Raw genomic sequence first — 72,089 nt, 5'->3', positions numbered from 1 at the left:
AAAGTACCTTTCCGGTATAAGTGATTTACATGATCTCATGGTCAAAAGGACTAGGTAACTATGTATCGAAAGCTTATAGCAAATAACTTAATGACGTGATCTTATGCTACGCTTAATTGGGTGTGTCCATTACATCATTCATATAATGATATAACCTTGTTATTAATAACATCCAATGTTCATGATTATGAAACTAATCATCTATTAATCAACAAGCTAGTTAAGAGGCTTACTAGGGACTCATTGTTGTTTACATAACACACATGTATCAATGTTTCGGTTAATACAATTATAGCATGGTATATAAACTTTTATCATAAACATAAAGATATATAATAACCACTTTTATTATTGCCTCTTGGGCATATCTCCAACAAAGATGTCCTCAAAGAAAGTCGCATCATTCGACTCCATAATTGTACCAACATGCATGTAGGGTACCTCAGATTTCACTATCAAAAATCTATAGCCAAGGCTATGAAATGCATATCCTAGAAAAACACAATCCACAGTGTTTGGTCCAAGCTTGCGCTTCTTGGGTATTGGCACATTCATGTTCACCAAGCAACCCCAAGTACATAAGTAGGAGAGTTTCAGCCTTTTCCTTTCCCATTCCTCAAATGGAGTAATGGTTTTGTTTTTTGTGGGAACACGGTTTAGGACATGACACACGGTCATTATCGCCTCCCCACACCATACCTTGGATAGACCGATGTATATAACATGGCGTTAACCAAATCAGTTAGAGTATGGTTCTTTCTTTCGGCCACCCCATTAGACTGAGGTGAGTAGGGAGGAGTCCTCTCATGGATAATACCATGCTCCGCACAAAAAGAATTAAACTCATTGGAAAAATACTCTCCACCACGATCAGACCTAAGCCGTTTAATCTTTCGATCAAGTTGGTTGTCTGCTTCAACTTTATATATTTTGACGTGATTAAAAGGTTCATCTTTAGATTTCAGAAGGTACACATAACAATATTGAGTGGAGTCATCAATTAACGTCATGAAGTATCTTTTTCCACCTTTTTTCAACTCGCCATTCATCTCACAAAGATCTGAATGTATGAGTTCTAGCGGTGACAAATCTCTTACGTCAATAATCTTGTGAGACTTGCGAGGTTGCTTAGCTTGCAAACACACTTGACACTTGGACTCTTGACAGTAGTAAATTTCAGAATTAAATTCATATTGGCTAGCCACCTCATGCACCCAAAATTAATATGACAAAGTCGTGAATGTCAAATATTGGACTCACTATGATTGCTAACATGATTAATAATTTGAGTACATAAGTCTGATAAAGATAAGCGGAACAAGCCTCCGCACTCATAACCTTTTCCAACAAATTGTTCATACTTAGAAATTATAATTTTGTTGGACTCAAAAATCAACTTAAAACCATCTCTACATAAGAGCGATCCGCTGGCGAGATTTTTATTGATGGAGGGAACATGCTGCACATTCTTCAGCTGGATGGTCTTCCCCGAAGTAAACTTTAGATTTACCGTACCAACACAACAGAAGTACGTGAGTCGTTTCCCATCAGCACGGAGCAAGTCCTTGCGACCAGATACGAAGAAAACATGGAAGCATCAGAACATACATGTGTATTGGCATCAGAACAAACTGAAAGGACAGTAGGGGAAATATAGTACCCAACGTCCTTCATCTCAATATCGCCAACAATAACAACATTAGCGGTTTTGCCGCCGTTCCCACGCTTATCATAGCGATTAGGGCAATTAGGTGCCCAATGATCAGGCTCACCACAGATGTGGCAAGCCCCTTTCTTCTTATCAGTCTTCTTCTTGAAGTTGGTTGAGTGTGAGGCCTTGTTTTTGCCACAAACTTGCCTTTGCCTTCAGATTTATTCTTGTTCTTGAACTTGTGGGATTGGAAGTTTTTCTTCTGTACCACATTGGCACTAGAACCTCCCTCAAAGTCTCGAGCACGTGTGTCCTTTGCTCTTGCCTTTTCTTCCAGATGAAGAGACCCAATGAGATCCAAAACGGAAAACTCTTGTCTCTTATGTTTCAGAGAAGTAGCAAAGTTCCTCCATGAAGGAGGAAGCTTGGCAATAATGCCACCGGCCATAAACTTTTCTGGTAAGGTACACTTAAACTGGCTCAAATTCTTTAGCAAGTGACTGTATCTCATGAGCTTGCTCAACCACAGAGCACTCACTAGTCATCTTGTAGTCATAGTATTTTTTTTGACCATGCAGACCGTAGGGGAAGCCCCCACGGTAATTTTTTTATAAATAATCAAATGACAACACAAAGGTTTGTCAAACCATAATTACAATATAGGGTTGGGAGGATCAACCCTAAGAAGAGAGAAAATCAGAAACACTAAACTAAAAGGATTCGACCCAAGCCAAAGAGATTCCTTCTTCTGAGGTTTTAATCTGTAAGACGTTAGAAGAAGATCCTTCTTAACGGCTACTCTCCATCTAGCAAAGTTTGGCCTTCGTTGCTCAAAGATAAACCCATTCCTTTCTTTCCAAATATTCCAGGCAGAGCATACAACAATTTCCATGAAACAAGGGCCCGAGAAAGAATTCTTGGCATTCATAAAGGAATCCGAAATTTGGTCATTTTGTGTCCAGGTGACACCAACCTTGTTCCAGCATCTCTGAGCAAAGTTGCAACGAAAGAATAGATGATCTCGACATTCAAGCGAATTAGAGTTACAAAGAACACACTGAGAACCAGAGTCCAAATGCCATTGCCTTCTCAACATCATGTCTCTAGTATTCAACCTGTCTACTGGCATAAGCCAGGCGAAAATTTTCAGTTTGGGCAGACTTTTGCTCTTCCAGAGTTTCTTGAAGACGGGATCAGTATTAACACCCTGGAAAAGGAAATGATAGTAGCTAGAGGCAGTATATCTTCCATTATTTAGGCAGTAAGACCATATATCCGTTGTTGTCCGGACCCGATCTCTTAAGTTAGATATCAACTGTTGAATTTGCTGAAACTCTGGGAAGCTTGCTCAGACATAGGTAGCCAAAATAGAGAAGTAAGATCTTTAGTTTCTAGAACTTTGTTGATTGACACATCCTGGTTCAGGGCAAAAGAAAAAAGTCTACTGTGCTGGATAGCGATAGGTGTCTCCCCATGCCATTTATCTTTCTATAGAATGATAGAATTTCCAGAACCTATCTCACAAGTAGTCATACCTCTGTATTTATTAAATAGAGAGAAAATGTCTTTCCACCAGAAAGAACCAACCTTTGGTGTAGCATGCGGAACTTTCCCTTGATAGTAAGAATGCCAAACGAGATCCACCCAAGAGATGTCCATCTTATTCATGAATTTGTCCATATACTTCAGTAGTAAGGCCTCATTTTGTAGCTCCAAATTTATGACACCAAGTCCACCTTTATCTTTGGGCATGCAAACCATATCCCATGCCGCAAGGGGCTGAGATTTTTGCTGCAAATCATCCTTGGCCCAGATACACTGCCTTCTACCTCTGTCAGCACGTACAATAAGTGTCTTCTGTAACTTGAAAGTACACATATAGAAAGTGGGAAGGGATCATGACAGAACAGAATTCACATATGTTAATCTACCAGCATATGTCAAAAATCTAGAGCAAGCATTACTCGTAGTCATAGTATTGCTCCATGAGATACAATTTAGTGCCAGCATCCGAGACCCTAAATTTGGCCTCGAGTCATCCCACGCATCCTTACCATGTTCAAAATTCATGTACGGGTCAATAATGTTGTCCGCAAGAATACTTAAGAGAGCCGCCTTAAACATGGCATTGACTTTCTTGTAAGCTTCCTCCTGAGCAGGAGAAAGATCACTCTCAGGTTTGCCAAGAAGGGCACTATCGCAGTTCAGGTTTTGAAACCAGAGAACTGCCCTCGTGTGCCACCTCTTATAGTGCGAACCATCAAAGAGAGGCGGCCTAGTAGCAGCGGCAATGCCACTTGAATTCATTTGCCTATAATCAGGTTTTTGGATTGCTGAATATATAAGCAAATTATCATATGAATTAATCCAAACTAATACTTGACAAATCATGACTACATAAATAGTAGATGAACTAATCATGCATATCAACATAGTAGATGAACAGATAGCATCTAGACAAGATAAACCTATCGCATCTACTCCAAATAGCAGTACTAGAAACTCGAGCAAGATCTGAAACGAGGAACACGCGAACACATACCGTCCAGCGTTGGCGGCAGTAGCAGCAGCAACGTCGATGTTGGGGGCATACTGGTCGTCGCCCATGTTGAGATTGCCGAAGAGGTTGTCGATGTCTGGGAAGAAGTCGTCATTCGGGAACTCGTCGTCGGACGACGTCCTGTTTCCAGTAGTCGCGCGTAAACGCTCCCGTGCACGCCAAAGGACAGGATGAGGAAGACGAAGACCGCAGCGCAATGAACTGGAAAGAGGCGGTCGCATATAGTATGTAGCTCGTACAGGGTAGGGTTTGCATCGGCGCTTATATAGTGCGGTTCGGGAAGGAAGGTCGTGGGGCGCAACCCACGTACGAGTCCACGATCCAGAAAAACCGGAACGAAACGGCTGCGTTAACGCGTCCGTTAATGACTCATAATTGATTACACAATTTGTTTCCTAAACAGCAAAAAGATAAGCTCGGCTCGGCGAGATTCCCGCAACCCGCATCGTGACGTGAGTGACGAGGCGGGCAGCGGAGGAGGAGGAGTGCGCGGGGGCTCTCTCTATCTTCTCACTCACTTACTAGGACTAGAACAACCCACCTTATATATCACTTCAACATTCTCTCAACTAGCAATGTGGGACTAAACTTTAGTCCCACCCCTTGCCATTCCCACATGGGTCAAGAGAATTTCAGAATTTGTATTGGAACATGGGCTAAGGCCTAAGGCAAAATTCCAGCAACAGATATTGTAACATCCCAAATTTTAAAACAAAAAGAGAAAATAAATTTCCCTATTTCCAAAAATGAGAACCAACAAAAACTTTTATTACATCACGTGCTATGCATAGTGCTCATACTTAATCCTTGTGTTATTGCCATGATGATTGTTGATATGCTTATCAAATGTGCTAAAACCCTAAACCATCATGAATGGGATCAAAGAGAATAAAAGAAGAAGAATAGAAAAATGCACACCACCTCACATATGTGGGCTTAATTATGGCCATTTCACCAATTATGGCCTATGCCCTATTTACTTTACCCAAATGGTTTGAAACAATTAATAAACTTAAACTAACACACAAGGAACCCAAATTGGTGACCTTTGGTCAAAGAAAAAGAAAAGATAAAAAAACATGAAATGCACATATGTACTTAGGGCCATTTTTGCAAATCTTTAACCTAGGCCAATTTGACTTGTGCCAATGGTTGGGTAATGTTACTAAACACATAAGAACCCCATTTGAATCAAATAAACTCAAATCAAAGCAAAATAAAATGCAAAACCATCTCACATAAGATAATGGTCAAAACTGCAACTTATATCATGACACTCACTTTGAGCCTCTGTATTAAGAGATTTTTAAACCAAACAATGCCAACTCTTTGCACATCATCCAAGACCTCATCAAGGTGAACAACTTTGGTAAAGAACACCCCTGCAAATTCTTGCTAGATTTCAAAACATCATCAAGCAAAGTAGCAACATTCAAATAGATTCAAGATTATGCCACATTTGAATTTTTGCAAACCAACTTCATTTTGCACACCACCACCACCATTGTGTCTCAAATATTATTTGAATCAACTCCACCAAAAATCTTTGCAAAATTCCAAACTTCATCTCTTGCGGCCATTTGGTCGAACACATGGCAGACAACAATCTGCCAACTCCACACATGCTAATATCCAGTGGATTTTTGCCCTAACCATCAAGCCATGGTCAGCATCCGTCCTCTCCTGTACCCCTTGCATGATGCCAGGCTTGGATACACACTTTATTGCACAAAATAATCGAAGACATGACCATGCCGTGGCATGACACCACTCCACCATGCCATTCTTCCCTCCCTTCAATTCCAGCGTGCACCACCATGTCAGCAACATCCCCCTCTCCTGAGCCTGCTGGTACTCGCCATCGACGAAGGAGAGCACGCCACGAGTCAGCACGCACGCGCCCAGTGATGCACAGACTCGCCAGCGCGCGCATGCACACGTCACCGGAGCGCGCCAGAGCACGGCTCGCCCTCGTCACGCTCGTCCTCCCCTCGCCCTCTCCGCGCGCCAGCAGCAACGCCACGACACCAGGAGACTCCCAGACACGCTCACCTGCCCGCGCGAACGTTGTAGACGACGCCATCGTCGTCGACGTCCGCCGCGGTACTGCAAGCTTCCGTCAAGCTCACGAGCGCGTCACTGCATGGTTTTCCCCGCCGTCAAGCCCGTCGTGTCCGCCTCGACGTCGCCTACATGATGCGCCCACTCCCCTGGCCCCGCGTGACCCCTAGCCTCGTCGTCACCATTGACCTGCTACGCGCCCCTCGGCCACCCCTCGCCGCTATAAAAGGAGGCCACCCCTGGACGATTTCTTCACACCCCCTGCATCTCCTCTCATCCCTGAGTCTCCACGATCACTTCCCCTCCTCGATTGAGCCCTCAGTCGCCGGAATTTCACCGGAGTAGCCCGCAGCAGCCACGACATTGAGCCGACGATCCGGAGAACCCCTGGAGCCGCCGCGACCCTTCTTCAACGCGTCGTCGTCTCCGCCACCGTTTGCCCGCCTCGCCAACCTCTCTGGACGCCGGTAACCCCTCTCCCTGGACCCCCTGGCCGCCGGTAGGGTTCGGTCTCCGGCGAGCTCTGCTCGTGGACGGGGACGACCCAGCGCCGTCGATCCTCCTTTTAATCCCACGCCCCCCATTCGCGCGTACCGCTTCGGCGTTATAACGCACTGACATGCAGGTCCCGCTGTCAGGCCACGCACGCCTGCGTGACAGCCTCTCTGGGCTGGCCCATTTCTTTTCTCCCTGGCCCAACTTCGTTTCCCGCCTAGGCCCGAACATTTGAAATCGATTGAATTCAATTCAACTCAATTCAATACTGGTGCTTCACTAGAATTTGAATAAAACTAAAACTAGCAAGCCAAATTGAGTGAATCCAATTGTGTATGAAAGCTTATGAATTTATCTAACAAACCCCACTGGTCTCCAACCCTAATTCATCATAGATTTTACGCAACAAAAATGACAAGGTAGGAACTTTTCAAATTTCAAACAATTATTAAAAATCAACCAGAAATGATTTTGAGTTGATTCCAACTCTCATAAATCACATTTCATGTTTTGTAATTGATTATGTAAAAATATAACATGGTTGCTTCATATGATCATGAGCTAGATTCAAATAATGGCTATGTAGTCATTTCTAGCTCATTTAAATCATTTCAATTTTTGAATTTCAAATCTATGAGATGCAGCATCTCATCTAAATCATCTTCCCAAGTAATGTGAAGTAAGGTGATAACCTTAGTTGCAGGGTCTCATCATTGTTTACTTGAGGATATTAAATCAAAGTAGGATTTAAATTGCATGAGGTGTAATACCTCATTTAAATCATTTTCCCAAATGATAATTATGAAGTGTTGACCTTGGTCAACATGTGTTCATACCTTATTATTTGAGGAGATTAAATCTTAACAAGATTCAATGAGAGGAAATTATTTCTCAAAGAACATAAATAGCAACCCTAATAATTATTTCAATGAGAGGAAATTATTTTTCTTAAAAAGAAAACAAAGTCAACCAACATGTGAATAATATTGTGATAGCTTGTGTGAACCATTTGTGTGCTTAGTCTAGCCTTAAGATTTGTTTGGTTATTATATACCTCGTATTCGTTTATAGACGCTAGTACCAAGGAGTACAAGGAGGAGGAGGTATACTTTGAACAAGAAAAAGAGAACTTTGACCACTTTACCAATCAAGGCAAGCTATACTCTTGCAAGTTACCCAAATGCAAAGCTCTACTAGAGCAAGGCACCTTTACATATTACTTTGTGTTTAATGATCCGAACCCAAGTTTTTACCTTACAAATTTTTAACTTTGGTTTATCAAAGTTTATTTTTGATTCATGATTCACTTGGTCTAGATAAGGAGTAGCACAAGAGCATCACACTTAGCCTAGAAAGCTATAAGCTAGTTAGCACCCTTCATGACTAGTTGCTAGTGCTAAACTAAAATTGACTACTCTAGATGGGAAACATGTGAATCAAATGACTTTGAAAACCTTAGGATGATGAGTCATTCTATTAAAAGTTTTGAAGGTGAATATGACTTGTGAATGACATGGTGAATTTTACAAAAACTGATGGTTGGGTTCGGATGCGATACCATCCCAATTTTACAAGTACCCCCACAATACCTGATTATGGGTAAGGGCTTAACTGAAAATTTATGTGCTTTAGTATGGGTTCCCTCTAAACAAGCGTCATAGGGGTTATGCCGAGGCTGCCTCCATTGAAATGTGAAATGATGTGAAATGACGTGAAATGAGGTGAATGTCCGGCCCAAGCCCTGTGCAGTTCCCAGGCTGACGGTTTGTCTTCACTGGGAGACCAAGCTCATGGGGAGAGGTGCCTGTACTAGGGTATGTAAGTGAAAGGTTATGGTTGGTAGTCCGCACACGGAGTGTGATAAATCAGGTCCAGTTAACCCTGACGGATTATTGCAAATGTTGTGGCAAAAGTGTGCGACCTCTGCAGAGTGTAAACCTATTCGAATAGCCGTGTCCACGGTTATGGACGGTTGGAAAGGCCATACTGTTCCGTCATCAGAATTTTTCAAAAATGTTACATGTGACTGGTGACTTGTGATTTGAACTTGAAAGATGAATTTGACTTGAATCACAACAGAGTTGTGGGAATGACACTAATGTTCCCACTTGAGTTAGTTAGGCAAATAAAGAGTCTTTTACTACTAAGTGCTTATGAAATAAAACTAGCTTTATGCAAATGAACCTAGAGCTTAGAACCCCTTACTATAGTTAATAGTGCTTGCACTAGTATTAGTTTGCAAGTACTTTAAAATACTCATGGCTTTGTCCCTGGCTATTCAAATGGCCAGACTATGAAGAGGAGAACCAGTACCATGAAGACGGACAGCAAGACGTCTATGATAACTAGGACCACTCCTGACGTCAACGGTTGTCTGTGGAACAGATGGATCGCTACTACGCTACTTCCGTTGTGTGTTTTGTATTGGATCCTTAGATCCACTATGTTGTATTAAGACTGGATCATGTGATCCTTTGATGTAAGACAATTATGGTTTGTAATGAATGATGTTCTGTGATATCAATCTATTATGTCTCGCAAAAATAATATTCCTGGGATTGCGATGTATGGCATAATAGCCATCTGGACTTAAAAATCCGGGTGTTGACAGATATTTCCAGGAAAGACTTGTTAAAACAGAATTGATAAGACTTGTTAAAAACAGAAATGATAAGTACTAATCTATCGTCATACGACAGTAATTTTCCTTTCCAGCATCCCAGTTTTCCTTCAAATCGGGTCTCTACTGGGTACCAATCTGAATTTTTAAGCTTTCTATAATGAATAGAGATTCCTAAGTATCTAAATGGAAGCCCCAATATCGCATTCAAATGGGTTTTGGGGACCTAGTGGTATACGTTTCACAATCACCCTAAACACTAATTCCTAACCGGAAAAATCTACTTTGATTATTCAATCCTAGCCCTAATTAATTGGAGGTATGAAGTCCTAAATCTCTAGTCCGCACTTACTTGCTTAAAATACATTTAAAAAAATTCATTTGGATTTTTTCAGAAGCTAACCATTCTGTATTTTCCGGTGTAACTATGGCTACCCTGAATCTTAGTGACCCTTGGTAATATTTTGTTACTCAGCAGCCAAGAACATACCTTCAATTCAGTTTTTATATTGTTTACAATAGGATATGTATTTTGATATCTCCATGTTTTTTTATTAATATTTGAATTAGTAATCCAAATCTCAAAACTAGGAGTAGATGTTCCGACATCCTACTTTCTAATACCATGAACAGGAGATGAACTGTGCAATTAGCTTGTCACTCAAAAAACTTGTATATGGGCGACAAAAGCACGAGGAATACATAAACAATTCAAAAAATAGAAAATTAACACAGTTTCAGTAAAAGGAAGCCAAGGACCATATTCTTCTTCAATCTAAGTTTTCCGAAATCCTGAATCGACTCAAGGGGAAAAATTGACCACCGGCCAGATGTTTTGTGGACTCTGTACATCTATGACAACTAACCTAGCAAGACTCCCGCAAAAAAAAAACCTAGCAAGATAGTAGTTACGATCAAAGAATTGACGCGAAGCAAGCTATAGTGCGCAGAAATAATATTATTGCCACTCCATGCAAATCAAACTTAATCAGCGACGGCGGCTTAGAGATATAGCTCACCGAGCATCCAAAGGGTAAATATGTTGGCAAGCATTGCGCATTGAAAAACTAGGCTAAATGCCATGTCCCAAGATACAAGGCTAGGATCAAGGGATTCATCCCTTATTCCCTTGCACTTCTTTCACAAGTCATACATGAATGGAACCATGTCATTTTCATCAGCAATTACGCTTCTGCCAAATGGATGGAATTGACATGAATGAACAAAAAATAATAGCAGCCTGTGAACACACATTTTGTTAATTAACTAACTGAGGCAAGTCAACTAGCCCGTTGAAGTCGGCAACCGGTTCAAGCATGCATGATTGGTCATTCAGACGTTAATATGGCATATATAAAGTATATGTAACCACTAACCAGCAAACCTTGTGAGTTGTGTGACAGATTGGTTAGAGATTTGCTCATCTTGATGCTGCCTTAATGTCCACATATATAAACAGAGTTGTGACAGATTGGTTAAATACTTGATGTTGCCCTAATGTCTACAGACAGAAGCATGTCGCAGTTTTCTAATTGTACGTTGGTCAGGGCACATTATATACAGTAATAATATACATAAGGGAAGACATATGGAAGCAAGCTACTGTACTTGGTCCTGAGTGCTTTAATAACGGAATGCACTACCAGATCAAACAGGACTAGTTTAGCACAGACATGGATCGAGTAAAAGTTTTAACATATTATTTACTGTTATTGAAACTATGCGTTCCTCGTCAAGAGGACAATTGGAGCTCCCGCCGATTAATTGGCCGGTTTATGACTGGGTGTTTCCTCTCATCTTCGATCCAAAATCCACAACAAGGAGCATCTGGTGTCCACAACCATGCGCATCCAGAATCCCAGATAGCACGACGTAACTGATGTTAGAGTAGGCCTTATTGGTGTTTTCCTTATCATGCATAGTGGATATACAAACTGTGAATAAGGTGTGCATGGCATGTCTTTCTCCTGAAAATACGATGTCCATGATGTGTGCACCTGTCTCTCTCAAGATAAAAAAAAAAACTGATTGATAGGCCGGTAACTCTAGGTTAACGTGACCCAGACAGCAACCGCATGTGTCGATGCATGTGTCAGCTTGGCTCTACTTGTCATCGCCAGGATAACGGGGGAACTGGCGTAAAAACACAGAGAAGTAGTAGAAGAAGAAGATCGAGATTGATGCGTACAACTGCCAAAAGACATTAATCCCCAACGTCAACAAACGAGTGAGAGGATGGAATATTCAAGGTGCCGTGCGCAGGGTCAACTCCGCCACTCCAGCGAGGGGCGGTAGAAGATAAGGGGACACAGGGCTACAGTTGTAAGCTAATAACCTGCCGTCACATGCACTTTCAGGGTCAAGCGCCTCCAGCCGGCTGGCCCCCTGATGGTGTCAAAGATTTCTTCATATGTGTCCCGCATATATGTTCCAAGTGGGGAGAGCTCATGCAAAAGGGCCTGTTTGGTTCAAATTATGAAACTTCAAAGTACTACCCATAATTTCAAGTTAATAGCTTTTGCAAATAATTTCAAATAATTCGTTAAATTAAGTTCCAATCTCGCGAAGAACTGTATAAAGATTGGTACACATCGTGACTGATTAATGATTATATCGTATGCAGCATCGATCATACTTGCTAAGTTGCCAGCCTTATTGATTGTACAACGCCTGAGCTACTATCTCAAAATAGTTAGACCCATTGTCCAAAGTGTCATGTGCTTCCACACGCTGCAAGGAACTGAATTTTATGTTAAAATCATGATCATTATTTTCACATATCACATGTTAAAGCATACACTTTCACCTGGATATAATTGTTAAGCTGTTTACCTACTACACTTAATCAATTCCCAAGCATATCTGACATATACAATTGTGCATTCATGTTAGAGGCACAAATGGGTCATCAAAGAACACATGTTGCATTGTCTCGTCTTCATAACAATGACAACATATGATTCAAGAGAGGTTGTGCGACTGCAAGAGACAAACAATGATAAATAAATACAACAGAATACAAAAAAAATTGTCCTTACCCGATGAATATCATTTACATCCATTCTAAATCATTTTGGATTTAAGAAGAATTGTTGGTCAAAGGGGCTAAGTATTTTTAGAAATGTCCTTCCACTATATTTTTTCCTGGGATTTTTAGTAAAAAGATTTCACCTTGATACAATGGAAAAATAAAACATCATCATCTCTCTCCCTTTCCAAATATAATAGGTGATTAGGAAGATATACCCCACGCACAATCACAATAAATACTAGAACAAAAGCAGCCTTCTAATTTTCCTTTTTATGCAAAACTATGATTTTACGGAGTCACCTAGCTACATGAATCATATTAATGTGATGATTTTTATTTTAAGGTTAATGGATGATAGACAAGAAATCTAATCAGCTAAGAGGGTGGTGTTTTGGCTCCTTGCCAGTAGCATATGCTCCCGGGTGAACTGTAAATTCATATAAGTTATTTAAAAAATGTAATCTTATTTTTTTGACATATGTACATGTTTATGTCTTTTCATGTGTTGAAGTATCGTGAATAAATGACATATGTCGTGTCCTAGCAAAAAATACAAAACAAATAGGGCTGTAAAAGAGTTTCTAGATCGCCAGTTTCTTTTTGGGCATGTCGTAAAATTTCTTTTCCCCTAAACATTCATGTGTGAATATATGACAATGCATGTGTTATATTTTTCAGATTTGTTATACATTTCGAATGCACCTTTTTAGGAGGTGGGATAGTGTGCTGCTAGACTGCATTCTGAATTTTTAAGCAACCAACTATTTTGTAGTCATACATAATATATTCTCTATAGTCACACTATTCGTCAATATGCACATTTTTTTCGCAACTTATTGCATCTTCCACTTTTATTGGTTTTAAGGTAATTTGAGCATTTAGTAATTGGTTATGTGCGCCTAGGGAAATAAAACAATCTAGCCATTATTCCATTATATACATTTTTTTGTCTTCTATGGTATGTTTCACTTATCTAGAGCAACACTACCCCTCCAGCTGAACCTACTTTCAAAACTAGGTGGATAATAAGGTTCATGATATGAGTAATATCTGCTTGTTTGTATCCTATTTGTCTTTATTCACCCCATCATTAAAGCAGTACATATTGATACTTGAAATATAAAAATATTATTATACAAGTTGAAGTGGTGTTTTAGCTCACAGGTGCATATGAACCTCTTATGAAAAATACACAAATATTTTTCTCAAGAATGTCAAGAAATTCCGAAATAAAATTCCACGTTTACATGTGGACATTCTATGTTCTCACGCAAGTATTTGGGGGAAAACGAACATTTTATGTGGTTGTGTAAAAACGACAAAAAAAAAAGTTCAGTAAATAGTCATGTTGGAGCATCAATTTTTTATTTTACATGAGACACAAAAGATGTTCTTTTTCCCCCAAAAAACTTGTGTGCGAACATAGAATGTCTAGATGTACATGTGAATTTTATTTCAGAATTTTTGGACATTTTGAATTGTGTTTTTACACAATGGGTTCACATGCACCCGTGACCCAAATTGCATTTCCGTATAAAGTGCATTATATTTTCGAAATTCGATGCCCCTTGAGATATTGTTTTTTATAAACTTGGACACAAATCTTGGCATAACACACATTTGTATTTTCTTTTCACTATTCTTGAGATGACCTATGCATCCTTTTATGTACTCAACCATACACTATTATGAAGTATTATTTGTTACAAAACAACATAATATCTCATAGAGCAATGGAAAACACAATAAATATCCCATAGCACGCGCGGTCATGTCCAAATGGCTGCAACGAGAATCTAGAGTACCCCGCGCCTCAGCATGTTGCACTGAGGAGGAGCACAAATGTAGGATAACGTTGCATAGAAAACAAAAAATTTCCTACCGCGAACACGCAATCCAAGCCAAGATGCAATCTAGAAGACGGTAGCAACGAGGGGGTATCGAGTCTCACCCTTGAAGAGATTCCAAAGCCTACAAGATGAGGCTCTTGTTGCTGCGGTAGACGTTCACTTGCCGCTTGCAAAAGCGCGTAGAAGATCTTGATCACGATCGCTTCCGGCGCCACGAACGAGCAAGCACCTCCGTACTCTGGTCACACGTTCGGTTGTTGATGAAGACGACGTCCACCTCCCGTTCCAGCGGGCAGCGGAAGTAGTAGCTCCTCTTGAATCCGACAGCACGACGGCGTGGTGTCGGTGGTGGTGGAGAAATCCGGCGGAGCTTCGCTTAAGCGTGCGGGATATGGTGGAGGAGAGAGACCGCTAGGGTTTGGGGAGAGGGGCGCCGGCTAGGGCACCCTTGAGGGGTGCGGCCGTGGTGGTGGCTTGAGTGGCCGGCCAGCCCCTCTCTCCCCCTCTTTATATAGGTGGAGGCCCCAAGGTTTAGGTCAAAGAGTCCGAATAAGACCCCAACAAAACCTTCCAAGTGTCCAAACCTAGGGGGAGTGGGACTCCCCCTTTCCTTAGTGGGGTGGCCGGCCACCATGGTGGGGAGTCCACTTGGGACTCCTCCTCCCTTAGGTTGGCCGGCCAAGGTGGGTGGAGTCCCTCGGGGACTCCACCTTCCATCCTTATTTCTTCCATCCTTATTTCTTCCGGACTTTTCTAGAACCTTCTAGAACCTTCCGTAGAACCTTCCGGATCATTTTAATTCACATAAAATGACATCCTATATATGAATCTTATTCTCCGGACCATTCCGGAACTCCTCGTGATGTCCGGGATCTCATCCGGGACTCCGAACAAATATTCGAACTCCATTCCATATTCAAGTACTACCATTTCAACATCCAACTTTAAGTGTGTCACCCTACGGTTCGTGAACTATGCGGACATGGTTGAGTACTCACTCCGACCAATAACCAATAGCGGGATCCGGAGATCCATAATGGCTCCCACATATTCAACGATGACTTTAGTGATCGAATGAACCATTCACATACGATACCAATTCCCTTTGTCACGCGATATTTTACTTGTCCGAGGTTTGATCTTCGGTATCACTCTATACCTTGTTCATCCTCGTCTCCGACAAGTACTCTTTACTCGTACCGTGGTATGTGGTCTCTTATGAACTTATTCATATGCTTGCAAGACATTAGACGACATTCCACCGAGAGGGCCCAGAGTATATCTATCCGTCATCGGGATGGACAAATCCCACTTGTTGATCCATATGCCTCAACTCATACTTTCCGGATACTTAATCCCACCTTTATAAACACCCATTTACGCAGAGTGGCGTTTGATGTAATCAAAGTACCTTTCCGGTATAAGTGATTTACATGATCTCATGGTCATAAGGACTAGGTAACTATGTATCGAAAGCTTATAGCAAATAACTTAATGACGAGATCTTATGCTACGCTTAATTGGGTGTGTCCATTACATCATTCATATAATGATATAACCTTGTTATTAATAACATCCAATGTTCATGATTATGAAACTAATCATCCATTAATCAACAAGCTAGTTTAAGAGGCATACTAGGGACTTCTTGTTGTCTACATATCACACATGTACTAATGTTTCGGTTAATACAATTATAGCATGATATATAAACATTTATCATAAACATAAAGATATAAATAATAACCACTTTATTATTGCCTCTAGGGCATATCTCCTTCAGTCTCCCACTTGCACTAGAGTCAATAATCTAGTTTACATTTGTAAAGATATAACACCTTGGCCTTATGGTGCTTTATCATGTATTGCTCACGGGAGAGGTTTTTAGTCAACGGATCTGACACGCTCAGAAACGTATGTATTTTGTAATTCATTTGCGTCTCAACGCATCACTCATTTCCAAATGAGTTGGCATTAAATATGTTTGATCTTCTGGTGGAACCTTAATTCCACTGTCTCGAAATATGTCACTAATATTGTCACACACAATATAGCTTCAAAGTTCGACTCTGTCGGAACCGCACCAAGTTCTCAAAGAACCTCTTGACTTAACATCCTTTGTCATTGTCAAAATAATGACATACTCGCCTTCTTTTGTAGAATCCGTCACAATATTTAGAACTCTTCTAAATCTAGCATAGACAACTTCTAGCTCATTGTGCTACCTTTTAAAACAACACTTAGTCTAATTTGAGATTGAAATTATATTTTATATGTGACAAAACCAATATCGGTGTAACACCTTACAGCGATTTGTTTGTCATTTCTTCATACAAAAATATATATATATATATCCTTAGTTCTTCTAAAGTACTCAAGGATATTCTTATCGTTGTCCAATGATCATCATATGAATCATTCGGTATATGCTCATAACACTTTATAGCACATGATATCTGATTGTGTACATATTATTCGTGATCTATAATCACTCATGTGTTTTTACTCATTGAGTGTCAGATACACTCAAGTCTTGTTAAACCTTCACATGACAAGAACATTTTCTTAATATTTCAATATTGAACTACTTCAATATCCATCATATGCACTTTGACTTAAACTTATTTATGTGTTTCAATCTATCTTCATAGATCTTGACACTAAATTTGTTTCAGTCCATATCCTTTCATTGAAGTTAATTCTCAATGAAACCTTTTTTAATCAAGTATATAATTACATCATTTATAACCAACTATATGTCACCTACATAAAGTATTATAAATGTGTCTTAGCGCTCCCACTTAATTTCTTGCAAATGCAAGCTTCTTCATCGTCTCTGATGAAATCAAAAACTCTTTGACTATTTCATCTGGTGAAGATTCCAACTCCGTAATACTTACTTCATCCAATTGAAGTTCGTATACCTATCTAGTATTCCACGGACCAGCAAAACTCTTGGTTGTATCTTGTATACACCTTTAATACATACTTCTGATAAGTAATGTATTTTGCCATCCTACTAGCATATCTCATAAAAGAAATATGTAGTGATTACTAGAATAATCCACATAGACTATAAGCATTGCTACGGAAGATCTAATCTTATCGTATTCAACTCTTTGAACTTTGTCGTAAACAATTTTTCGATAAGTCAAGCTTTCTTCAAGGATATTTCATCCAAGTCTATCAATTTCATAGATCCATTTACTTTCATAAAGTATTCATCTATCTTGGATTTCATGGCGTATGGCCATTTTAACGGAGTCAGGGCCCATCATAACTTCTTTGTTTTGTAGTTGGTTTATAATTGTTCAAAATCAATCCTTTGTCCATAAATCATTTATTTGATCACAAAGTAAACCATACCTACAAGGTTCAATATGTACTTCGATCTCCATGGCTAAAACACTTTGTAGTCATGAGAGACATGATCGTCGTGGCCGCTTCCGAAACCAATTCCGATGTTGCGCTACTCTGATCATTATGCTCAGGTTCATAAACCTTATCAAATTATATTGTCCTCCCACTCAAATACTTCACTCGAAACAATTTCTCGGAAATAAGAAACATTGACAAACACTTTTGTCTTTGTCTCGTGGGAAGAATTCCCAATTAAATCTCTCGGGATAACCAACAAAGACATTCATCCGATTTTGATTGACTATTAGGGTTTATACCCATGCCATAACTTGTATGGTGTCATTTCAACGGATCATGATGATGCTCTATTCGAGTGTAAAAGCGGTAGTCACTAAAGCATAATCCACAAAAATATAATGGCATCAATATTTTATTTCATCATTGATCCAACAAAGTTTGGATATATCTCTTGGATACTTCATCATCACTATGATACTCCAAGAAACGTAAGTTGTAGAACAATTTCATAACTCTCTTAGATGTTCGCTAAAACTCGTAATTCAAATATTATATTTCCACCATAATCCAATCATAGATATTTGATTTCTATTACGATGATTTCCACTTCATACTGAAATTCATTTGAATCCATTCAAATGTTTCAAGCTTCTTCCTTATTGAATATATCCACATATATATACTCAATTCATTGTTGAAAGTTTTCATGAAGTAGAAGAATCTCCCGCACACAACTATGCCCAGTGAACCACATACATCATCATGTATTTTTCCACTAAGTTAATTGCCCGTTCAACTTTTGGCCTATGAACGGTATTTTAATCATTTTTCTTTAGAAAAGATTTGCAAGCGCCAAATGATTCAAAAATCAAATGACTCCAAAAAAAACATTTGCATGGAGTTCCTTCATGCGTTCCTTTCTAACATGACCTAAATGGCGGTTCCACAAATAAGTGGAATTCAAATCATTTGCCTTATGGCATTTTAGCGTCAGTGTTATGTATGTGTGTTTCACCATTAAGATTTATAATAACTTATCCATCATATATGGAGTAATGTCATAATTTGAACAACTCATTGTTTTCATTTGACCAGAGCAAAATAACAATTATTAAGTTCTTTATTATAAATTCTAAGGGCTAGATATAATGCTAACAACGAACATAATAACATTTTATTTTGTTCCAGTCGTGCATTCCTATCATATTCCTTGTCAGTCACTTAGGCCATTGTATTCTTGTATTGCGTTGTTTTGTATGACACTTCATACCAACCAATATAGTACTAATACCCAAGAATTTCTTAGTATGACTTAACTAGGAATACAACCATAACATGTATATTAGTTATATACACCTGAGCTAGACTTTCTAGTCTTTTCTTTTCTTTTTGCCAAAATATCTTTTGCAGTTTCTCTTTTAGCTTTCCTCATTATTCAGAAAAACACTTTAACATTATTAACTTCTAGGTTTGTTGGTCAAATACCAATAACCTTGAGGTTCTTACTTTAAGTTGATCATCATATGACAAGTGTTTCAGATTTCACTATTAGTAACTTTGTAATATGATGAACAATTTCACTCATAATTTTATCCATTATATCATGACGACTTTTTGAGACCATGTCTGTACATGCTAGGCTCATAAAGTTTTAACCTTGGTATTCGCATGTGCAAATCTGGCTTGCACCCGTTGTATGCACACGTAGAATCTATCACACCCGATCATCACGTGATGCTTCGAAACGACGAGTCTTAGCAACGGTGCATACTAAGGATGATAACTTCATGGATATGCGAATATTATTAGTGCCCCAATAGTTGGAGGATTGGGACGCCTTGCGTCTTCAACCTTCGTACATTCCCATAAAACTTATGAGTTTATGTAGTCTCACCAAATTATATTCTATCATCTTGCAATAATGTCTTAGATATCATATATATCTCATACCTTGATTATTTCTGAAAACTAAATTTTCAGCTCCTTACTTTTCAAACAGATTTGAACTTCAAGTTTCACGGAGACAAGATAACTTTAGGTACTAATTGAAACCATAGTTCTCTGAATCAACAATGTGAGGTTTACTAAAAGTTTGCAATAGGACTTAATCATTTCTTGATTCTTTTAACAATACGGTACCAATCCGTAAAGTTTCTTGTCAGATTTTAACAGTATTTTTATCTCAATAACAAGACTAGCGCATGGTAGAAAACGGATGCCAATACTACAAAATTAATTCAAAATACTACTCAGACTATGTTTATGATAATTAGTTCATGTTTTAATCTAATTACTAATGAACTCCCACTTAATACAACATCCCTCATAGTTGTTAAGTGGTACACGATCCAAATCCACTACACCAAAACCGATCATCACGTGAGATGATGTAGCTTTAATGGTGAACATCAACATGTTGATCATATCATCCATATGACTCGTGTTCAACCTTTCGGTTTCCGTTGTCCCGAGGCCATGTCCGTACATGCTAGGCTCGTCAAGCAAACCCAAGTATTCCGCGTGTGCAACATGGCTTACACCCGTTGTATGTGAACGTTGAATCTATCACATCCGATCATCACGAGATGCTTCGAAACGACGAACTGTACAACGGTGCATACGAGGGGAGAACACTTTATTATCTTGATATTAATGTGAGGGATCATCTTATAATGCTACCGTCGCGATCTAAGCAAAATAAGATGCATAAAGGATTAACATCACATGCAATTCATATGTGATATGATATGGCCCTTTAGTCTTTGCGCCTTCGATCTTCATCTCCAAAGCACGGACATAATCTCCATCATCAACGGGCATGATCTCCATCATCGTCGGCGTAGCGTCAAGGTTCATGGCGCCGTCTTCATGGTTGTTCACCTCATGTAGCAACTATTACAACTACTTTGAAATACTACTCAACATGAAATTTAAAGACAACCATAAAGCTCCTGCCGGTTGCCACAATACAATAATGATCATCTCATACATATTCATCATCACATCATGGCCATATCACATCACCAAACCCTGCAAAAACAAGTTAGACGTCTCTAATTTGGTTTGCATATTTTACGTGGTTTAGGGTTTTCGAGTAAGATCTAATCTACCTACGAACATGAACCACAACGGTGATACTAGTGTTGTCAATAGAAAAGTAAGTTGAATCTTCACTATAGTAGGAGAGACGAGACACCCGCAAAGCCTCTTATGCAATACAAGTTGCATGTCGAACGAGGAGCAAGTCTCATGAACGCGGTCATGTAAAGTTAGCCCGAGCCGCTTCATCCCACTATGCCACAAAGATGCAAAGTACTCAAACTAAAGACAACAAGAGCATCAACGCCCACAAAATCATTGTGTTCTACTCGTGCAACCATCTATGCATAGACACGGCTCGATACCACTCGTAGGATAACGTTGCATAGAAAACAAAAATTTCCTACCGCGAACACGCAATCCAAGCCAAGATGCAATCTAGAAGACGGTAGCAACGAGGGGGTATCGAGTCTCACCCTTGAAGAGATTCCAAAGCCTACAAGATGAGGCTCTTGTTGCTGCGGTAGACGTTCACTTGCCGCTTGCAAAAGCGCGTAGAAGATCTTGATCACGATCGCTTCCGGCGCCACGAACGGGCAGCACCTCCGTACTCGGTCACACGTTCGGTTGTTGATGAAGACGACGTCCACCTCCCCGTTCCAGCGGGCAGCGGAAGTAGTAGCTCCTCTTGAATCCGACGGACACGACGGCGTGGTGTCGGTGGTGGTGGAGAAATCCGGCGGAGCTTCGCTTAAGCGTGCGGGATATGGTGGAGGAGAGAGACCGCTAGGGTTTGGGGAGAGGGCGCCGGCTAGGGCACCCTTGAGGGGTGCGGCCATGGTGGTGGCTTGAGTGGCCGGCCAGCCCCTCTCTCCCCCTCTTTATATAGGTGGAGGCCCCAAGGTTTAGGTCAAAGAGTCCGAATAAGACCCCAACAAAACCTTCCAAGTGTCCAAACCTAGGGGAGTGGGACTCCCCCCTTTCCTTGGTGGGGTGGCCGGCCACCATGGTGGGGAGTCCACTTGGGACTCCTCCTCCCTTAGGTTGGCCGGCCAAGGTGGGTGGAGTCCCTCGGGGACTCCACCTTCCATCCTTATTTCTTCCATCCTTATTTCTTCCGGACTTTTCTAGAACCTTCTAGAACCTTCCGTAGAACCTTCCGGATCATTTTAATTCACATAAAATGACATCCTATATATGAATCTTATTCTCCGGACCATTCCGGAACTCCTCGTGATGTCCGGGATCTCATCCGGGACTCCGAACAAATATTCGAACTCCATTCCATATTCAAGTACTACCATTTCAACATCCAACTTTAAGTGTGTCACCCTACGGTTCGTGAACTATGCGGACATGGTTGAGTACTCACTCCGACCAATAACCAATAGCGGGATCCGGAGATCCATAATGGCTCCCACATATTCAACGATGACTTTAGTGATCGAATGAACCATTCACATACGATACCAATTCCCTTTGTCACGCGATATTTTACTTGTCCGAGGTTTGATCTTCGGTATCACTCTATACCTTGTTCATCCTCGTCTCCCGACAAGTACTCTTTACTCGTACCGTGGTATGTGGTCTCTTATGAACTTATTCATATGCTTGCAAGACATTAGACGACATTCCACCGAGAGGGCCCAGAGTATATATATCCGTCATCGGGATGGACAAATCCCACTGTTGATCCATATGCCTCAACTCATACTTTCCGGATACTTAATCCCACCTTTATAACCACCTATTTACGCAGTGGCGTTTGATGTAATCAAAGTACCTTTCCGGTATAAGTGATTTACATGATCTCATGGTCATAAGGACTAGGTAACTATGTATCGAAAGCTTATAGCAAATAACTTAATGACGAGATCTTATGCTACGCTTAATTGGGTGTGTCCATTACATCATTCATATAATGATATAACCTTGTTATTAATAACATCCAATGTTCATGATTATGAAACTAATCATCCATTAATCAACAAGCTAGTTTAAGAGGCATACTAGGGACTTCTTGTTGTCTACATATCACACATGTACTAATGTTTCGGTTAATACAATTATAGCATGATATATAAACATTTATCATAAACATAAAGATATAAATAATAACCACTTTATTATTGCCTCTAGGGCATATCTCCTTCAACAAATGTGTCGAGTGAGTGTCCATGCAATTAACATCTAATAAAATAGGAACTCTTAGTTAAACACAATATCATTGGCAATTTCAAATGTCCCAACATAAAGCGCATACCCTCACATAGATATAAGCTTAAAGTTTTGCACTAACTCCGCCAACCAGTTCCCGAGCTAATCCACAACACTACATGTAGGTGGAAAATTATGGGCGACACCACTAATCACATTAGTAGTCATGCACAAGGGAAAGAAATGGACAAACGTTAGAATTTTTCATTCTTATCATAAGATAACACTTTTGATTTCCGTTGTAGTTAAATAATTCCTTGTTATAGTTACCACGTGAATATCTTAACCTTGAGCGGCACTTCGAGTTTCTATATAAATTTCTTGCAAAGTTGGAGATGTGCATTGACCATATCCAAGAACATACATTTGACCATAAAGACCCTGGAAACATGAAGCTTCCATTTGAACACATCCGAGTGGCGAGTTAGTTGGATAAACATCTACCCATATGAACCAAGTTAAGCCACCCTGTCCACCTATCCTCATTAAGAGATATATAAAACTAATATTAAATAGTAGACTCTCCATAAAATCGAAAACAAGAACTCAGCCGTTGTAATAATGAATGAGGTAAATAGAGAACAAGTTTTGGTTATTTTTTCTCATCACAAAAATAACATTCATGATTTCAGTTCAGTCCCTTTTGCTAAAATATCAATTGTGAGAATAAAACCTCGACATAGGTACCACATAGAGATCTTACTGTCGAAGGGCACTTTGAGAATCCTTATGGATTTATTGCAAAAATATAAAGTCTAGTAATGATACCTAAGTACATAGATTTTAGTCTGAAGACCCTATAAATATTTTGCTTCCATTTGAGGACATATGGTTCCTAATTTAGGTGGGTAGTCATCAACCATTGAACCAATTAAGTGAAAAAACACCGTCCACTTGTCTCTGTATAAGAGATCTTCAAAAACCGATATTACACTAAATCCACTACTAATATGGTTCCTAAGTTATATGGATAGTCATCAACTGTTTAACCAAGTTAAAGAACATTTTCAACTTGTCCTTGATAAGATACCCTAGAAACATGAAGCTTCCATTTGAACACATATGGTTCCTAAGTTAGGCAGATTTTCCATTATATCCACTGCTGATATGGAGGGGGGAGGTTATATGTGACAAACACTACTCACATAATAATCACGCGTGATAAAAGGAAATAACAAGTGCTTGCGTGTTTACTTATCATAACAAAAACAACACATCTTATTTCCATTAAGTTTATGTTTAGATAAATTATCCTTCATTAGAATAACTCATTGACATAGGTACCACACAAAGATCTTAATCTTCAGTGGCACTTAAGATTTCTAACTATATTCTTGTGAAACTAGTGATGGTCATTAATCACATCTAATTAATATGTAGATTTGAACGTACATACCCAAGATATATGTAGCTTTCATTTGAACACATCCGGATCCTAAGTTAGGAGCACATACATCAACCGTTGTAACCAAGTGAACCCCCTTCACCCACCTATTCCCGGTAAGAGACCCTCTAAAACCGATATTCAAAGGTGGATTTTCCATGACATATGCTACTAATATGGAGGTGGAAGGTCATATGAAACAAACACGTGAGGAAAATAAAGAAGAAGTGTGGGATTGTTTTGTTCTCATAATAAAATCAGCATTTCTGATTCCATAACAATTTTGTTTAGCTAAATTATCCTTCATAAGAGTAACTCATCAATATAATTACCACATGAAGATCCTGATATTGAGCTTAGCTTTGAGCATCCAAATTATTTTATTGCGATACTAGTGATGACCATTAATCGGATCCAATCACATAGATTTAACACTAATGACCCTAGAAACATGAAACTTGCATTTTAACACAGCCATAACCTTAGCTAGGTGCACATAAATCAATCATTTGACCCAATTGTCCACAATAAGAGATGAATTAAAATGGATATCCAATAACACATTTCCATGACATTCCCTAGTAATACATGCATGTTCATCTAAAAAAATTATATAGTTGTCGACATTGCTGACCAAGCATGTTCTCCCAATCTAACTATCATCCCACAAATGAGTATTGGACATGTTCCACCCCTGTTAAAGTACATTTTCTTAGCTCTTATGGGTCCTTTCAAAAAATTGGAGAGTCAATGTGTTCCATGGTAACTTGAGATAACAATTGTTCTAGAGTAGCTCTTACCACACCGCATCCACATTTTAAGGCTAAAGTAGTCATATGTTTAGTAAGCATTTGTTTGTTTTATTCTTAAGATCCTCCACCCCTAGCCCACCTTGGTCTTTCTGTCTGCACATAATAATCCACCTTGTGAACCAATATTTTCATTTATGTTCATCATTTTGCCAAAAAATGGATTGGTAGTCCATCATTTTTTGTGCGCCATTAGGTACCTCAAATAAGCATGACATGAACTTTTTGTGAGACTAGTGGGTAAAACATTGATAGATAAATTCATCATCTAGGACAAGGAATTGTGTTTACGACTACTAGTGAGGCTTGTACCGGGCAATGATAATGTTTATGCATCTTTTTCTTCTTGAAGGAATTGCACGGGTTACCCAATCTCCAGAGTCAAAACCTAGGATCTTGCTTCTTATGACTGGATCTGGTGATGGCGATGGTTACACATTGTTTCCTTCGTGAAGACGTTGCTTTTGGATAACATTTCACGTAGCCCCTGTGTTGTCTAGGGTAGTGGTTGATGTTGATGTTGTTGCGTGACTTTTATCACATGACACTACGATGTCATTTTTTTTGTTTTATTCTTTTTAATAATTTATCTCGATGTCTCAACTTGCTGTTGATATTGATGTGTTGTAGATATTGTCTTCATACTAATATACTTCCCTTTATCAAAACAATTACTACTAAGGCTGGCCATGGTGAAGAGTACTAGTTTACAGTTACTACCACCATAGTGGTTAGCATCATCAGTGGGATAACATAGAGAGTTTTATTTATTATTTTGTAGAACTATTTTTTTGGTAGACTTATGTGATGGTAACACATTATGTTACCCCAACTATCTCTCTCATCTTTAATTATTTTCCATGCCATCTTTTCTACCTAGGTGACATGCATGTGTGTTACTTTAATTTGCGGGTAAAATAGACGTTTATTGAAAAGAAAGGGTTAAAATAAGCTCGCGGTTTAGCTCCTGAACATCAGGGCTAATTCCAATCCAGAAAGCAAATCTATCTATTATAAACGCAACAAGCAATAACGAAGAACGAAAAGGAAATCGCAGCGGGAGAGACACGTTTTAACATTGAAAATCCCTCCAACACAGAGGGGAAAAGGCGCAGGCGCCAACCAACAAAACTTCATTATATCGGGAGTGCTTACAAGCGCCGTAGGTTATCTTATAATGTGATAAACCCTAGCCGACGGCTTACAAGATGTATATATAGCCGGTGACGACGATCCATACCGTCCCCGCCCCCCGGCCCCTCCCGCCGCAACCTCAGACGTCCACGTACCACTCGTCGGAAGTTAAGAGCCCCAACCTCCGAGCGGTCCACTTTTACAAATTCTGCCTTCACTAGCTAAAAGCTCAATGTCTGAGATAATAGTTAAATAGGGTGATCGAACCAACGTCTTGTCCATAGCAACAGAAATAACCAGGAGGCAGCCGGAGTTCACAATGATAGGAAGCAAGTTATGCTTATGCTCCATGGCAAGTTCCAACCCTTCCCGCTTCCACAACCTTCATGCACCTTGGGAGAGAGCGACGTACAGGCTGAAAATATGATCTCACATGCATGTGTGTTACTAGCTATGTTAATCTCTTATGCATAGTCTGAGTTTTTTTTCTCAAAACGGTCATCAATCACCTTCCACTCCTTGAGCTCACGGTAATGATTTTTTTTTTCAAAATGAGAGCAGCACCTCAACCTCTGCATCAATAGATGAACACGTCCTTTCTTTTATTGCAATGTACAATTATATCATTCAATTATTACAATCATGGATCAGATAAGGTTGAGATAAATATCAACTAAAGAAAAAAGATGGACATTAGAGTACTAAACATTAGCAATCCTATTAATATGGCGCCACATAGTAGGCTAGAAAAAGAAGTCCTGAGCAACCATTTGCATCCAGTAAAGGACGAACTTCCAATTCTTCACTGTACAAGGCCTGTATTTTCTTTTTATACATAGTCCTATACAAGACCCAAATTTTCTAGAGTACAAGACCTACATCTAGCAGTTGAGAAAGACAAATATGACCTAACAAAAATAAGCAAAATCTGTTTCGACACGGGCTAACCGTCCTACACGTCGGTCTATAATTGAGTTGCGGCAGCTGCAGCTGCACACGATGAATGATTTCTCGTGATCTCATCTGACTCTCCCCTAAATTGACCCTACAGGGTACAACGCGTTTCTATAATCCCAAGAGCCCAAACTAGCCATCGATCACACGCTAATTAAAAACAAAACTCGCATCGCAAGAACCAAAGTAAACACCGGCCAGAATGATACGATGCCTCTGCCTTGTAAACCAATTCAAAGTTTCAAACCCCTCTTAATTGAGGCTATGGCTTTCCCACAGGGAAGAATATTGTGGTGAATAAATTAAGATTTGACACCTACCTTGCCACAGTTATAAAAGGGGGCTTAGCTTCACAGCTTCAACACCATCTCCCTTCTTCTCCTACTCTCCAAGTTCCAGAGCCATTGTTGGTAGCCACCTAATCGACACACTGCGGAGTGCAATGGCGATTCCAGTCATCGACTTCTCCAGGCTTGACGGCGATGACAGGGCGGCCGCTATGGCGGAGATCGCCGCCGGGTTCGAGGAGTGGGGGTTCTTCCAGGTAGGCATACTCATAGCTGTTCAATAAATGTTCAGTAAAGGATGCCAATGCTCCGTGATACTCATGAGAGGATTTTGTGAAGCAGCTTGTGAACACTGGCATCCCTGATGAGCTGCTGGAGAGGGTGAAGAAGGTGTGCAACGACTGCTACAAGCTTCGCGAGGAGGGGTTCAACACGTCCAACCCCGCGGTCAAGGCCCTCGCCGCCCTGGTGGACGAGGAAGGCGAAGGCCTTGCCATGAGGAAGGTCGAAGGCATGGACTGGGAGGATGTCTTCACCCTCCAGGACGACATGCCATGGCCATCCATCCCTCCAACCTTCAAGTAAGTGTGGCAGTGTCCAGTGTGACAAATTAACTGCCATCAGATGCCTTAATTTGCTGGGTCATTAATTCTCGATCATGTATGTGCGCTTGCAGGGAGACGATGATGGAGTACAGGAGGGAGCTGAAGAAGCTAGCGTTGAAGATGCTGGGCGTCATGGAGGAGCTTCTCGGGCTAGAGGAAGGGCACATCACGAAGGTCTTCTCCAAGGATGGTGACTTCGAGGCCTTCTACGGCACCAAGGTGAGCCACTACCCGCCGTGCCCGCGGCCGGAGATGGTGGACGGGCTGCGCGCCCACACCGATGCCGGCGGCCTCATCCTGCTCTTCCAGGATGACCGCGTCGGCGGACTGCAGGTGCTCGGCCGCGACGGCCTCTGGGCCGACGTCCAGCCCGTCGAGAACGCCATCGTTATCAACACCGGCGACCAGATGGAGGTATGTTGAGTATTGCTGGTCTTGGTGGACTTGTGAAGCTCACGTTAATTAACACACACTTAATTAGTCGCAGTGTACAGTTGAATTATGATGCTTACCTTACCTTCTTTGCTTTGTGATCTGGAGAAGCTACTATAAAAATATTTATATGGGTCAACCCAAGAAACCACCTCAAAAAATTTGAGCTCTGAATCCAGAAGGTTTTTGTGCCCAATTTTAGACAAGAACCACTCACTGCAATTTGAAATGTTAAAAGTATTTTTACCCAAGTTCACACCAGAATTGCTCACTGCAAGCAACTTAATCGCAGGTGATGAGCAATGGCCGGTACAAGAGCGCGTGGCACCGCGTTTTGGCCATCCGCGAAGGCAACCGCCGTTCCATCGCTTCCTTCTACAACCCGGCACGCGCAGCCAGCATCGCGCCTGCAATTCCCGCCGCCGACGACTCCAGCACCGGCGCCGACTACCCGAGCTTCTCGTTCGGCGACTACATGGACGTGTACCTTGAGCAGAAGTTCCAGGACAAGGAACCCAGGTTCACAGCAGCAGCGGCAATGAGCAAGAAAAGGATGAACTGATAAGCCTGAGCCAGCAGCCAACATGTCTGCACCTGCAAAGCTTCAGTTCCTTCTCCTTATAATTAAGTTACTCGGTTAAGTGTGCAATTACAGTACGGGTTTGTACGATAAATATAGGTTGTTAAGTACAGATATGTTTGTGCCATGCGGCAGTCTCAGAGCCATATATACATAAATATATGGTGGCATAAAGACTGTCAGAATGTGCTGTGGTCAACAGATGCCAGAGTGATTTGAAGCTTGGAATGGCATCTCTCAATGGGTTTGATTTTTTTTTTCTTTTCTGTTTGGATGTTCAGATTGTTCATGTCGTTTGTAAATGTACATTAGTGGAAGGTGTGAGAAGGTTCCTTGAATTGCAATATATTGATGGGTTACTTACAAATTACAATACAGTGCTAAGTTTCAGTCTGGACTAACATATGTTGCCTGATACAGTACTACTTTCATGAGCTTCAGAACTAAAGAATTAGTCTGAAATCCAAGTAAATTATGATTGTGAAACTATTTTATAAGTATCCAACGATAATATTAGTGATCGAAGATGAAAAAATTGAATGGAACATTTTGATGCTTATAATACAGTGTTAAGTTTGCATCTGAACTTACATATGTTGCCTTATGCACAGTACTATTCCATGAACTTTAGAGTATTTTAAATTCATTTGACTTAAAAAAATTATAGGTGAAATAGTTTTCATATAATCCAATTATGCAGTTAATGATTGAGATGCAAAGATTGATTGCATGTTAGAATAGTGACCTCCGTGTATCCAGTGCGACAGCTTATAAGTTATTGGATTTGGGGTTCTACTTAATTTTTTCCCTATTTTCAGGTATTTTTGTATCTATATTCAGTATTATATGTATTTTGTAGGATATTTATGTTTTCTATTAATGCAATTTTGGTCGGCATAAAAAATTGTTGAAGTGTTTAAGAAATATACTATCGGCGGCGGCGGCGGGGGGGGGTTAAAAGCAGGATGAACTGAATATTAGGGCCACTTCTTTTTAGCTTCTGCTTATGCATAAGCCGCCTTATGGGTTTCGGTGGGGGGAAACTGTGGTGGGAGAAGCTCCTAGAAACTGTCCCTCTTATTCTTTTGGGCTTCTAGAAATCTGGCTTGTGTACTGTGTTGATTTGTGTAATATCTATAATGCCCTCGAATTTCATTACATGCTCACATAGCATACACAAAGTGTCTACAATTTCACAACAGATGATATTAGAAACTTTGCTAAGGTTCAGGGCAGTTCATATAACCAATACAAATCAAGCTGCTGAGGTGATAGTTCGTGTATTATATTAACAACAGATGATATATGTAAGCAGTACAAACTAGAGAACATTTGACATCACAAATATTGTATCAACACAAATTTGAGCTGCTGATTGAAGCATCGCTGCAAGGAATTCAAGAAATAAATAACACCGAGGAATTCAGGGTCCAACTGGTCGGGGACCCGGAGACCGGAGCTGGATGTCCGCTGCGTGGAGGAGGATCTCGACGTGGCCTTCTGCGGGGCGGAGGTTGACTTTGCTAGTTGGGGACGACTGAGGCAGAGGTCACAGACGGGGAAGACTGGGATCCGGTGGTGCGCAACGGCGGCGTTGTGCGCGTCGCTGACGGCTGGGTGAGCAGCGGCGGGGTGCGTGGCGGCGGCGGTGTGCGCGGTGGCGGCGGCTGCAGAACCCTAGGTCGCCATTGGTGTCGCCCGCGCGTTCGTGGGCAGAGGAGACGGTATGTCTCTTTTCCTTTTTTTTTTCTCTTTTCACTGCGAAACGAGCTGTGAATCTGGAGGCTACCTGGGAGTGGCATTCCTGCCGTAAATATGAAGAAAACAGAGGGCAATTTGTATGGCGGTTCCGCAGAAGCTCGGGAAACCCTCTAGAAACTGGTCGAGAGCAGTTTCTGCGTGGAGACAGGACTTGGACTTCGCGGTGGGAGGAAACGGTCAAGAAATTATGCCTTCTTTTGGGCTTCAGCTTCCTTGAACCTATAAGCTGGGCTAGAAGCTGAAAAGAAGTGGCCCTAAGCCTGAGCCTGCAGCGTAGGTATGTCGATAAGTAGAATACCAGCGACCTGGAGAGTGATATGGCCCTTTTTTCAGCATTCGGCACGACCAGGCGTGGAGGTGGAATTAGATGTTTGTAATGCCGGCGATTTGGACGGAATTGAGGAGATTTAGGCCGGGGTGGGATCTCCACCGGGTTTAACCGAACGAGCGTTTTTTTAGCGTGGTCCGGTATTGATTCCCGTCCAGTCCGATCCCGGCTGACCCACGCGGATTGAGCCCAAATCCCGGCCGGGAGCGGGACTCAGGCGGAACGAGCGCTGCGTAAATAAACAAAAGACTGTCGCCGTCGGCCAGGGCGACGACACAAGGGTACGGCCTACGGCGGCGCGGGTGAGGAGCGCTACTCCGTGCAGACGCGGCGGTGCCCTTCTAAGATCTGACAGGAGGAAGCCACTCATTCGTTCGCCGATCTGCAGGTACGCAATCCCTAAGCCAGCGTGTTTGTTGGAGACGAGGTGCGGAACCATGAAGGCGCGTACGTGACAGCCCGCGATGTCGATTTCACTCACGGCCGCCATCGGCGACGGTCGGCCTCGTCATCGCCATGCCCACATAGTGGTAGACGGCGTGCGTGCTGCTCCGGAGTCCAGACAGGACGTCGCGCCATCGGTGGCGTCTCCGCCCACCAGGGCCACGTCCGGCCGCACCGGTAATCGCCCCCCAAGCGAACTCGCGTCGACACTCTGGTCTCTCACTTGGCCTCCACCGTCCACGCAACCTGCGGCTTTGTCCTTACCACCACAGCCAACTGCACTCCACATGCCCACCAGGTGTTCGACTATGTGCTGCAGCCACGCCGCCGTGCATGCTATGACCATGACGAGGGCATCAACGGCGCTGGTAACCCCTGCCCTTGCTGGACTTTGTTTCCACTTACATAGTTCCCCAAGCGCTGCTCGAGGCCGGGTGCTAGAAGGTTCTATCCCGGGAGCAGTGTCTAATCTTGGCCTTTTCTATGAGTGACATAAATAAATGACAGCTCCTGACAGAGAAGTACTCCGTATGGCTTAATCATATCCATGCAAGACCCTTTTCTTCTAGAATTCCCAACTTAGCATGAGTGCAGTTAGCTCTCATAGCAAGCACACCCTCCTTTTGGAAACTGTCACACCTCTATTTAACTGAGAATTTACATTCAGGCTGGTACTGTCCTGTCCTGCATCTCAAACCTATTTGACTGAGAATCTGCATTCACGCTTGATAGTACTGCTCTGTCGTCTTTGTGCTAAAAAAATTCCTAGCACATTGACAGCCTTGAACAGATCCGCCCTTCTCATGTGGGGCTGCCCATAGCTTCAGCTCAACCCATCTTGATCAACATGCCGCCAAACCTACAAGTCACACTCCGGGAAGAGTTATCAGTTCCGAGGTCAGCCTTAGCTGAAGCAACACGGGAGGTGATATACACCGAGCTGGTCGGCACGGAACACAGTTGCCGCACACCCCCTCCACCTTCGTGGGCTTGGCCCATTAAATTTGCCGAACCGTTTTCTCTAAACGGGCCGCAGCCCAACATCAGATAAGCCTTCTTTTCTGTTTCGTTTCTTTTTGTACATTTCTGAATTTGAACAAATTTTATATTTGAACAATTTTCAAATCTGAACGATTTTCATATTAGAACAATTTTCGAATTTGAACAAATTTCATATTTGAACAAATTTCGAATATGAACGATTTTCATATTTGAACAGTTTTCATATTGAACCATTTTAGTAATTCTCAAATTTAAACATTTTTCGAATTTAAACATTTTTCGAATATAGACTTTTTCAATTTGAACAAAAGAAAAAAAAACAGAAAGAAAAAGAAAAAAAAAACAGAAAATGGAAAAACGAAAAAAAGAAAAAAGAGAGAAAACGAAGGCGAAATCGAAAAAACGCTAAATGGGCCAGGCCCAGTACCCGACCAGGGTGTGCGGCAACCCGCATCGGCGCCGACCTGGTCGGTGTATAGGACTGGCGAAGCAACACTGCCGTGCCTCCACTATCCTGGTGTTTGTGTGGATTGGGTTGTGGCCCGAAAACGATCTGATCCACCCGTCAATAACAAGACCAGGACACCAATAAACTCATTAGGCTCCATTTGGCTGCTCATCTTAGCTTGCCCTCAAATTTTGTTCATGTTGATTCCACAGTTTTGTTCATATATGCTCGAAGTTCTCTATTTCGTTTATTTCATGTAGACTGTAATTTGTTCATTCAAATTTGGTTTGTTATATCGTTGCATTATGTTAATTAAGTGATCCTTACAGGGATGGATTTTCGAGCCTGGATTCGATCCGTTGGTACATTTGTTCGCATGAAGCTGTATCAAGTGGATAAGACCCCTGATGAGCTTGAGGTTACCAAGAACACCAGGCTAGAAGATTACGGGATACTATGTGGCCTGGGTAGTTTGATTCTGTGCTGGGGTGGACCTGGAGATGTATTAAAAGCCATCAACTGGACCAACAAGAATCACGCATACTACTGTGTGATATACTTCACTTTCTCTCTACTCATAATGTTCATGGGGTTGGTATCAGCTAAATTCCCTGACACAGCACTGATGCCTATGTTTGTTGCTGGCCTGGGAGCATGGCAAGCTATGATAGTGATGTCTATATTTGCCTCTTTTCACTTGGGTATAGTTCACTACCTTCCCACACCCGAGTACACAATCTTCTCCATGATGGCAACATCGCTCCCGTTTACTTTGTATTGGGGGTTGAGTGTCCAAGACCCATCGGTGAGAATCTGCCGTACTATAAAATTACGCATGCATACCATGCTTGTCATAACAAAATTCTCCATGTGCAGATTCCATGCAAGATGGGACGGGTGTTGATCTGGACCATTACCTTGCCTTACCATGCTGTGGTCTGGATTGAATCATTAGGATGCAAAGCTGGTGTATGGATTCAAGCAAAATGGGAAAATGCTCGTGTGCGAGTTGGTGGAACATTACCAGGATTTTCTTCGGTACTAATATTTTATTGCACCAAGTTAATAGATTTCGCTTCCCCCATCATGCTTTGTAGACTTGTAGTGCATTACACATTGAGAGAAGTGCACGGTTGTGTCATTACTACTGCTATTATTTCTTGTCAACTTAATAAGATTTTAAATGTATCCAAGATTAGCTAATAGAGTTCTTCTCTTTATGCATTGTTGTAGGTGCCACCACAGCCAAATGCATAGGTGATGCAAACAATCCTTGCTAAGTGATGAAAATAGGCCAGGTAATATAGTGTTTCTTTGTCTCTACTTTTCTGACCTAAATTGAGTATCCGCTAGTAATTCTGCTGATGGTCTAACCTAAACAGTATTGCAGATAATTGTGAATACAAATAGGATGGCGTAATGTACAAGTAGGACTTCCCTCATCATCTCGCTGATTGCTAGGAGGCAGCAAGGTGCCTCAGTTTTTCCGATGCAAATACAAGACCAAGTGTTTCTGGGCTTTTTTCTCGTCCCATGTACTAAAGACTCACTAGTTGGTTGTCTCTTGGGCATAGCCTTTATTGCAGGATTATGTGTTTCATTAGGTTGTCTCTTGGGCATAGTCCCCATGCTGTCTCCTTTCATGGATTCTTTATCTCCTTACATTGATTGGTCTTTAGCTGGTCCATTTGAATAGCAACAGTACAGCTCCTGCACTTTCCAAACTGATGTGGAGAATTTATTCTTGTTTGCACCTCTAATATGTTAGTGCATACAAGTCATTGTCGTTTTGTTCTCATTTCAAATTACAGTGGTCAATGTGTTCCAGTAAATGCACCAGAAAGATCAATGCAAATGCCAAACAAACTTGAAGACCCTAAATCATCTGTCAAAATTTCCCTCTAGTATCAGATGTGTTCCATCAAGAAAATGGATCATCCTAGGGCTAGGAGCCACCACCATATCGGTTTGGTGTTCCCAGCCGTTCGATCCGCTATTAGGTTGTTTGTTCCCTCTTGATGTTCAGTTCTACCCTCCTACATTTTCTCGTTCTTTGTGTCTCCCCTTATGTGTTTTGTCAACACTAGTTCCCATTTTGTTCTGCTCTGCTCTTCTGAAATAGATTGCACAGCTACTAGTTGCATTCAATAAGCATAAATTAGCAAATGGAAGTTACAAACCACAATAAGCATAGATTTCAAAGGAAGCTCATTTCTGGAGTGTGGAATTTCACAAGAGCAGAGCAGAACAATTTCAGTAGCTGTGAGAAACTAACTGCATTCCAAAGGAAGCTCATTTCTGGAGTGTGGAATTTCACTCGAATCAAGAGGAAATTTTAGAAGAAAAAAGTTTGATTACCGCAAAAAAGAAAAATATCCACGTCCCAGCCTTAACATGGCAGAAAGAACATTGCACATATCGGTTGGACTGCAGACACAGAAACTGGACATGCCACATTCTTTGATATCTGAAAAGTACAATGTGCATGCAGACAAGAAAAAGTGCACCAAAATAATCTGTTGACCTTTATGATGTGATTCCCCTGTTTGGGGCAAGTGTTTCATACACACGGTCCATGTTTCTACAACATTTCAAAGACAACAAACACATCTACAGAACCTAATTGACCTTTATGATGTGATCCCCCTGTTCTGGGCCACAATCGTACAAATCAGTATATGCTAGCGTAAATGTATACATGTATCTTCTTCCCCATCATTATACAAAATTTCCAGTCTTCCTGTCGTTTGGTAGGAAGAAAAGAATGTATCCGTGGAGAGCTGGCCAACTCATAGCAAAAGCTGAGAGCTCACTTCTGGATGACCAGCAACCGCAACAACCATCAGTATGTTTCATGCATATGACAGATGGATGGATTAGAAATATCTGGAAATTATATTACCTTCCACAAAAATCTGTTGAAGATCTCACTACTTTCAGTGTTATGAAGATTCTTTTGTAGAGTTCAATGGCATATCAACATGTTGATGGCTTCCTTGGTTGACTTTGCTGTCGGCACCCTGCTGCTGGTTTGTTTGGGGCTTAACTCCGAGCTTATGGTTGTTATATGCGACAACACCTACTATGGCTGTACATTGTAGAAAAAAGGGTGGTCATCATCTAATCCACTTCTAAATGCAATTCTTTGAAAAAATAAAGTTCGAGATGAAAAGGTGGCTCAAGCTTCCAGAATTCACAAGAAAATGTAATGCGGAAAAATATCAGGTGCAAGAAACCACATAATTTATGAAGTTAAACAGGCCAGATTAAACAGTAGAATACCTATAGCATAGCCAACTATGTTTATGAAGGTAAGCTTTGTATCAGCAAAGATAGCAGCTGAAAGCAGCACCACGCTCCAATCCCTCACAACTCCAGTAACACGAGCTGTCAGTGCACTGGTCCGAGAAATCACAAGGAAGACTGACAGATTAAGTACGAAAGTGCACATGCAGTTTAAGAACAATGTAACTGGCGGGAAGTTCCATGAAACACTTGCATCCATCTTTGGCTTCTCTAAGAATAACCAGGGAATGAAAAGGCAAAAGGCACTGCAGGAAAAACATATTTTAAATTATAAGAACAAACAGTATTGCAAGTAATTAATATGGAGAGCTGTTGGACAAGATACCTGCAAGGGCTCACGTAGTACATCATGGATATCAAGTTCAGTCTAACACCCTTTTTCTTCAGAAATATCTCAATAAAGATCAGTCTAAGGGCTTCTGCTACAACTCCACCCATCTGGTACACCACTCCAACCCAGCTAATTGTAATTTCGCCAACAGAAGCCACAATAACTCCAACGCTGATGACAGACATGATAGCAAGCATTTTACAGTTCATTTCTTCAAGGCCAAATGCTGTTCCGAGGAGAAAAACTGCTACAGGCACTGTAATGCTCAAGAAAAGAGTATATTAACATCAATTTCGAAAGTGATCATAGCCTATTATCCTTCTCAATCTAGAACCAAGAGAGTGCACATACTTATTGCCTTCAACATCTGTGCAAATGCAACAGATATATAGAGATATGCACTATTTCCTAGCCAAAGTGTCATTGCAAACATTGCTCCAATTGGTATGACTGAACTGATATATCTGAAATTTCAGGTAAACTAGTTAGAAAAAGGCAATTACGGTACTATATTATGAACTAAATCATGAATATAAATCTAACACAGCATGGGAAAGCAATAATGGATGCACGTCCATGCTATAGACAAATAACTGCACGTTTTTCTCACAAGAACCTGACACAAATGGTGCAGAGCTTCTTATTTGTGTAGCAGGATACAAATCTAAGACAAATATGTAAACTGGACCACCTCAGAACAAATACATGCAAATTACTCACTCGGAAATTTGGATTTAAAACATTGCCCCTCCAATTGCCTAAGACTGCCCAGGAATGCCAAAATTAAGAAGAGCTCACTGGGGTTGGGGGACTTGACACATAATCCACCAAGTGGGTTCAAGGCTTCGTCAAAGTGAATTTAGGTTTCTATTTACTATAACGTCTGGGTCTCCCTTACAGATTGACTTGAAAAAGTAGAACTGCCAATATCTGATGATCAGTTGATCACCATCATGCTCCAGACTTTTAAGCTTCAAACATGGCTTGTGCTTACCGACAGTTGCTCCTTAAATCACAATCTTAACATGCTAAAACTCGCTCACTAATCTTGACAATGGAAGCAGACAAATTTATATCAACGACAAACAGTAAAGCACCCTGTTACTGAACTAAAAGTAGACAATAAGCAACAGTTGTACTTGCTCTCCACATTTTTCTCCTTTCTAATGAGATATTCATACATAGTTTGATGAAAACCGAACTCGTTATTTAAGGAAAGACTGCCATTTTTGTGGCATCTTACATACAAATGTTTGAATATGCTAGTGTTATGCAAAAGATACATAATTATCCTGATCAGTTCATACAAGGAGAGGCAGGCAAGCATTATGGGTGTCTCAATCATGAGGTGATACGTCATGGAGCATGATATAGCGATATACTGATGGAGAACTACTGAGAGAGTAAGAAACTACAGCACAATTTTATGAATTTTGTATAATCCAAGACTCACACGTCTGTAGTCATTCCCTCATCGATCTTTATGACCTGGATTTATCAAAATAAACAAAATATTAAGTTTATGGATTTGAATGCCAAGAAAGTAACAGGAATTCGAAACAAGTATGAAGTTTAAGTTATTATACAGATAAGAAATAGATAGGCAGCCGTGTACATTTTCAATGTGCATCAGTCATTACCTTGAAAATCTTCGTAGCTGCAAAGCATACTACCGATGAGAACAACATATGCAGCAAAGTTAGAGCCACTGGATATGGGAAGTTGATCTCTTTTGAAGATAATACCCACTGCGCATCAAGAAAAACAAAGCACTTAACAACACTAGAAAAATATTGAAGTTCGCTATAGAAAAAGAATCCGAAAGTACTTTTAAGCACATGAATGAAGTTATGAAGACAATCCAGAACTAGTCATCACAAACAAAAGTGTGTTACAAAGTTGTTCATCAAAATTTTGAAGCAAGGGTTATCAAAGTTTACACTGTATTTGTACATACAGGAAAGCAAGTGCCACCCTTTGTAACACAAACTCATGGAGGATTGTTGGTTTTGTTAGCATTTAGTTGGGCCAAAGAAACAAGGAGAGACAATCAGTGAACAGATAGCGCTGATTGCTGAATTTAGATGGACAATTGCAGTGGAAGTGTGGAACAAGAAGCTATCTAATACCTCCAAGAAGATTGGAATTTTCTCGCAGGTTGTGCCTCTTATAGCTACAGGATTTCAGTTAAAAATAAGGATCACCATGAGCCTCACGTATCAGTGTACCATACAACTAAAACCTGTTGTCACAATGTAGCAGCAAAAGCGAAACTAAATTACTTGTTATGGAAGCAGCTGTGAGCTGTCACGAGAGAATCTGAGTCAACCCTTCACATGAAAAAGAGACCCAAAATTGAGTGAGCAGCGCAACCAAGCAATTCCCAGATCCCAGGCTACTGAATTTGAAGGCAAAGAGATGTATCCAGAGAAGCATCCACCTAATTTAGCTAGTGAGGTTGATAATCTTCTCTCAAAAAACTGATGAAAGTCATTTTGATGAACCATAGGAGCAATACTTCTCCTGAGAAACGCAAATACGATAGGGGACGCGGGAGGGGGGGAGGGGGTCCTGAATCTGAGAGCGCCTTACTCTGCACCACAGACAGAGATCCGATGCATCACAAAATTCCCCTGATCCTCACACATTCCAGCATCAGAATCTGTCTTGTCCAGTGGATCCCCCGCACGGGGAGAGCAGCAACCGGATCAAACGGGCCGCCTGCGTATCCGTCTCGCAAAAACCCTAGAAACCCGCGATGGCGCGGCGGCCAGACAGTATCCGCCTCGCTCGCGCGCATCAGGAATGAATGAGCAACCGCAGGGAAGAAGAAACTCGCCGCGGCTGGCAGGATCTCGGGGCGGTGAACCGAAAAGGAACCCGGAAGGGCAGGGGGGCGAGAGAAGGGTCGGATGGTCTGATGGGCTTGCCTTATTGAAGAAGATCTGGCCGCCGGAGATGGCGATGTAGAAGAGGAGGTGGAAGTAGGTGACGGCGCCGTCCCGCCACGCCGCCTTCCCGGCCGCCGCCGGCTGCGGCGGCGGCGGCTGCTGCTGCTGCTGCTGCTGCTTCCCGCCATTCCTCTCCATGGCTGGCTCTGCTCGCCCGTTGCTGGGAGGAATGGTCGGAGGATTTCTCTCGCCGTCGGTCGGTGCGTCTCGAGCCGGTTTTGCGACGGTGGTGGACTAAAAGAGTGCCTCGTGATTCGCGTGCACGTGGTTCCGTCTCTGGACGATGGGACCCACCCGCCGCTCACGTTCTGGGCCCGCGGGTCAGTGGCTTTCGCAGAGTCAAAGTTTAGGCAAGGGGGATGTTGGAGTACTGTACGGTTGTGATGAGTGATGACATGGCGCTGCAAAGTAGGCGAGTCCAAAGATTTTCGATAAAGAGTATATATTAATATTGTGAAAATATCAATTACACTCGGTCTCTGCAACAACGTATTGCTCTAGCGGCATTACGGATGCACACAGCCAAAAAAGAAAAAAGAATTACAAAAAAGAAAAGTCCCGCTACAGAGATTCATTACTTAAAACAGCAGTGATAACACCACCAAAACGGCACCTGAAGTCCAGCTTCAAAAGCGACGCCTTCAAAAGGAAACAGTGCACAAACACCGTCATCGCCCGATCATAGATCTTAGGTTTTCAGCTTGAACAAAGTCCTCGCTCTCAAAACAATACCTCCAACAAGATCATTGACAGGCACAACCAACTACGACCAGACCTTCGTTTTTCACCCTGAGAGGTAGGACTATGATTTCAGAGGTCAAATTTTAGGCTGAAGCTGCTTGATATCTGCTGGGACCAAAGTCTAGCCATATTCGGATGGCAGGTCTCACTGAATACTACTCCAACGTTCTCAATTTTATTAAAAATATTATATATTGGCCATGTTTTGAAGCTCTTTTGACTAGGAACTCAAATATTCAAATGGTTTCACTGGTAGAAAAACAGGCTTCCGGGAAGCCCCATAAGTCGCGAAGGTAAAGGAACCGCGACTAATGGGGTCTTTAGTCGCGGTTCGTGTGGCGAACCGCGACCAAAGGCCCGGGCCCGTGGCGCACGGTGGCCAGCTGGTGCACGTGGGGGCTGTAGTCGCGGCTGGCCGGGCCAACCGCGACTAAAGGTACTCGAAGGCCTTTAGTCGCGGTTGGTCAGGCCAACCGGGACTAAAGCCCCTCCCCTATATATACCCATCCGGCCATTTGGAGCCAACACTTAGCCATTTGGAGCCATTCTCTTCACAAACTTCACAAGTGAGTGTTAGGTTTGCTTTTGGTTCCTCTTATGCACATAAGGTGTTTGATGAAATGCCCCAAGAGCATGAAACAAACATGATATGAAGTGTTGGAGCCACACTTGAGCTTTCTCATTTATTTTTTCCTCCTCGATCGCGGTTAGCAACTTGAACCTTTGACGTGTCATTGATAAAATATGCGTGTGTGTAGTTCATTGTTTAATTTATATTGTTTGTAGCTAGTTAGTTTAACAAATGCATGATGGTTAATTATATATTTTATATTATAATAATGCAGATGAATCGGCAATGGATGTACGGTAACCGACTCTCCGGCGAGTTCGAGTACGGGTTTGAAAGATTTCCTCGTAGTGGCTAATGCGAACAAGCGTGGGGGTTTTGTTATCCGTCCATGTGTTAACTCGTAAGAATCGGAAGGGTTACTCTTCCTCAAGAGATGTTCACATGCACCTGCTTCGGCACGGTTTCATGCCAACCTATAATTGTTGGACCAAGCATGGAGAAAGAGGGGTTATAATGGAAGAAGATGAAGAAGGGGATGATTTCATCGATGAAAGCTATCTTTCTCATTTCGGTGATACTTTCATGGAGGATGCTCGAAGGTGAAGGGGAAGGTGAAGGGGAAGGTGAAGAAGAGGCACGTGATGATCCCGTTGATGATCTTGGTCGGACCATTGCCGATGCACGGAGACGCTGCGAACCGAAAAGGAGAGGGAGAATTTGGATCGCATGTTAGAGGATCACAGGAAGGCGCCTGTACCCGGATGCGATGATGGTCTAAAAAAGTCGGGCTGCACACTCGGATTTGCTGAAATGGAAGGCACGGGCAGGTGTAGCTGATTCGGCATTTGAAAACTTGCTGAAAATGTTGAAGAATATGTTTCCAAAGAATAACGAGTTGCCCGCCGATACGTACGAAGCAAAGAAGGTTGTCTCGCCCTCTAGGTTTAGAGGTTCCGAAGATACATGCATGCATCAACGATCGCATCCTCTACCGCGGTGAATACGAGAATTTGAATGAATGCCCGGTATGCACTCGCATTGCGTTATAAGATCGAGGCGATGACCCCGGTGACGATGTTGAGGGCCAGAAACCCAGGAAGAGGGTTCCCGCCAAGGTGATGTGGTATGCTCCTATAATACCACGGTTGAAACGTCTGTTCAGGAACAAAGAGCATGCCAAGTTGTTGCGATGGCTGATGTCTACGGGAGCTTCTATTCTTGTAGACAGTGTTGGGCCTCCAAGAGCAGAGGTTTGTAGAACAGCAGCAAGTTTCCCTTAAGTGGATCACCCAAGGTTTATCGATCTCGAGGAGGAAGAGGTCAAAGATATCCCTCTCATGCAACCCCGCAACCACAAAGCAAGAAGTCTCTTGTGTCCCCAACACACCTAATAGGTGCACTAGTTCGGCGAAGAGATAGTGAAATACAGGTGGTATGAATAAGTAGTAGCAACGGCACCGTAAAAGTGCTTTGCCCAGGACAAGTAAATAAGCAGTAGTAACGCAGCAGAGTAGTAACGCGAAGAAACAAGTAAACAAACAGCGATAGCAGTATTTAGGAACAAGGCCTAGGGATTACACTTTCACTAATGGACACTCTCAACATTGATCACATAACAGAATAGATAAATGCATACTCTACACTTTTGTTGGATGATGAACACATTGCGTAGGATTACACGAACCCTCAATGCCGGAGTTAACAAGCTCCACAATAATGCTCATATTTTAGTAACCTTTAGTGTAAGATAGATCAAAAGACTAAACCAAGTACTAGCATAGCATGCACACTCGTCACCTTCATGCATATGTAGGAGGAATAGATCACATCAATATTATCATAGCAATAGTTAACTTCGCAATCTACAAGAGATCATGATCATAGCATAAACCAAGTACTAACACGGTGCACGCATCGTCACCTTTGCACACGTGCAGGAGGAATAAAACTACTTTAATAACACATCACTAGAGTAGCACATAGATAAATTGTGATACAAAACATATTGCAATCATAAAGAGATATAAATAAGCACCTCACTATGCCATTCAACAGTGAATAAGTATTCTGTGAAATATAGCCTAAGAGACCCACACGGTGCACACACTGTCACCTTTACACACGTGGGACAAGGAGTCTCCGGAGATCACATAAGTAAAACTCACTTGACTAGCATAATGACATCTAGATTACAAGCATCATCATATGAATCTCAATCATGTAAGGCAGCTCATGAGATTATTGTATTGAAGCACATAGGAGAGAGATGAACCACATAGCTACGGTGCAGCCCCGAGCCTCGATGGAGAACTACTCCCTCCTCATGGGAGCAAGCAGCGGTGATGAAGATGGCGGTGGAGATGGCAGCGGTGTCGATGGAGAAGCCTTCCGGGGCACTTCCCCGCTCCGGCAGGGTGCCGGAACGGAGACTCCGTCCCCCGCATCTTGGCTTCGCGATGGCGGCGGCTCCGGAAGGTTTTCCGTATCGTGGTTTTTTCGTCTCGGGGTTTTCGCGACGGAGGCTTTATATAGGCGAAGAGGCGGCGCGAGAGGGTCGAAGGGGTGGCCACACCATATGGCGGCGCGGCCGGGGCCCGGGCCGCGCCGGCCTATGGTCCGGGGGCCCGGTGCCCCCCCTCCGGTCCTTCCCGGGTGTTCCGGATGCTTCCGGTGAAAATAGGAACTCGGGTCTTCGTTTCGTCCAATTCCGAGAATATTTCGTTACTAGGATTTCGAAACCAAAAACAGCAGTAAAACGAGAACCGGCACTTCGGCATCTTGTTAATAGGTTAGTTCCAGAAAATGCACGAATATGACATAAAGTGTGCATAAAACATGTAGGTATCATCAATAATATGGCATAGAACATAAGAAATTATCGATACGTCGGAGACGTATCAATGGCACAAAGAGGACCGTAAGTCGGACGGGGAGTTGAGACACCCCGCAGATGGAACGCAATGGAGAAAGATCGACAGAGAGTTTAAAGATTTTGCAGCTGACGCAAGGAACATAAGATTTGGTCTAAGTACGGATGGCATGAATCCTTTTGGCGAGCGAGCTCCAGCCATACCACCCGGCCCGTGACTCTATGCATCTACAACCTTCCTCCTTGGTTGTGCATGAAGCGGAAGTTCATTATGATGCCGGTGCTCATCCAAGGTCCGAAGCAACCCGGCAACGACATCGATGTGTACCTAAGGCCATTAGTTGATGAGCTTTTACAGCTGTGGGGCAGACCTGGTGTTCGTGTGTGGGATGAGCACAAAGAAGAGGAATTTGACCTACGAGCGTTGCTTTTCGTAACCATCTGTTGACTGCCAAAACCCACCGGCGGGCAGCGGCCTTGTCAACACCGTAGAGCCGGGAAGAGCCTAGAGCTGCGGCTGGCTGAGACCCCTCCGAGCGACGGCCCGCAATGCTCTTCTGGTCACACGCGGCGATGCGAAGTGCAATGGCGTGCCACCTGACCTATACCCGGTCGGGAAGGTGATGGGGATGCCTCGCTTAGTTTCCCGCAGGGCATACATGTAAACATTAAATACGAGCCTCGATCGGCTCTCGAGTTATCCCGTGAATCGGCTCAAAGAGCCGATCCACCCATGATTCGTACGGGGTGCACGAATACTTGGTGGTCCCGCTTGATCAAGATAAAGCTAATGAGATCTACGACGATTTAGGGTTTTCACCGCATAATCGGATCATCCTACTCCAGGTTGGGCCTCGCGGCCACGCACGGTGCTCGTAAGCCAATCCTAAACAAGGCCTAAAAACCAACATGAAGTTGATCCTCGGAACATCCCGTTTAGGACTTGCGAACGCCACCCTACGTGCCACTGGATCCTCCCCCTTTGTAAGGCCTAACTATTGCAGATATTAAACTAATCCTTGTAGAACAAGGAGCAATCGTAACGGATCAGATCTACTAAATAATGATCAAGCGGGTGCCGCCCCCACACCCGAGACAAAGTGCGAGGGCGGCTAGATATGCAAGGGTTGCACTACGTAAGCATGCTTAAACGAAGAACAATGCTAACCCTAACACATCTATGATAACTACGTTGCTCGCCATCAAAAGCGCTTCAAGTACGAGCAACGCATGAACAACGTGGGCTTAGTGCTGCCTAGATCGCAAGATGCGATCTAGGCAGCATGTCGCTACCCGATAGAAACCCTCGAGACAAAGGAGTTGGCGATGCGCCGAGATTGGTTTGTTTTGGGTTGAACGTGAGTTGTTGTTTATTCCATAAACCCTAGGTACATATTTATAGTCCAGATGGACTTTCTAACGTGGGAATATCCCCACCGTACACGAGACAAACTCTAACTTTTAATCCATGACGCAATCTACTATAAAAAGATACACGGGTAAACTAGCCCAAATTCTCCATATAAGGCCGCTTCGAAATCTTCCACGTGTAATCTTCCAAGCCCATCTCTCTCGCGGCCCACCTCCTGATTTGACCAAAATCCGGTGATAACACATGCCCCCCTGGTTTTGGCAATGATAATTCCAAAACCACTCCGTTTTTCCTTCGAAGGGTCATGTCGTGGCAGAGCAGAGCCGTTACAGCATCCGTCATCATTATGCCCTGTCTTCTCGGCTTCTCTACAAATTCTGACAGCTTTGGCGTCGATTCCTTGGAAGCTGTAATGGCATTAAACCTTCACCAGATTTCTCATTATTTAACCGTGCCGACTGGTTAGCTCTCTTTATCCTCTATTCCATCCCAGCCACCGGCACCAAAAAACCCTCTCCTCCTGTAGCAATGTCTTCCTCTTCCTCTTCCTTCTCAAACCTCTTCCCCCAATCTTCGCCGAAGAAGAAGAACGAGGACAGCCTTCACCCCGCAGTGAATCCCTTCTCCTCCGACAAGGAAGAGAAAGAAGGAGAAGCAGCGAAGGCCAAGGCCTCCCCCTCCACCAAGCTCCCGCCGAAGAAGCGCCCCCGCATGTGGGCGGACAGCGAGGACGAAGATGATGACGAAGAGGAAGAGGAGGAGGATGACTCCTCCTCCTCCATCGGGTATCCGCCGACCAAGCGCTTCCGCTCCCGGGCGGACAGCGAGGATGATGATGATGACGAGGAGGAAGAGGCTCCGGCCAAGGGCTGGGGCAGCAGCGACGAGGAGCTCCTCGGGAGTAGCGCCGACGACGTCGACGGCGGCGATGACGAGGACAGCGATGACTAGTAGTATAGGACTAGTAGTAGCGAGGCACTAGGCACCGTATCCCTCTTTTGAGAGCCATCGGCTCTTTCTTGTAAAGCCGTTCCTTGGAATTAATGAAATTGTTCTTTCCATTCATCCTTTAATTACTCCAATTTCATTCCTTCCGCCTGTCATGCTAAGACCGATAGCAACGCGTCGGACTTCTTCCCTTTTGGACGCCGATGAGACTGGATTCTAATTAGCTCGTAGGCTAAGAACTTCTCAATTTTTAGGCTGCGATTGGATATCTGACCAAAATTCTTCGCAATCCCTTAGCCGACAACAACTCATCGGCTATTTTGAGAATCCAGTCCCTTTCCTTTTCTTGCAGCACCAGACACAGTCCAAGCCCCGTACTAGACGACGGCTTTTCCTTCCCAGCTTCCTCCCCGAGACGATCATGATGCAGCCGCAGCCGAGGTGACTCTAATCGGCTCTTAAAAAACAGGTCCGTTGCCCCCAAGTCTCGGCCAAGGCACGACAGAGATGAGGATACGCAAATTAGCTGTATGGACCTCGGGCTTGATCATATCTCGAAGGAGCTTCTTATGCGAGCCGACCGATCCGAACATAAATCGGCTTCCCAAAGCAGAGAGCCTTCAAGGTGAGCTGCCCCCCGAGCTTCTTCAGTTCTTGTTGGCTAGATCGGTCCTTTCCTTTGGTGGATCTGATGCGACTCATCCTTGACTTGATCCGTACGCCCAGGTTGCTCCTGACATTGTTCTTGAAGAGAGGATCTGAGCTTCCAAACTACTCCATTGAGGAGTTCCTTCATAAAAAATCTCCCTTTGTGCTCCATTGACCCTCTGATCGTAACAGTTACTCCTCTTGAGTCGATGGCCATGCATCGGCTTTCATATCCTTTAGTCGATGTCTGCTGCATCGGCTGTTCCAAAAATGTTCTTTTTTTTTATTTGGCCGATTTTTCTTAATCGGCCCCCAATGTTTCTCTGCACGCATGTTCACACATGTTTATCTGCACATGTTCATCTGATTATATGCCCCCCGAGCCGATACCTGCTGGATGACTGCAGATATCGGCTTGTATGGTTAGCCAGGGCACTGCACTTGCACGTCGGCTTCGCAAAAAATCCATGTCGACTCTCGTCCGCCGACGTGGCCACCGCTCGCAGATCGGTGCCGAACGCAAGCGGAACATGTGGTGAAGGTAATTTTGGCCGATTGCCGGAATCGGCCTCCATATCCATTTGAGCGCCGTCCGAAGGTTCCGTAGCGTTCCTTCATAATTTTTGGGGCCGATCACAAGGATCAGCCTTGCCCGATTTGCTCATTGGTTTGATCTTGCTATTCGGTTAGGCTGGATAAAACCAACCCAACCTCTGACTTGATGCGCTTGCTGTCGCCCACCTTGAGTGCACCGTAGAGTCGTGGAGCACTAATCTCTGTCGGCAAGACGAGTACCATGTTTGTGCCAGCCGATGTTTCATCATCGGCTTTCCTTTGTTTGGGGCGCCACTCCATTTTCCGTGGACGACCCTCTTCATCCAGGGTTCGCCGAACCTTTGCAGCCGGATCAGGTCGTGCCTTCCTTAGCGTATGCAGGTATAACCTTTCGGCTTCCTCCAGGCCGCGCAATCGCTGAACCCTGCGCTTTTGGGAACGGCTGAGTCCGTCAGGGCACCACCTCGGCCGGTGGTACCTGTCTTCTTCTACTTCTCCCTCGTCTTCCGAATCCTCAAGATCTGCCCAACGAGGTGACTCAGCGCGTTTGCTTTGTGGCGGGAGAGGCCCTAGGCGCTCGAACACAGACACGTTGGCTGCCTCCTTCTTCTTCTTGTTGCATTCTGGGCAATTGCCGATTGTGGGCAATCGGCTCATTCCTGAATCCCAGCAGTGTCTGAAGAAGGGGCAGTCCCAGTGTCTGGCGTTGTCATCTTGCTCCCTTGATGTTTTCGTGGCACAGCGCTCGTGCTCCTCCTCATCGCGATCCTGCCGACGATGTCTTCTGGCTTCTCTATCCAGACGATCTCCTCTATCATCATAATTGGACCGTCGGCGTTGGTCATACTGACTCACATATTTGTTGAGGAGGTGATCGGAGAGAGGCCGTTGATATCTTATGTTCTTCACCTCTCCCTCCGTGACGTAGCGCTTGCCATCATGACGGAGCCGATCGCGTGGAGCGGCCTCCTCTCGTATCCTTGCTATGAGAGCAGCTGCCCTCATCTCCATCTTTGCCGTAGTGGTTCCCAGGTCCTACCATGTTGATGCTGAACGAGGGACCTGGCTGGCAACCCTCAGGGTAGGTGACTTCCACCATGTTAACGGTGGGAAAGGGTTGGGTGTCGACTTTCATGGCGTACTGGTTGAAAATTAGACTGTCCCACCGGGCGTGCCAGAATGTGTTGACTGCCAAAACCCACCGGCGGGCAGCGGCCTTGTCAACACCGTAGAGCCGGGAAGAGCCTAGAGCTGCGGCTGGCTGAGACCCCTCCGAGCGACGGCCCGCAATGCTCTTCCGGTCACACGCGGCGATGCGAAGTGCAAGGGCGTGCCACCTGACCTATACCCGGTCGGAGAAGGTGATGGGGATGCCTCGCTTAGTTTCCTGCAGGGCATACATGTAAACATTAAATACGAGCCTCGATCGGCTCTCGAGTTATCCCGTGAATCGGCTCAAAGAGCCGATCCACCCATGATTCGTACGGGGTGCACGAATACTTGGTGGTCCTGCTTGATCAAGATAAAGCTAATGAGATCTATGACGATTTAGGGTTTTCACCGCATAATCGGATCATCCTACTCCAGGTTGGGCCTCGCGGCCACGCACGGTGCTCGTAAGCCGATCCTAAACAAGGCCTAAAAACCAACATGAAGTTGATCCTCGGAACATCCTGTTTAGGACTTGCGAACGCCACCCTACGTGCCACCGGATCCTCCCCCTTTGTAAGGCCTAACTATTGCAGATATTAAACTAATCCTTGTAGAACAAGGAGCAATCGTAACGGATCAGATCTACTAAATAATGATCAAGCGGGTGCCGCCCCCACACCCGAGACAGTGCGAGGGCGGCTAGATATGCAAGGGTTGCACTACGTAAGCATGCTTAAACGAAGAACAATGCTAACCCTAACACATCTATGATAACTACGTTGCTCGCCATCAAAAGCGCTTCAATGACGAGCAACGCATGAACAACGTGGGCTTAGGCCGCCTAGATCGCAAGATGCGATCTAGGCAGCATGTCGCTTACTCTGATAGAAACCCTCGAGACGAAGGAGTTGGCGATGCGCCGAGATTGGTTTGTTTTGGGTTGAACGTGAGTTGTTGTTTATTCCATAAACCCTAGGTACATATTTATAGTCCAGCGGACTTTCTAACGTGGGAATATCCCCACCGTACACGAGACAAACTCTAACTTTTAATCCATGACGCAATCTACTATAAAAAGATACACGGGTAAACTAGCCCAAATTCTCCATATAAGGCCGCTTCAGAAATCTTCCACGTGTAATCTTCCAAGCCCATCTCTCTCGCGGCCCACCTCCTGATTTGACTAAAATCCGGTGATAACACCATCAACGATTGGCCTGCTCTTAGTAACCTTTCGGGACTGTCAAATAAGGGATACAATGCATGCACGCACTGCTTACATGAGACTGAAAGTGTACATTTGCCAAATTGTAAGAAGAACGTGTACCTTGGGCATCGTCGATTTCTTCCGAAAGGTCATCCAAGTAAGAAAGAAAGGCAAGCATTACAACGGCAAGGCAGATCACCGGCCGAAGCCTCGCGGAACACACTCGGTGTTGAGGTATTTGATATGGTCAAGGATTTGAAAGTCATCTTTGGAAAGGGTCCTGGCGGACAATCGGTTCCGAAGGGAGCCGACGGGCACGCAGCCATGTGGAAGAAGAAATCTATATTCGGGAGCTAGAATATTGGAAAGTCCTAGAAGTCCGCTCCGCAATCGACGTGATGCACGTTACGAAGAATATTTGCGTGAACCTCCTAAGCTTCTTGGGCGTGTATGGGAAGTCAAATGATACAAAGGAAGCACGACAGACCAAAGCAAAGTTTGAAAGACCCTTATGACCGGCATCCGGAACGGTTTCAAGGTCGTGCCGCCTACGCTCCGACCAAAGAAGAGAAGGTCATCTTTTTTGAATGCCCGAGCAAGATGAAGGTCCCGTCCGGATTCTCGTCCAATATAAAGGGAATAATAAACATGGCGGAGAAAAAGTTCCAAAACCCGAAGTCTCACGACTTCCACGTGATTATGACGCAATTGCTTCCGATTGCTTTGAGGGGCTCTCGCCGGAAAATGTTCGAGTAGCCATTGTGAAGCTATGTGCATTCCTCAATGCAATCTCTCAGAAGGTAATCAATCCAGAAGATCTACCACGGTTACAGAACGATGTGGTCCAATGTCTTGTCAGCTTCGAGTTGGTGTTCCCGCCATCCTTCTTCAATATTATGACGCACCTCCTGGTTCACCTAGTCGAAGAGATTTCCATTCTCGATCCCGTATTTCTACACAATATGTTCCCCTTCGAGAGGTTCATGGGAGTATTAAAGAAATATGTTCGTAACCGTGCTAGGCCGAAGGAAGCATCGCCAAGGGCTATGGAAATGAGGAGGTAATTGAGTTTTGTGTTGACTTTGTTCCCGACCTTAAGCCGATTGGTCTTCCTCGATCGCGGCACGAGGGGAGACTAAGTGGAAAAGGCACGATCGGAAGGAAATCAACGATATGTATGGACGGCCATTCTCCGACCGAAGCTCACCACACAGCTTCGACCAATTCCAGCTTGGTGGCTCCGTACTTTGAGAAACACAAGAATATTTTACGCTCGGACAACCCGGGAAGCCTCGAATCCTGGATTAGGAAGGCCCACATGGAGACTTTCGGCGGTTGGTTGAGAAAACAGTTAATGAGTGACAATGCTGTTGTAGATCAGCCGTACATGTTGGCCAAGACACCATCTTCGACTATAACGACTTTCCAAGGGTACGAGATAAATGGGATTACATTTTACACGATCGCCCAAGATAAAAAGAGCACCAACCAAAACAGTGGTGTCCGCTTTGATGCAGACAACCGAGAATGGGCAAAAGGTCACATATTATGGTTACATAGAGGAGATATGGGAACTTGACTATGGACCCTCCTTCAAGGTCCCTTTGTTCCGGTGCAAATGGTTCAAGCTAACAGGAGGTGGGGTAAAGGTGGACCAGCAATACGGAATGACAATGGTGGATTTCAACAATCTTGGTTACCTTGACGAACCATTCGTCCTAGCGAAAGATGTCGCTCAGGTTTTCTATGTCAAGGACATGAGTAGCAAACCGAGGAAACGGAAAGATAAGAAAACGATCAGTACATCATGCGATGATCCAAAGCGCCACATTGTTCTTTCAGGGAAAAGAAACATCGTGGGAGTGGAGGACAAGACAGACATGTCAGAAGATTATAATATGTTTGGTGAAATTCCGCCCTTCAAAGTGAACACCGACCCAAGCATTAAGTTAAATGATGAGGATGCTCCATGGATACGGCCCAATCGTAAGCAAGCAGGGACACAAGGGAAGAAATGATGTGTAATAATTTATTGTACCAAACTTTGTTGAATGGATCACGTGAATTATATTATCCGTGATGTGTTTTCGTGTCCATTTTCGAATGATTCGATTGATTCGAGATAGCACTGATGATACATGAAATTTGGAGTGATTTAGTCATACTCCCGCCTAGGCGTATAATATGCATACTCGTAGTCTTCATAGCCGCCGCCGTTGTACCGGTAGTCGTCGCCTTCTAAATTGCCGCCGTCGTCGCCGCCGTCGCTGTCGCCGCCGTCGTCGGGCGGCGCTCGTGGCTCGAACCGAGGGTAGCGCAGGCGGGGATATCGCCGGCCGTGATGTAGTCCATGACGCTCGCGGCAGTCCGGCCGTACCACCATAGCCGACGGCCGGCCTCGTGGAAGTTCCCGGGAGGCGGACCGTCCTCCTCATACCCGGCGAGCGCCCTCTCACGCCGATTGATGAATAAGGCGTCCCAAGTATGCTGGTTATCGGGATGCCGCCGGGATTCATTCGCTGCTCCGGCGTGAGGTCGAGGTAGTAGTGGTTCGTGATGGCTGCCCGGCGCGCGCACTCGAGGGAGGAGGGACCGGCACGCCGCCGCGCTAGGCTCCGGCCCGGCGGGGACGCGGTAGCCCGGTGGGCAAGGGTAGTTCGAGGCGCAAAGCTCCTCCACCCGCCGGTAGGTTAGAGTGGGTGCGGTGGAAGCCATGAGAGAGTGATGAGAGATTGTAGAGATGTGATAATGTCGGCCAAGCCGGGCTACATATATGTAGTGAGAAATGGCGGGAAAAATGGGAGCCGGAAGACAGGAGGCGGGAAGAAAGAGGCGGGAAGAAAGAGGCGGGAAAAAATTGGCGGGAAAAATGGGAGCGGGAAGACAGGAGGCGGGAAGAAAGTGGCGGGAAGAAAGAGGCGGGAAGACAGGAGGCGGGAAGAAAGTGGCGGGAAGAAAGAGGCGGGAAGACAGGAGGCGGGAAGAAAGTGGCGGCAAGAAAGTGGCGGGAAGAGGGGGTGGAAGCGGTGGCTACACGTCGCACGGGAAAAAAAATATGTAGTGAGAAATGGCGGGAAGAACTTTAAATGAATTAGTTTTATTTTTATGATTTTTCTGATATATTATTTGTATTTTTAAGATTTTTAATTGAATTAGTTTTATTTTTCTGAATTTATTGATATATTATTTGTATTTTTAAGATTTTGAATTGAATTAGTTTTATTTTTCTTTATTTTTTGATATATTATTTGTATTTTTAAGATTTTTAATTGAATTAGTTTTATTTTTCTTAATTTTTTGATATATTATTTGTATTTTTCACATTTAGAAATGAACTAGTTTTATTTTTCTGATTTTTTCTGATATATTATTTGTATTTTTAAGATTTTTAATTGATTTAGTTTTATTTTTCTGAACTTTTTGATATATTATTTGTATTTTTCACATTTAGAAATGAATTAGTTTTATTTTTCTGATTTTTCTGATATATTATTTGTATTTTTAAGATTTTTAATTGATTTAGTTTTATTTTTCTGAATTTTTTGATATATTATTTGTATTTTTAAGTTTTTGAATTGATTTAGTTTTATTTTTCTTTATTTTATGATATCTTATTTGTATTTTTAAGATTTTGAAATGAATTAGTTTTATTTTTCTGAATTTTTTGATATATTATTTGTATTTTTCACATTTAGAAATGGAAATAATTTCGAAAAAAGGCCTTTAGTCGCGGTTGGCCTGGCCAACCGCGACTAAAGCTCATTTCCGCGGGAACCGCAAAAGCGGGCGAAAATTGGGCTTCAGTCGCGGTTGGCCACACCAACCGCGACTAAAGGCCGTTTGGTATAAAACCACGCGCCGAACCGCCGGGCGCGCCCATTCTCTCATCTTCTCCGCCGATCTGCAGCGCGAAGCTCTGCCCCGCCGCGCGCCAACGCTGTCGCCCTCGCCTGACGCCGTCGCCGCCGCGCCTGACGCCGTGCCTCGACGCCTCCGCCGCGCCTCGACGCCTCCGCCGCGCCTCGACGCCGTCGCTGCCGCCGCCTCGCTCGTCGCTACACGCGTCGCGCGCCGGCCGCGCCGAACGAACCGAAGCCGGCCGCCGCCCAGGTGCCGGCCGGCCCGCTCGAGCGAAGACCGCCGCCGCCCTAGCCTCGCACCGCCGCCGTCGCCGCCCTAGCCTCGCCCGCCGCCGCCCTTGCCTCGCCCGCGGCCGTCGCGCGCGCCGACGGCCGGCCGGCGGCTTACAGAGAAACAGAGAGAGAGAGCAACAGAGACCGGCCTTTTTTTGTTTTTTGTTTTTTGTTTTTTTACTAAACACAAATTGACTTAATAATAAATCTCCCTCATTTCACTTAATAAAAAATTGACTTTAACATGTATAACAAAATTTTAAATTAACAAGAAATAACTTAACAAAATTTAACAAACATAACTTAACAAAATAACTTAACAAAAGTTTGTCAAAAAAATGAACTAAATTTTTTACTTTCGTATTTTTTCACTTTTAAAAGAACTAAAAAAAATGAACTAAATTTTTACTTTTGTTTTTTTCACTTTTAAAAGAACTCAAAATAAGTAAAAATAATAATATATTGGAATGTTATTTTCTTAACATATAATACTTTGGAATGTTATTAAGTAAAAATAATAATATTGGAATGTTATATTACTTTGGAATGTTACCCACCGCCACCGCCCCCCTTTCGCCACCGCCACCTATAAGTACTTGCACCGACCCCGCGTGTATACGGAGGGGGCGGCGAGGGGGCGGCGTGTGCCGCCCCCCTTCTTCACTTAATTAATTTGTTTTTACTACATGTTTTCAGGACTGACATATGGCGGACGATAGAGCTGACCCGATTATGGACAACTATGATCCGGACGTCGAAGAACAAATCTTCGGCATCATAAAAGGCGATGTTCTATATGTGCCGACCGGACAAGAAGAAGATGATATCGATTCTTATCTGAACCTTGACGGTGAAGATGAAGGGCATGGTCAGCAAGATGGTGCCGAAGGAACGTCGATAAACGACGATCTTCAGTTGGAAGTAGCAACCACCTCCGGCGCCGAGGTATATATATATACATTGAGCCTCTGGTGATACAAACTCACCGATTTGAATAAATATGTGTGTACTAACGCGCGCGCCTCTCTTTCTTATTTTAGACCTCGGCCGGATCGTCGAAACAATCGAGTACGTCGTCGTCAAAGCGTGGCGCAACCAAGACGATGAAAGCGGGAGAAACATGCACCATCGATGTTGTCGACGAAGCAACCGGCAGGCCGCTGGAGCCCAGCAAGAACGCCACCAAGTTTGTCAGCCAATGCGGAGCCGTTGTTAGAGACAACGTCTCGATCACCGTCCAGGAGTGGAATGAGCCAAAGAAGGCACGTGTTGGTTTCACTTTTGTCGATAAGAGAACAAAAAAAGATTGCTTCAATAAGCTTATGGAACATTTCGTTCTACCTCCGGAATACCGCAAATACGATGAGGAGGGTAACAAGATTGCGGAAAACAAGGAGAGGCGCAAGCTAGTCAAACGATTCGCTCTTTCTAGGATGGCCAACGCATTCGGAAATACAAGCAAAATCTAGCCCATGACTTTGTCAAGCCGGGCAAGACTCCGGATTTCAAAGGACAATATGAGAAACTGCAACATGATTGGCCAGAATTTGTGAAGCAAAAGAAATCGGAGCAGTTCCTTGAAATATCGAAAAAAAATAAGGATAATGCGGCCAAGAAGGAGTACAATCATAAAATGGGGCCGGGAGGGTATCGCTTTTGGTAGCCTAGGTGGGAGAAGATGGAGAACGAGGCGAGGACGCGAGGAATCCGTCCAGTGTACGGAGGGATGGGACCCAAGGGCCAAAAGCTGGTGGTACGGGCATGGGGGATCGCTGAACCCGGAGACAGGGAGTGTGTTTACCAGGGCAAAATAATTACACCCACCCAAAAGCTTATTGAGGCAATGAGGGATGCTCAAGAGGGGAGGATCAAGTTCAACGGAGAGAACGACGCCCGACAAAAGCCCTCGGGAATCCCGAACACGGAGGACGTGTACGAGGCATGGGGCACATTCCGTGGAAAATAGGGTTCCCCGAACGATGACCCGTACGGTTACAGGAGCCGTAAGAGAAAGATGGATCGGGAAGCAGATGTTGTGGCGCGGTTGGCATCGGAAATGGATGTCATGAAGAAAACCGTGAGTGTACTAGTAGCCGAAAGAGATGCAGCTCGGGCGCAGCATGAAGATCATCCATTGGATCTCGGAAGCGGCCAGAAGCGGAGAAGCAGCGTGGCTTCCACGGAGGCCCCATCGGCTGGTGCACCGACGATCGAAATTACTGCACCGGAGCCTGCGGTGGTCGAAATTACTGCACCGGAGCCTCCTCGCTACCCCGTGGACGATATAAAGGAGATGAAAGCATGTCATCCGTATTATCCTATCGGGAACATGTCCATGAAGGTAGCCATCGGCGATGCTTTACCACCGGAGCACTCCACCACAACAACCCCATTCAAGATGGCTATGCTCGTGTCACGGTGGAGGACATAGTCCAAGGGTTTGAGGACCTGGACATTGACATTGCTACACCTGAAGGGGCGACAAGACTTGGAGATGTCAAGCGCCGGTTCATTCTATGGCAGAAGAAGTTTATCAAGTTTCCAGGCGAGGCGCCAACAAGTCCACCCCCTACGGTGGTGGTGGTGGCGGCGGTGGCGGTGGTGGTGGTGGTGCTTCACCTACACCTCCTTCACGAGGGCCGACGCCGCCCCCAATTCACCTCCGGCGGGTAGCGGCCGCCGCCCCTAGTCCGCCCCGGGCGGGTGCAGCGACGCCGCCCCCAATCCACCTCCGGCGAAGAAGCGAAGCAGCGATCTCGGATTATTAACCCGGACCCTTACGTACCTAAGAAAACAAAGGTACCGGAGGTATCACCGAAGCCTCTCCCACGAGGCCCGATACGTCCAAAACGTATCTACTTTCCCGAACACTTTTGCTATTGTTTGGCCTCTAATTTGTGTATTTTGGATGCAACTAACACGGACTAACGCTGTTTTCGGCAGAACCGCTCAGTGTCTCGTTTTTGTGCAGAAATCCAACTTTCGGGAAAAACCTCGGAATTTATGCGAAGGCCCTATTTTCCCAGGAAACTAACGGAGCCGGAAGGGCAATTGAAGTGGAGGCCCGAGGGCCCCACACCACCGGCGGCGCGGCCCGGGGGGCCGCGCGGCCAGGTGGTGTGGCCCCTCGGCCGGCCTCCGACGCCCCCTTTGGACTACTTATTCGCCTCGACCTAAAAACGCACGGAGAGAAGTCGAAGTCGCCGAAACCCTCCGAACGCCGCCACATCGCGAAACTCCGTCGCGAGAGCCGAAGTCTCCGTTCGGCACTCCGCCGGGACGGGGAATTGGAGGAGATCATCACCGCCATCACCGCCAACGCCTCTCCATCAACCAGCAATGTTTCCCCCATCCATGTGTGAGTAATTCCCCCGCTGTAGGCCGAAGGGGATGGTAGGGATTGGATGAGATTGGTCATGTAATAACATAAGATTGTTAGGGCATAGTGCGTAGTGTCCGTAGATGGTACTTTTATGATATTGTTGCAACTTGTTATGCTTAATGCTTGTCACTAGGGCCAGAGTGCCATGATCTCAGATCTGAACATGTTATTGATTCATGAAGATATTCGTTGTTTATGATCTTACTCGCAAGTTGTATACACATGTCGCTGTCCGGAACCAATGGCCCCGAAGTGACAGAAATCGGGACAACCGGAGGGAATGGTAGCGATGTGAGGATCACATGTGTTCACGGAGTGTTAATGCTTTGCTCCGGTACTCTATTAAAAGGAGTACCTTAATATCCGAGTAGTTTCCCTTGAGGCCGGCTGCCACCGGCTGGTAGGACAAAAGATGTTGTGCAAGTTTCTCATTGCGAGCACGTACGACTATAATTGGAACACATGCCTATTGATTGATTAGTACTTGGACACCGTTTTATTATTATCCGCAAATGCCCTCGCTATGATTGTTACATGAGTTTCTCTCATCCATGCAACGCCCGTCATCCGTCCCCGTGCCTACGTATTTTAATCCTGCTTGTTTACTAAAATCACTACCGTTGTCTTTGTTACTCTGCTCGTCGTTATTTCACTACTCACTCTTGCTATAAAGCTGTTACTATCGATAAACTCTTGCGAGCAAGTCTGTTTCCAGTGCAATCGAATTGACAACTCCGTTGTTAAGGCTTCCAAGTGTTCTTTGTCTCCCCTTGTGTCGAATCAATAAATTGGGTAATACTTCCCTCGAAGATCATTGCGATCCCCTATACTTGTGGGTCATCAAGACTATTTTACTGGCGCCGTTGCCGGGAGCATAGCTTTATTTGGAAGTTCACTTGGATTAATATTGTTCGCTGCAAATTCTCCATCATGGGTAAACCTCGCGATACTAAGATCGCCATATTACCATCCACTACAAGAAAAGGTACAATTCGAGTACCTCCGCTACACTTGATTCACCATCTGTGATTGATAAACTTGTTTCACCGCCACATAATTCGCATGCGGATACATCTGCTGAATCCGAACACTCTCATAATATTGATAATGTTTCTGCTGTGCTTGATGATAGTGGTTCATTGGGATCTTTTCTAGATGCTACAATTGCTAAATCTAGACAAATTGAAAATACTGAAACTCCTGATGCTACTACACCTGTTAGTTCACCTGAACTTGAATACTCTAGTGATGACCTTGAGGAAGATTATGTGGAGCTTGATGATGATTTTATTGAAAAATGCAATGCTACCACTAATGCAAGAAAAATTAAAAAGTTGCTTGCAGAACATACTGTTAGATATAAACTGTCTCCTGATCCTAAATTTGCCACATCTCCTATAAACATTAGGGATAAAGATTATGATTTTTCTCTTGATCTATCTCATATAGCTATTGTTGAGAAAACACCATTTTGTGGTACTGAAAAAGAAAGTGCTGTTGAACACATGACCGAGTTATCTACTTTGAGTAGCTTGTTTTCTGATGATGTTAAGAAGCGTACTTACTTTGTTGCTAAAATATTTCCATTCTCATTAAAGGATGACGCTAAAACTTGGTATAATAGTTTGCCACCTGGTTCTATTAAAAGTCCAAAAGAATTACTTGTTGTTTTCTTTCGGAAATACTTTCCTGCTAGTGCTCAACATGCTGCTTTGCAGAGAGTTTATAATTTTGATCAGGGAGATGAAGAGAAATTGCCTGAGGCTTGGGCGAGATTTTGCTCTCTTATTAGAGCTTTGCCTGACCATGATTTAGAAAAGCATGATTTACTTGATATATTTTATAGTGGATTAACCATTGAGTCTAGGGCATACCTGGATAGTTGTGCTTGGTTGTGTTTTCGAGAAAAGAACTCCGGACGACGTCTGAAGAATTATTGGCTAAAATAGGCCGGAATTATGATGATTGGAATACACCTGAACCAACTCCAACGCCAATAGTGAAGAAGAGGGGTTTAATTAAATTGAATGATGAAGATATGAGGGAAGCCAAGAAGTCTCTGAAGGAGAAAGGTATTAAATCTGAAGATGTGAAGAATCTACCTCCAATAGAAGATATATGTGAGATAATTCCCCCTTCATCCATGATTGAGGTAAACTCCCTTCAACGCTTTACTAGGGAAGATATTCCGTATTCGAAACCTCCTGCACAATGCTTAGATGAGTTTGATAATTATATTGTTAAGCAAGAAAATTTTAATATGAGAGTAGAGAATCATCTAATGGAAAATTCTCAAGCTATTAGTCAATTGCATGATATTGTGGAGAGAACCTCCAATGATGTTAAGATGCTTGTTAAACATTTTCATATGATTCAAACTCAAATTGATCAACTCACTAAAGTGCAAAATGACTTGTTAGGAAATAATGCTAAAGAAAAACATGCATATGAAGTAACAACTAGAGGTGGTGTCTCTACCCGGGATCCTCTATATCCTGAAGGGCATCCCAAAAGAATTGAACAAGATTCTCAACGCATTGAACCTAGAGCTCATTCTAAGAAAAAGAAAAAGAAACATAAAAATGTTGTAGAATCCTCCGAACCTGTTAATGATCCTAATAGTATTTCTATTTCGATGCTGAAACTGAAAGTGGTAATGAACATGATAATAGTGAAGATAATGATAAGAATGATACTCCGATAAAGAAGAGGTTGAAGAAGAACATGAAAAGCATGCTAAAAATAAAAAGTATACTAAAGAAGATTTTATTACTGAGAAACATGGTAATGAAAGAGAACCTTGGGTGCAAAAGCAAATGCCTTTTCCTGCTAAGAAACTAAAATCAAAGGAAGAAGAACACTATAATAAATTTTGTGATTGGATGAAACCTTTATTCTTGCAAATCCCTTTGATCGATGCTATTAAATTGCCTCCTTATTCAAAGTATATGAAAGATATTGTTACTAACAAAAGGAAAATCCCCAATGAGGAAATTTCTACTATGCTTGCTAATTACTCTTTCAATGGCAAAATTCCAAAGAAGTTGGGCGACCCAGGTATACCTACTATTCCTTGTTCTATTAAGAATAATTATGTTAAAACTGCTCTATGTGACTTGGGAGCCGGTGTTAGTGTTATGCCTTTTTCTCTTTATAAGAGACTTTACTTAGATAAGTTGATACCCTACCGATATATCTTTGCAAATGGCTGATAAATCTACTTGCTATTCCTGTTGGTATATGTGAGAATGTTCCTGTTCAAGTTACTACCAACCGCTTGATATTAGCTTGATTTTGTTGTATTGGAAATGCCTAAAGATGATAATATGTCTATTATTCTTGGGAGACCTTTTCTTAACACCGCGAGGGCTGTTATTGATTGCAACAAAGGAAAGGTTACTTTCAATGTTGATGATAGGGAACATACCGTTTATTTCCCCAAGAGGATTGAGAAAGCGTGTGGAGTTAATACTATTTCTAATGTGAGAACTATCAAAGTGGGAACCATCGATTGTCCTATATATGAGCCTAAAGAAGAATATCAAACTCTTGTTATTGGATCCATATCAATACAATTCAAGGTAACATGATTGATTTGAGGTTTATTTCTTCATATGCTATGTAAAATTTATTTGGTGGCAAGACTTGATCAACCTTGTTAACAAATACTTTTTATATGCATAGAGGAGGTAAACAACATATCTTTCTTCCTCCACTTGTTCTAGTTGCTGTAGCATTTTTTTTAATTTGCAAAGTTTCTTAATTGATTAGAGATTTCAAAAATTTTCCTGGCCAGTAATAATAAACTTAATACCCAGAAAATGTGCATTTTTCAAAGTTTTCAAAAATTCGCGAAAATTATACCGTTGGTCCTATTTTTCGACGAGGCACCTGGGAGCACCGGAGGATGACCTGTGGGGCACCGGAGGGCGCCACACCACCGGCCGCGCGGCCAAGGAGGTGGCCGCGCCACCATGTGGTGTGGGCTCCCTCCTGCCCCACTTTGCCATCTCTTCCTCCCAGCACCTTCTCTCTCCCGAAAAACTCGTACCAAGTTCATCTCTCTCGCGTTTTTGCTCCGGAGCTCCAGATTTCTCGATCTCTTTGCTCAGCCCAGATTTCGTCCGAAATTTGGCACATTTGCTCTTCGGTATGTGACTCCTCCACCCATCCAAGTAGAATTTCGTTTGGTTGAGTATATCTTGAATATTTTGCTGCTGTAGGTAACATGTTTGGTGAGCTTGCATGCTTGTTCTAATTGGTAGAAATTAGTTTTGATGCATGATTAGTACTCTAGCAAGTTCCTATGGTAGTTTCCCTCAATTGTATGTCACCAAATCAAGTTTTATATTGTTTGTTGAAAATTTCAGAAAATGAAGAAGTTCAAATTTGGGGAGTTGTTCAAGAAGGGAACAACCAGCACCGGGAGGCCTTCTAGGTCCTCCACCCAAATTAGGCGGTCATACAATGAAGACATCCTCGCGCCTAGCTTCGCGCCCGAAGAGGACAACGGGCCTCCTAATGCTTCTACTTTTCCATGCTATGATTTTCTAAGAAATGCGGGAATATTGGAGGACTTCTTAACCCTTGTCAACAGGGCAGGGTTAACCACCTATATGGGCGATGAAAGGGAGCAATACTACTTGCTCACCAAGACCTTCGTCGAGAGTTTCCAGCTTCAACAACAAACAATATGAGCCAACGGTTGCGTTCGGGATCTATGGTAATACTGTGACTATGCCGTTGAAGGATTTTTGTTGTGCCTTGGATATTGCCCTGTAGGTACAGCAAGTAGGATTGATGACACCCCCGGGACTTGCTGGAGCTCTACCGAGGGATTACCGATGATGATTGTCGAACCATTCAGCGGGGCAAGATAAGGAACATTCAACTCCCCGCCATTAAATATTTTGCATACTACATTGCTACTAGCATTCTTGGTAGGGAGAACACTAGTAATATCTCTAGCTACCATCTTGCTTTCTTGAACATTGCACTTACTGGACAAACATCCTATCACCTTGGTGCTCTTATTGCTCGCCGCCTGTCTACCAGGGGGCCTATTTTTGGAGGAACCATTGCACTGCGTGTTTTAACATTTCTTAATCTTCCTATTGATCCTAATGATGTGCCATTGGCCCCTAGGAGACTTGATATTGCTGCTATGAAGAGTCATCATTTTGTTACAACTGACTCTACTTTAGATAATATGGTATATAGAATGTTGTTTTCTGACGGGGAGGAGAAGGAAATCCCTCTTCCCCAACCTGGTTTGTTAAGTATTGACAGGCAATCATGGTCGTGCACTAAGGAGGAGGTGGATGAGCATATGAAGATACAAGAGTTCCACCAGAAACATGACTCCGAGGACGTCGGGACCTCCTACGACCACACCGTCACATATCCGGGTGCTTCTTCCAGCACATACCCGGAATACGACCCATCTTCATATTACGGAGATACTACTTCATGGGATCGATGGGATTGAACTCCACTTAGGCCAAAAGCCTAAGCTTGGGGGAGGTATACCGGCATCACTCATTCTTTGCATATTATGATTGCTGGATACTTGTATATACTTGTTTAGTCTCTTTGAGTGGTTTTCTAATGAGAGGAAGATGATATTTGGGGAAGTGCTGCCTGAAAACAGATTCTGGGCTGTTACCGTAAAAATTCGTGTGCCCAGCCAGAACGGTATTTTGAGTTGCAAATTTTTGTGCATGTTCCCTAGGTTGTTATCTAACTTTCATTAGTTGAACACTTTTTGAACTGATCAACGTAAGATTTTTGTAAAAATCGATTTCTGTACTGCTGTCAGGTTTTGGCATATTTCTGCCATCTCGCTTTTCTGTGTTTCTTTTAGTTTGCTATTTCTTGTTTTTGCTTTGTTCCTTTCCAAAACACAAAAAGACCAAAAATATTTCTGTTGTTTCTCTTCACCATTTGTTTGCTTTGGTTTCTTGCATTTGTTTCGCTTTATTTGCTATTGCTAGTTTGCTATAAGAAAACCCAAAAAGATTTTGCTTTGTTTGCTTGTTTCCTTTTGTTCTTGTTCTCAAATTCGAAAACACCAAAAATATTTGCTGTTCTTCTTTGGTTTGTAAAGTTCATCATGAGTTCAATGGTCTTCGGTAGCTGGAGCGTGGTTTTCATTTCATATTATCCAAACTACACAAGTGAAAAGGCAATAATGACGATCTACGACAATCTGATTGTGGTGAGAGGCTGGTATGAACTCTATTTGTTTTCATCTTTGTACATATACTCATCCATGTGAGCATGCTTAGTTGGTTCATGTGAGGTATATGTTATTTGAGAAAGTCTAGTAGTTTATGATCTCTCATGTTTTGCTCCAATCTATTAATATGAGTAGCATGTCATGGATGTTTGCTTGCATTGTTTTATTCATAAGTAAGTATGGCATGGTGGTATCCTCCTCTGAATAATTCATTTATATCGACTTGGCACATGCTCACGCATGCATATGACTGAACAAAAGTTAATTAAGCCTCAATGATTTACATTGCTTCGAGTTCTTGTATCACTTTTATGCCTCGGTTAATTTATTTTGCCGCAAGCATGATTATGACGAGTTCTTGCTCTCTTGATTTGTCGCTCCCTAGTCTTTTTGCTAGCCTACACTTGTACTGAGCGGGAACGCTGCTCGTGCCTCCAAACACATGAAAACCAAGTCATTCCAGAGTGTCCACCATAAATACCTATGCATGGCATTTCAAACCATTCCAAGTAAATTCTCATGCGCTACCTTTAAATTCTTCAAAATGCTTCTTAATTTGTGTTAATGTTTCATAGCTCATGAGGAAGTATGTGGTGTTTAGCTTTCAACCTTGTCATTTACTTTTGACGGACTCTCATATGGAATAGTGGCACATCCGCTTATCCAATAATTTTGCAAAAAGAGCTGGCAATGGGATTCCCAGTCCCGAATTAATTAAACTTAAATAGACACTCCTCCATGGTTTGTGATTGTTGGACGGCACCGAAGGATTCGGTTAGCCATGGCTTGTGTAAGCAAAGGTTGGGGGAGTGTCATCATCATAATAAAACTAAAATAAAAAGGCACTCCTTCATGGTATGAGATTGTTGGCGAGGCACCCGAGGATTCGGTTAGCCATGGTTTGTGCAAGAAAGGTTGGAAGGAGTGCCAAATAAATATGCAATAATTCATGGGAGCCGCTCTTGAAAGTCCGGTTGGCGAGGTAGTTAGTGTACCCATTACCATTCGTTGACAACAACAAACACCTCTCAAAATAATTTTACTCCTGATTTATAAAAATGAAAAGCTCTAGCGCATGTTAATCCCTGCTTCCCTCTGCGAAGGGTCAATCTTTTACTTTTATGTTGTGTCTCCATTATTTCTTTGAGCACTTTCTTGAGAGCACAACTGTCATTCTTAGTATAATATGCTTGTCTCGAAATATGATTGATTGTGGTATAACTTTGATGCTTTTATCTTTGACAATCACTACTTCTAGTCTTTCTATGAACTTCAAAGGTGCCCGGCATTTATGTTTTGCCAATCAAATACGAGCAAGCGAGATACCACTTTATCATACTCTCTTATGAACATTGCAATCCTGCTTATATACATGATTCATGATGCTTATTATTAATTGTTGGTACCTCTTCATGATTGATATAGGCTGTTAGATGATCTTATTTGCATGTACCTTGTTATGAACTGCTCAAGTATTAGCCATAGCATGAGAATATATACATCATATGAGCAAATGTGTTCGTGAAAGTTCTTTTATCGCTCTGTTGTTAACTGAATTGCTTGAGGACAAGCAATAAGCTAAGCTTTGGGGGAGTTGATACGTCCAAAACGTATCTACTTTCCCGAACACTTTTGCTATTGTTTGGCCTCTAATTTGTGTATTTTGGATGCAACTAACACGGACTAACGCTGTTTTCAGCAGAACTGCTACAGTGTCTCGTTTTTGTGCGGAAATCCAACTTTCGGGAAAAACCTCGGAATTTATGCGAAGGCCCTATTTTCCCAGGAAACTAACGGAGCCGAAGGGCAATTGAAGTGGAGGCCCGAGGGCCCCACACCACACGGCGGCGCGGCCCGGGGGGCCCGCGCGGCCGTGTGGTGTGGCCCCTCGGCCGGCCTCCGACGCCCCCTTCGGACTACTTATTCGCCTCGACCTAAAAACGCACGGAGAGAAGTCGAAGTCGCCGAAACCCTCCGAACGCCGCCACATCGCGAAACTCCGTCGCAGGAGCCGAAGTCTCCGTTCGGCACTCCGCCGGGACGAGGAATTGGAGGAGATCATCACCGCCATCACCGCCAACGCCTCTCCATCAACCAGCAATGTTTCCCCCATCCATGTGTGAGTAATTCCCCCGCTGTAGGCCGAAGGGGATGGTAGGGATTTGATGAGATTGGTCATGTAATAGCATAAGATTGTTAGGGCATAGTGCGTAGTGTCCGTAGATGGTACTTTTATGATATTGTTGCAACTTGTTATGCTTAATGCTTGTCACTAGGGCCCGAGTGCCATGATCTCAGATCTGAACATGTTATTGATTCATGAAGATATTCGTTGTTTATGATCTTACCTGCAAGTTGTATACACATGTCGTCTGTCCGGAACCAATGGCCTCGAAGTGACAAATCGGGACAACCGGAGGGAATGGTAGCGATGTGAGGATCACATGTGTTCACGGAGTGTTAATGCTTTGCTCCGGTACTCTATTAAAAGGAGTACCTTAATATCCAGATGAGTTTCCCTTGAGGCCCGGCTGCCACCGTGCTGGTAGGACAAAAGATGTTGTGCAAGTTTCTCATTGCGAGCACGTACGACTATAATTGGAACACATGCCTATTGATTGATTAGTACTTGGACACCGTTTTATTATTATCTCGCAAATGCCCTGCTATGATTGTTACATGAGTTTCTCTCATCCATGCAACGCCCGTCATCCGTCCCCGTGCCTACAGTATTTTAATCCTCGTTGTTTACTAAAATCACTACTCGTTGTCTTTGTTACTCTCGCTCTTGTTATTTCACTACTGCTACTGCTATAAAACTGTTACTACTGATAAACTCTTGCGAGTAAGTCTGTTTCCAGGTGCAACTGAATTGACAACTCCGTTGTTAAGGCTTCCAAGTGTTCTTTGTCTCCCCTTGTGTCGAATCAATAAATTGGGTAATACTTCCCTCGAAGACTGTTGCGATCCCCTATACTTGTGGGTCATCAAGGCCTTGGGAAAGTAGTGCCGAGGAAGTCGAGGCGGGCGCGGCTGCTGATTTAGAGAAATGGAAGGCGAGCTGCAAGAAGAAAATAGAGGGCGAGCCCAAGCCAGTATTTTCTGATGAGCAAAAGAAGTGGGCTAAGTCATTTTTGAACACACCGTCCCAAGCCGCAAAGAATCTGCACGACGACTATGCACGTGAACTTCGTAGGCAAGCACTCGCGTTCAAGAGGAACCAAGAGTTGGCGGAGAAGCAGGAGAAGAAAGCCTTGGAGGAGGCCGAGAAAAAAATAGAAAGGGGGAAAGAAGTTGCCTAGCTCGGGGAACAAAGTAAACAATCGATCGCCCCGCTCATAGTGCAAGCCGCCGGTCCGGATGCCCCGATATCATAGCAGCTGCGGCAGCACATGGATTGATTGTAACGAGTGCCAGAGAACAAGCGGCCGACTTAGGTATCACTCTTCGTGCACTGTTAGGCCTTGATGAGGCGCCAATGAAGGACGTAGTATTTACATATGTGAAGAAAGGCCCTCTCGTCGAGCCTGCGCAGAAGAGGATCTACCTCGACAAATGAAAGGTCTCGCTAAATTGGTACAAGAGTTACATAAAACTTAAAAACGCCAAAGACTATATTTATGCGGAAGTTAGAGCTGAGCATCACTTCAAACATTACTATATCGCGGTTCATCGGAGTGAATTGTTCCAGCTGTTCAATCTGCGCGACCTCGACAAATCTATCATCGGTTGCTACGTTCGTAAGTGATTTATTAATTTCTACCCCATCTCGTTCATTGCCTGCACTATATATTGTCCTAACTATCTTGTTGTGTACGCTATTATGCAGAATGAAGAAGCGGGAAATGCAAATAAGGAACATCCATGATGTTGGGTTCATTGACCCATACATCGTTAATTCATATGTGTTAGAACAGCACCCCGCCGACGTGGAGGAAGACCTGTGGCGGTTTCTTAGAAAACAGGAACTCAAAAGTGATATTCTATTTCCTTACCATTTTGGGTGAGTGTTTCTGTCTTGAGCACATTCTCTTTTGTTTACTCCATGCATGGTATGTGGCTAATCGATGAGTTATATATGCATGACTGTGCATGTATCGTGTCCGCAGGTTCCACTGGATTCTGATGGTAATTCAATTTCACACCTCCACGGTTCTCGTCCACGACTCTCTGAATATGGATGCGGCGCTTTGGGCCGACATGAGAAAAATGATGCAAAAGTAATTGTTTTCATTCATTTGCGCTCTATATCGATCGGCCTATTTCGTTCATCATTTCCTAATATCAAGTAACTAATTAATAACTCTCTTGTTCATTTAATTTTCTTTGCCTCGTAGGGTTTGGAGACGGTTCGTAGATCAAAAGGTCGGTGAATTCAAAAAAGAGCTACATTTTAAAAGGGCAGTGCGGACGACTGGGGATATTCAGCCACCGGAGACCAATCTATGTGCATACTATGTTTGTGAGAGGATCCGGAGATACACCAATGAGCGGGACCAGTCGGATGAGCTCAACATCAAGAGGAATAACCTCCGGAAGACGCTTAGTCCAGAAGCTCGCTTCCGACCACTTCAGGAGGAACTAGCTGGATGGTTCGCGAGGAAGTCATCGATCCTACGAGGACAACACTACGTAGAGGACGTAGAACTATACATGCATTAAATTATGTATGGAAACTTGTTCAAACTTGTATATGGTCATCCGATGATATTGAATGTATATTGTATATTCCTCTTGAATTCTTTTTGGTTCTAATTTCAAATTTGTTTGAAATTGTACATTCATATGCATGCATGTATGTAGTACCGTAGAATATGTGAAACGTACTCCTTCAAAATTACAAATAAAGCACAAAAGAAATAAAACAATACAAATTAAACAGAAAACAGGTTTAGGGGGCAGGTTTAGGGGGGGCCTAAAACCCTAAACCTGCGGCGGTCTTTAGTCGCGGTCGGCCAGAAGAACCGCGACTAAAGGGCCTCCGCCCCGACGGTCGCCTGGCGCCCACGTGGACGGGCCTTTAGTCGCGGTTCGTAAGCAACCGCGACTAAAGGGGGGGCCTTTAGTCGCGCTACTTTGGTCGCGGTTGCGCAACCGCGACTAATGGCAGTTGCGAACCGCGACCAAAGGCCCTTTTTCCACCAGTGTTTTTAAATTAAAATTTTAGTTCAAAACCTGCAAAAGTTTCAAAGTGTGAAAGGATAGAGTGAACTGAGACAATATTCCATAAAATAGGGAGAAGTGATAGGGGCCCATGCACGGGACTTCCTGTGCATGGGACAATCACTACTCTCATATGAATACGCAATCTAAATATACGGAGTACTCCCTTTGATCATCTTTAACACTTATTACGGATCAAAGGGAATAGAGAGGATAGTTAAGTTCAGTTAAAACTCAAATCGAGTGGGAGCCTGGGAGGCATAAGCCTTCTACATGATGGTCGATTAAATAACATGCAATAGGAACTATTTTCCCAAATGGTAAACAATGCGAACGGGAATCTTCAAGTAACATCTCGATTTGCATCTTCGGGTAGTGGAGGCTAGCTCAGGCGAAGCACCTACTTCTTTGAAGGTAGAAGCAGGCTGCTGAGTGCTTCGCGCGTCCCAAATGCAGCCCCGACAAACTTCAGAGCCTGTAGCGGTTAGACAAGAAAACGGTGGTTATTTACGATACATGATGCTCAAACCTCATCTTAAAGTACGCTCGATTTATCGGTAGTGGAAAGTACCTGGGTTTGGTTGATCGTGAGTTCTTTCTGCACAAGTTTTCCGGTCGTAATCTTGGACGCACGGAGAAACTCCAGGGTGTTTGTCAAGCAGAATGGATGGATGTGGAGATCGTTGGTCACCATGAACTTCGTTGGCCCACCCTTGATATATGCTCTATCGGTATATCATCTACTTTGACTTTAAGCTGACTGCAGTGGGCTGCTGCAGCGTTGCATGGACTAAGAAGCATCGCCTTGCACGCCTTGGTCTGAAAGTGATCATCGCTCAGACTCTCTACGCTCTTGTACAGCTCATCAAGGCACCCAACCTGAGATCGCTTGCCGAGAAGATGAACGATCCTGCCGAGTGGCAGTGTGAGGAAGCTGAAGAGGACGTCGACGAACTCAGTGCTGGATTCTGCATACAGCACCCTTTTCTTCTCCTTGTCGATGAACAGCTTCACAGCAACCTTTGGCTCGTCATCGTTCGACATGGTCGACGACGTACGTTCTCTTGAGGTGAGTTGTGAGCAAGGTGATTTGAGATGCTGCATATGCCATCCTTAAATATCATCCACGGTTCAGAAGCTTTGCTGCGTTGTGTGGCATTGGTAACAGCACAATTGAATGCTCTGGGCTTCACACGAAGAGTTTCCTCTACATGGGAGTACGTGCTGATATTTGCCAACCGAGAGATGTTGAGCCTCCGTGAGTTATTTTCTCATCGGAAATTGCAAGCGTCGTGGCACGGATGGAGAGGTGGGTCATTAACCATAATTATTTTTTACACAATCTAAATCAATATACAGTGGGGGTGTCAGGAAGGCTCCGCAAGGAAGAAGGGATTTTGATGACAAATACTCCATCCATTCTATAAAAAAATGTATTTCTAGATTCAAAATTTATCTTAAAAAAAGTATGCATCTAAACTACCAATGCAGTTAATTAATGTAATTAGCTCCTTGTAATCACTTCCCAACTCCATCCTCCAATCTCCATTCTTCTCCTCCACCTCAACCACCAATTATCATTTCTCTCTTTCAATTAATAGAATAGAGACTCATAAAATATAAGAGAGAACTAAGTTATCTACTATTTTCTAGATGTATACTTATTCACCAGCGAAGGGAGTAACTTATATTTTAAGTACCTTAAAATACTGGTGAACTTATATTTTGCGATGAAGGAAGTAAGTTCCTATGGGAGACGTGATGAATGAAGAAGGGATTTGAGGGAAAATAGATAGGTCACACGAAACATGTCATGTTTTTTACGGTTACTACTTTGCCGTTGCGATTTGTGTCCCGTAAAACTACGATGCAGCTGTGTTTTGCAGTCTCATAGTATGCGGTATCCGCTAGAAATGCTCTTTATTAGACATATGTGTTTGGGAGAATCGGCTCAACCCTCTAGGGATGGCCCATCTCATATATTTATAGGAGTGTACAAAGTTCAATACAAGGGATAATACCAATACAGTATTATATACAAGTGAGCTGCTATACTCTAACACTCTCTTTCAATGTTAGCTACATTCTAAAGAATCTTGAAGGGTAAGATTGCGCCTACATGTCTCGAACTGAGGTAGAGGCAATGGCTTAGTGAAGTTGATCTTTAGAGGAGATGAACTTGATCTGTAGTAGCTTCTGTGCACCACGTTCCCTTACAAAGTGATAGTCAACTTCGATGTGTTTTGTTCGGGTATAAAATATCTGATTTGCTGAAAGGTATGTAGCAACAATGTTATCACACCAAATGACTAGAGGCTGGGTATGAGAGATCCCCAATTCCTGAAGCAAAGACTGGACCCAAATAATCTCGTACATGTATGCTACTAATTGAAAAATCAAATAGTGGATCGATTAGTTCACCGGATTCATCAGCAAGAAAGTATGGTGAAATAATTCATGCATGCATTGTATTTTGAACGGTCGCATGCAAAATGCATATGCTTATTGATCCGAGATTCCCCAATCTTCTTTGACAAAACTTCGACATAGTTGCTATGGCCAGCTTTTTAGTTGTCCCATATCACTCTTTAGGAGAGCAAACGTGTTGTAGTATAAAGGAACAAGACATAAATTAATAGATCAAAAATGATTCTTGTTTTCTATTACGATGTGAGAATGTGTGAAGTTGGGGGAAAATAGATGTAGTTCCTCCAGTTGCACTTGATGGTATCTGTAGTGTTGATAATAGTTGTGTTAATCCTGATAATGGTGTGTTTGTAGTTGATGAGATTCCTAGGGAGAGCCTGGCACTTGAATCTCCTATAAAAAAGTGTTTTAGTCCAGGGGATAGACCTTGGATTTATTTCTTCTAGTAAGGCTATGGAAAGAGATGAGGATTATGAGGATGTTGGTGAGAAATGGATAGAAGTCATTAGAAAGTCTCAGGAAAAGAACCCTAGGAAGAAGTTACAATGTTAGTTTCCTTTTTTTAACATTAGAGGGATAACTGCCCCTAGTAGGAAAAAGTGCTTAGAGGATACTATAATTTCTTTAAATTATGATTATATAGGTTTCCAGGGAACTAAGAAGGAGAAATTTACTAAATCTTTCCTAAAAAGTATTTTGGGAAATATGAATTTTGGGTGGAATTTGTACCTGCATGTGGTACTGCTGGTGGTATTTTGGTAGGGGTAAATAGTGATGTGTTTGAAGTCATCTCTTGGGAGGTGAAGGTTTTCTCTGTTAGTACAATAGTTAAAATAAAGAGCTCTGGTTTAAAAAATTAGGCTGACTACAGTTTATGGCTCTCCTTATGAGGAGAGAAAAGAGGCTTTTATTTCAGAGCTCCATGACCTTTTTTAAAATTGGGATGGTCCTGCCATGATTGGTGGGGACTTTGACGTGGGCATTACCCTTCGGGTAACCGACATTGCCCTACCCTATACGATCTA

The 72,089-nt window shown here is 43.2% G+C and overlaps 3 protein-coding genes across 3 annotated transcripts; 2 read left to right on the top strand and 1 right to left on the bottom strand.

Moving 5' to 3' along the window:
• The first annotated feature begins 27,574 nt into the window (after nt 1–27,574).
• Nucleotides 27,575–29,323, top strand: LOC124699642 (1-aminocyclopropane-1-carboxylate oxidase-like). The gene is made up of 4 exons (XM_047231913.1): nt 27,575–27,727; nt 27,813–28,051; nt 28,147–28,489; nt 28,800–29,323. The coding sequence occupies exons 1-4, from the start codon at nt 27,626–27,628 to the stop codon at nt 29,067–29,069; spliced, it is 954 nt and encodes a 317-aa protein (XP_047087869.1). The 5' UTR covers nt 27,575–27,625; the 3' UTR covers nt 29,070–29,323.
• Nucleotides 29,324–31,543: 2,220 nt separating this feature from the next.
• On the top strand, nt 31,544–34,902 carry LOC124699641. The gene is made up of 5 exons (XM_047231912.1): nt 31,544–31,564; nt 33,400–33,875; nt 33,947–34,108; nt 34,304–34,368; nt 34,461–34,902. The coding sequence occupies exons 2-4, from the start codon at nt 33,402–33,404 to the stop codon at nt 34,325–34,327; spliced, it is 660 nt and encodes a 219-aa protein (XP_047087868.1). The 5' UTR covers nt 31,544–31,564; nt 33,400–33,401; the 3' UTR covers nt 34,328–34,368; nt 34,461–34,902.
• A 670-nt stretch (nt 34,903–35,572) lies between these two features.
• LOC124696648 (probable sugar phosphate/phosphate translocator At3g14410) lies at nt 35,573–69,681 on the bottom strand. Its single transcript, XM_047229350.1, has 9 exons — nt 69,349–69,681; nt 39,638–39,739; nt 38,348–38,455; nt 38,161–38,195; nt 37,059–37,171; nt 36,702–36,963; nt 36,353–36,621; nt 35,973–36,158; nt 35,573–35,885 (listed from the first exon to the last, which is right to left on the bottom strand). Exons 1-8 carry the CDS (start codon nt 69,679–69,681, stop codon nt 36,013–36,015), a joined length of 1,368 nt encoding a protein of 455 aa, XP_047085306.1. The 3' UTR covers nt 35,573–35,885; nt 35,973–36,012.
• Nucleotides 69,682–72,089: the final 2,408 nt, after the last annotated feature.

This window comes from Lolium rigidum, chromosome 3, assembly GCF_022539505.1.
Source record: "Lolium rigidum isolate FL_2022 chromosome 3, APGP_CSIRO_Lrig_0.1, whole genome shotgun sequence".
Classification (NCBI taxonomy): domain Eukaryota; kingdom Viridiplantae; phylum Streptophyta; class Magnoliopsida; order Poales; family Poaceae; genus Lolium; species Lolium rigidum.
This window is presented reverse-complemented; position numbering and strand designations above follow the sequence as displayed.

What these genes read in the sequence shown, in the direction of transcription:
- LOC124699642 (XM_047231913.1), top strand. Translation starts at nt 27,626, where the DNA reads ATGGCGATTCCAGTCATCGACTTCTCCAGGCTTGACGGCGATGACAGG. An exon ending in AGGAGTGGGGGTTCTTCCAG is followed by an intron (nt 27,728 to 27,812) that starts GTAGGCATACTC and finishes TTTGTGAAGCAG; the next exon opens with CTTGTGAACACTGGCATCCC. An exon ending in ACACCGGCGACCAGATGGAG is followed by an intron (nt 28,490 to 28,799) that starts GTATGTTGAGTA and finishes ACTTAATCGCAG; the next exon opens with GTGATGAGCAATGGCCGGTA.
- LOC124699641 (XM_047231912.1), top strand. Translation starts at nt 33,402, where the DNA reads ATGGATTTTCGAGCCTGGATTCGATCCGTTGGTACATTTGTTCGCATG. An exon ending in TGAGTGTCCAAGACCCATCG is followed by an intron (nt 33,876 to 33,946) that starts GTGAGAATCTGC and finishes CTCCATGTGCAG; the next exon opens with ATTCCATGCAAGATGGGACG. An exon ending in CATTACCAGGATTTTCTTCG is followed by an intron (nt 34,109 to 34,303) that starts GTACTAATATTT and finishes GCATTGTTGTAG; the next exon opens with GTGCCACCACAGCCAAATGC.
- LOC124696648 (XM_047229350.1), bottom strand. Translation starts at nt 69,681, where the DNA reads ATGTCGAACGATGACGAGCCAAAGGTTGCTGTGAAGCTGTTCATCGAC. An exon ending in ACAGATGTTGAAGGCAATAA is followed by an intron (nt 36,964 to 37,058) that starts GTATGTGCACTC and finishes TGAGCATTACAG; the next exon opens with TGCCTGTAGCAGTTTTTCTC. An exon ending in TACTACGTGAGCCCTTGCAG is followed by an intron (nt 36,622 to 36,701) that starts GTATCTTGTCCA and finishes TTTTTCCTGCAG; the next exon opens with TGCCTTTTGCCTTTTCATTC.